This window comes from Pristiophorus japonicus, chromosome 6 (genome assembly GCF_044704955.1).
Source record: "Pristiophorus japonicus isolate sPriJap1 chromosome 6, sPriJap1.hap1, whole genome shotgun sequence".
NCBI lineage: Eukaryota > Metazoa > Chordata > Chondrichthyes > Pristiophoridae > Pristiophorus > Pristiophorus japonicus.
This window is the reverse complement of record NC_091982.1, coordinates 68,577,817-68,649,905: the sequence shown is the minus strand read 5'-3', so window position 1 is coordinate 68,649,905 and position 72,089 is coordinate 68,577,817. Positions and strand designations below refer to the sequence as shown.

The following is a 72,089-nucleotide window of genomic DNA, read 5'->3' as shown; positions in this document are numbered from 1 at the left end:
AGTAAGAATTGCTGCTATTGGTTGACCCGCTGCTCTGCTGTCTGGTGGAGAGCAGGAACAGTAATGGCCGACAGAAAATCATTTCCCAGATGGCGCCGTTAGATGGCAGCCTCTGGTACACGACCTCATCTCTCTCATCTGGAGGAGAGCGTGCCGGGGGGTCTCAGAGATGCAGTGATCGTGACCATCTTTAAAAAAGGGGCCAAGTCTGACTGCGGCAAGTACAGAGCAATCTCCCTGCTATCAGCCACTGGGAAAGTCGTCGCTAGAGTCCTTCTCAACCGTCTTCTTCCCGTTGCCGAGGAACTCCTCCCGGAGTCATACTTCAAAGCCTCATTAAGGACATCGAGGCAGTCAGGGCCCGCTGGAAGGAGCACTTTGAAGATCTCCTCAATTGAGACCCTGCCTTTGACTCGAGTGTTCTCGACTCCATCCCGCAGCATGCTACCCGCCACCACCTCAGTGTGACCCCAACGCTGCACGAGGGAGAAGAAGCCATAAACATATGACTCAAGCTGTCGTTGTCATCGACAGGCGCTAAGGCAGGTTGCACGGGGAAACGTAACATCCGGGACGGTAAGGAGGCGATGTGCTTCATGCGCAGTCCAACGGGGCGCTCCCAGTAGGAGCAGGGCATTACCTCATCGCGCCTCCGCAAACCCCGCCCAATTCCACACACCGCTATTCTTGCGCCACGCCCGGGCAAAAACCATTTTGCCTCCCGGATAAAAGGGGTAATTTCGATCTCCAGCCTGTTCATCCTTTCCTGATATGTATACCTTCGTGTTTCTGGTATCATTCTTGTAAATCGTCTCTGCACCCTCTCCAGTGCCTCTATATCCTTTTTATAATATGACGACCAGAACTGTGCAAGTGCTCCGTGTGGTCTAACCAAGGTTCGATACAGGTTTATCATAACTTCCCTACTTTTCAATTCTATAGTTATTCTTTGTTATAAAAATATAGGACATGGGAAAAAGCAGTTTAATTGACAGGGGAGAATCATTCAATTGGGTTACGGAGATTCTGTTCAATTTCCGATTGGTCGTGGGAAGGCGGGGCTCCGCGAGGATGGATGTGTTGATTGACCAATGGTGGGAGTGTGGGGTCGGGGCAGATAGAGGAAGAAGGCCACGTACTGAAACCTCTAGGAATGTGTCCAAACAGAGTGGGTGACCCTGTACATGGGCGGGTGTTGAAACTGCCTATTGGCTGCAGTGAAGATGGCCCTGGCCAATAAGGTGCTTATTGGGGCCTTGAGACAGCCTGTGAACAAACCAGTTACCCTGGGTCACCACTCTGGGACAGAAAATGCCAGAAACACTCAGCGAGCAGAAGGATAACTAGAGAAAGAGTGGGGCCTATTAGAGACCGGTCATCATAGGCAGTCCCTTGGAATCGAGGAAGACTTGCTTCCACTCCTGAAACTCTGAACAGTCCAATACGAAAGCCACAGTCCCTGTCACAGGTGGGACAGATAGTCGTTAAGGGAAGGGGTGGGTGGGACTGGTTTGCTGCACGCTCCTTCCGCTGCCTGCGCTTGATTTCTGCATGCTCTCGGCGATGAGACTCGAGGTGCTCAGCGCCCTCCCGGATGCACTTCCTCCACTTAGGGCGGTCTCAGGCCAGGGACTCCCAGGTGTCGGTGGGGATGTCACACTTTATCAGGGAGGCTTTGAGGGTGTCCTTGTAGCGGTTCCGCTGCCCAGCTTTGGCTCGTTTGCCATGAAGGAGCTCTGAGTAGAGTGCTTGCTTTGGGAGTCTCATGTCTGGCATGTGGACAATGTGGCCTGCCCAGCGGAGCTGATCAAGTGTGGTCAGTGCTTCAATGCTGGCCTGGATGAGGACGCTGATGTTGGTGCACCTGTCCCAGGGGATTTGTAGGATCTTGCGGAGACATCGTTGGTGATATTTCTCCAGCGACTTGAGGTGTCTGCTGCACATGGTCCATGTCTCTGAGCCATACAGGAGGGCGGGTATTACTACAGCCCTGTAGACCATGAGCTTGGTGGTAGATTTGGGGCCTGGTCTTCGAACACTCTTTTCTTCAGGCAGCCGAAGACTGCACTGGCGCACTGGAGGCGGTGTCGGATCTCGTCGTCAATGGTTGCTCTTGTTGATAGGAGGCTCCCGAGATATGGGAAGTGATCCACGTTGTCCAGGGCCGCGCGTGGATCTTGATGACTGGGGGACAGTGATGTGCGGCGAGGACAGGCTGGTGGAGGACCTTTGTCTTATGGATATTTAGCGTAAGGCCCATGCTTTCGTACACCTCTGTAAATGTTGACTATGTCCTGGAGTTCAGCCTCTGAATGTGCGCAGACGCAGACTTCGTCCGCACCATGGCTCGACGACAGAGGTTGGGGTGATCTTGGACCTGGCCTGGAGACGGCAAAGGTTGAACAGCCTCCCACTGGTTCTGTAGTTTAGTTCCACTCTGGCAGGGAGCTTGTCGACTGTGAGGTGGAGCATGGCAGCAAGGAAGATTGAGAAGAGGGTTGGGGCAATGACGCAGCCCTGTTTGACCCTGGTCCGGACGTGGATTGGGTCTGTGATGGATCCATTGGTAAGGATCACGGCCTGCATGTCATCGTGGAGCAGGCGGAAGATGGTGACGAACTTTTGGGGGCATCTGAAACGAAGGAGGACGCTCCATAGACCCTCGCGGTTGACAGTGTCAAAGGCCTTTGTAAGGTCGAAGAAGGCCATGTATAAGGACTGGCGCTGTTCTCTGCATTTTTCCTGCAGCTGTCGCACTGCAAAAATCATGTCTGTTTTGCCCCGTAGGGGACGAAATCTGCTCTGTGACTCCGGGAGGAGCTCCTTGGCCACGGGAAGAAGACAGTTGAGGAGGACTCTAGCGACGATTTTCCCAGTGGCTGATAACAGGGAGTTTCCTCTGTAGTTGCCGCAGTCGGATTTGTCCCCTTTTTTAAAGATGGTCACGATTACTGCATCTCTGAGATACCCCGCATGCTCTCCTCCCTCTAGATGAGAGAGATGAGGTCGTGTATTAGCGCCAGTAGTGCCTCTCCGCCATACTTCAGTGCCTCAGCAGGGATTCCGACCGCACCCGAAGCCTTGTTGTTTTTGAGCTGTCTTATGGCTTTTTCTACCTCGTGCAGTGTTGTGGTCTCACTGGGGTGGTGGCGGGTAGCATGCTGCGGGATGGAGTCGAGAATACTCGAGTCAAAGACAGAGTCTCGATTTAAGGAGATCTTCGAAATGCTCCCTCCAGCGGGCCCTAACTGCCTCAGTGTCCTTGATGAGTGTTTCCCCATTCTTGGCCAGGAGTGGGGTGGGGCCTTGGGAGTTTGGACTGTAAGTGGCCTCGACTGCGATGAAGAATCCTCGTACATCATGGTTGTCGGCCAGCTGCTGTATCTCCTGTGCTTCCTCCACCCACCACCTGTTCTTTAGGTCCCGGGTTTTTTGTTGGACCTCAGCCTTGAGCTGTCTGTAATGCTGCATTGCTGCTCCCGAGTTGGGTTGTTGCTCCTGGCTCAGAAATGCCCTGCGCTTGCGATCTATTAGCTCTTGGATCTCCTGGTCATTCTCATCAAACCTGTCCTGGTGTTTCCTGGTTGAGTGACTGAGCGTCTCTTCGCAGGCACTGGTTATGGTGGCCTGGAGGGCAGACCAAGCGCTGTGGGACACCGGTAATCTGTGTGTGGAGGCGGAAGATGTGGGTATGGTTCTTGATGAATACTTTGCATCTGTTTTCACAAAAGAGAGGGGTGATGCCGACTTTGTAATCAGGGAGGAGGAGTGTGAAATATTAGACGAAATAAACATTGTGAGAGTGGAAATACTTTGGGGCTTCGCAGCTTTGAAAGTGGATAAATGCCCAGGCCCGGAGGAAATGTATCCCAGGTTGTTAAGCGAAGCAAAAGAGGAAATAGCAGAGGCTCTGACCATCATTTTCCAATCCTCTCTGGCTATAGGTGTGGTGCCAGAGGACTGCTAATGCTTTGTTTAAAAAGGGAGAAAGGGATAGACCGGGTAATTACAGGCCAGTCAGCCTAACCTCGGTGGTGGGAAAATTATCTAAATCTTCATTTAGAAAGACACAGATTAATCAAGGACAGTCAGCACGGATTTGTCATGGGAAGGTCGTGTCTGACTAACTTGATCGCATTTTTCGAGGAGGTAACCAGAAGGGTTGATGAGGGCAGTGCATATGATGTAGTGTATATGGATTTTAGCAAAGCTTTTCATCAGGTCCCACATGGCAGACTGGTCACGAAAGTACAAGCCCATGGGATCCAGGGCAAAGTGACAAGTTGGATCCAAAATTGCCTCAAATGCAGGAAGCAAAGGGTAATGGTTGATGGATGTTTTTGTGACTGGAAGGCTGTATCCAGTGGGGTTCTGCAGGGCTCAGTGCTGGGTCTCTTGCTTTTTGTGGTATATATCAATGACTTGGACTTAAATGTTGGGGTATGATTAAGAAGTTTGCAGATGACATTAAAATAGGTTGTGTGGTTGATAATGAAGAAGAAAGCTGCGGACTGCAGGAAGATATCAATGAACTGGTCAGGTGGGCAGAACAGTGGTAAATTGAATTCAATCCGGAGAAGTGTGAGATAATGTATTTGGGGAGGGTTAACAAGGAAAGGGAATACACATTAAATGGTAGGACACTGAGAAGTGTAGAGGAAAAAAGGGACCTTGAAGTGCAGGTTCACAGATCCCTGAAGGTAGCAGGCCAGTTAGATAAGGCATATGGAATACTTGCCTTTATTAGTCGAGGCATAGAATATTATGCAAGGATATTATGCTTGAACTGTATAAAACACTGGTTAGGTCGCAGCTGGAGTATTGTGTGCAGTTCTGGTCACCACATTACAGGGAAAATGTGATTGCACTGGAAAGGGTACAGAGGAGATTTACAAGAATGTTGCTTGGACTGGAGAATTTTGGCTCTGAGGAAAGGTTGGAGATGCTGGGTCTGTTTTCTTTGGAATAGAGAAGACTGAGGGCAGACTTGATTGAGGTGTATAAAATTATGAGGGGCCTGGATAGAGTGGATAGGAAGGACCTGTTTCCCTTGGCAGAGGGGTCAATAACCAGGGGGCATAGATTTAAGGTAATTGGGGGGAGGGTTAGAGGAGTTATGAGGGGAAATTTCTTCACCCAGAGGGTGGTGGGGGTCTGGAACCCACTGCCTGAAAGGATGGTAGAGGCAGAAAGCCTCACCACATTTAAAAGATACTTGGATGTGCACTTGACCGAGAGCTGGAAAGTGGGATTAGGCTGGATAGCTGTTTGTCGGCCGGCGCAGGCACAATGGGCTGAAATAGCCTCCTTCCATGCTGTAAATTTCTATGATTCTATGAGTCAGACAGCATCTGGAGAGAGGAAGGTTGGGTTAACATTTGAGGTCGATGACCTTCCGCCAGAACAGTTGTGGTGAAGGGTCATCGAGCTGAAACGTTAGCACCGATATTAATTGGGAGATGCGTTGGGAACACTTGAGGGCTTTTCTAACGCAGCCACCTCATTATCATTCAATTTTTGGTTTCCTGTCCAATCAGTGGGCCTGATGTGGACCCGCATGAGGTGATCTCATCGTTAAAGGGACAAGCCACAGATGCACGTTGAAGGAGTTGGAGTTGGCTGTCAGAGAAATGGAGGACTCAGAATGGAATCCAAATGCTCAAAGGCTGTGCCATGTTTCGCTGTCGCCTCCCTGGATGTAATGCTGGGGGCGGTGAGGAGCTGAAGAGAGATACTCTTCCCTACCAACGGAGGAAGAAGCTGAGACAACGACGGTTGGAGGTTGCAGAGGAGTGCACCCTGAATGCATCTCGCTCTCCAACCATACTGGTCGGGGCGATGGTGCCTCTGGGGAGTGAAGCCAGAGCCAAGTCCACGGCACCAGGGGTAGCTCAGCTGCACAGGGGGGAGGAAGAAGAATGGAAGAGCTATAGTGGTAGGGGATTTGATAGTCAGGGGAGCAGACAGGAGTTTCTGCGGCCGCAAACGTGACTCCAGGATGGTATGTTGCCTCCCTGGTGCCAGGGTCAAGGATGTCACTGAGCAGCTGCAGGGCATTCTGGGAGGAGAGGGTGACCCAACAGAGGTCATGGTCCATATCGGGACCAATGACATAGGTAGAAAGAGGGATGAGGTCCTGCAGGTAGAGTTTAGGGAGCTAGGAGAGAGATTAAAAAGCAGGATTTCAACGGTAGTAATCTCCGGATTACTCCCGGTGCCACGAGCTAGTGAGTACAGAAATAGAGGATAGAGCAGATGAATGCGTGGCTGGAGAGATGGTGCAGGCGGGAGGGCTTTATATTCCTGAGGCATTGGGACCGTTTCTGGGGGAGGTGGGACTTGTACAAGCCGGACGGGTTACACCTCAACAGAGCCGGGACCAATATCCTCGCGGGGGGGTTGCTAGTGCTGCTGGGGAGGGTTTAAACTAACTTGGCAAAGGGATGGATACCACAATGTAGTATTAGAAAGGAGAAACAAGGTGCACAAAGGATTGGGAGAGACAGATAGCACTAGAGTAAGAAACATCGTGGTATTAGGTCGGGTCAGACTGAGAGAGAATACAGGATGGTCTAACATAGGTTTACAGTGCACGTGTGTAAACGCACCAAGTGTGGTAAACAAGGTTGGTGAGCTGCAGGTGCAAATAGCCACATGGGAATATGATGTTGTGGTGATAACTGAGACCTGGCTCAAAACAGGGCAGGATTGGGTGTTAAATATTCCGGGATATAAGGTGCTCGGGAAAGATAGGGAGGGAAAGATTGGAGGTGGTGTGGCAGTATTGGTTAAGGAGAATGTTACAGTGCTAGAGAGAGAGGATGTCCTGGAGGGGTCAAGGACAGAATCTATATGGCCAGAGTTAAGAAATAATAGAGGTGCCATTACACTACTAGGTGTATTCTATAGAGCACCAACTAGTGGGAAGGATATAAAGGAGCACCTTTACAGTCAGATTACAGAAAGGTGCAACAACTATAGATAGTGATAATGGGGGGACTTCAACTATCCTAATATAGATTGGGATCGTAATAGTGTAAAGGGCAGAGAGGGGAAAGAATTTCTGAAATGTGTTTTAGGAGAACTTTGTTGATCATGTTTCCGGCCCGACGAGGAAGGAGGCATTGCTGGATCTGGTTCTGGGGAATGAGGTCGGTCAAGTGGAGCAAGTGTCAGTAGGGAAACATTTAGGGAACAGTGATCATAGTATCATAATGATTAGATTAGCTATGGAAAAGGACAGGGAGCAATCCAGAGTAAAAATGTTTAACTGGAGGAAGGCCAATTTCAGTGGGTTGAGAACGGATCTGGCCCGGGTAAAGTGGAATCAAAGATTGGCAGACAAAACTGTAATCGAACAATGGGCTGCCTTTAAAAAGGAGATGGTTCGGGTACAGTCGAGGTACATCCCCACGAGGGGGAAAGGTAGGGCAACTAAAGTCAGAGCTACCTGGATGGTGATAGAGATAGAGAGTAAGATGAAGCAGAAAAAGAGCGCATATGACAGATGTCAGGTTGAGAATACAAGTGAGAACCAGGCTCAATATAGAAAGTTCAGAGGGGAAGTGGAAAAGGAAATAAGAGAGGCAAAGAGAGATTAGGAGAATAGACTGGCAGCCAACATAAAATAGAATCCAAAAGTCTTCTATAGGCATATAAATAGTAAATGGGTAGTAAGGAAGGGTGGGGCCGATTAGGGACCAAAATGGAGACCTACACATGGAGGCAGAGGGTACGGCTGAGGTACTAAATGAGTACTCTGCCTCTGTCTTCACCAAGGAAGAAGATGCTGCCTAAATCATGGTGAAAGAGGAGGTAGCTGAGATACTGGATGGGATAAAAATTGATAAAGATGAGGTACTAGAAAGGCTGGCTGTACTTAAAGTAGATAAGTCACCAGAACTGGATGGGATACATCCTAGGACGCTGAGGGAAGTAAAGATGGATATTGCAGAGGTACTGGCCATAATCCTCCTTAGATACGGGGCTGGAGCCAGAGGACTGGAGAATTGCAAATGTTACACCCTTGTTCAAAAAAGGGTGTAAGGATAAACCCAGCAACTACAGACCAGTCAGTTTAACCTCGGTAATGGAAAGCTTTTAGAAACAGTGATCAGGGACAAAATTAACAGTCACTGGGACAGGGTGGATTATTTAAGGAAAGCCAGCACGGATTTGTTAAAGGCAAATCATGTTTAACCAACTTGATTGAGTTTTTTGATGAGGTAACAGAGAGTGTTGATGAGGGCAATGCGGTTGACGTGATGTACATGGATTTCCAAAAGGCGTTTGATAAAGTGCCACATAATAGGCTTGCAGCAAAGTTGAAGCCCATGGAATAAAAGGGACAGTGACAGCCTGGATACGGGATTGGCTCAGTGACAGGAAACAGAGAGTAGTGGTGAACAGTTGTTTTTTGGGCTGGAGGAAGGTATACAGTGGTGTTCCCCAGGGGTCGGTACTGGGACCACTGTTTTTCTTGATATATATTAATGACTTGGACTTAGATGTCAAAACATAGAAACATAGAAAATAGATGCAGGAGTATGCCATTCGGCCCTTCGAGCCTGCACCGCCATTCAATAAGATCATGGCTGATCATTCACCTCAGTACCCCTTTCCTGCTTTCTCTCCATACCCCTTGATCTCTTTAGGTGTAAGGGCCATATCTAATTCCCTCTTGAATATATCCAACGAACTGGCATCAACAACTCTCTGCGGCAGGGAATTCCACAGGTTAACAACTCTCTGAGTGAAGAAGTTTTTCCTCATCTCAGTCCCAAATGGCCTACCCCTTATCCTAAGACTTTGTCCCCTGGTTCTGGACTTCCCCAACATCGGGAACATTCTTCCCTCATCTAACTTGTCCAGTCCCGTCAGAATCTTATACGTTTCTATGAGATCCCCTCTCATCCTTCTAAACTCTAGTGAATAAAGGCCCAGTTGATCCAGTCTCTCCTCATACGTCAGTCCAGCCATCCCTGGAATCAGTCTGGTGAACCTTCGCTGCACTTCTTCAATAGCAAGAACGTAATATTCCAGGTGAGGCCTCACCAAGGCCCTGTACAACTGCAGTAAGACCTCCCTGCTCCTATACTCAAATCCTCTAGCTATGAAGGCCAACATACCATTTGCCTTCTTCACCGCCTGCTGTACCTGCATGCCAACTTTCAATGAACCATTATACCTAGGTCTCGTTGCACCTCCCCTTTTCCTAATCTGCCGCCATTCAGATAATATTCTGCCTTCGTGTTTTTGCCCCCAAAATGGATAACCTCACATTTATCCACATTATACTGCATCTGCCATGCATTTGCCCACTCACCTAACCTGTCCAAGTCACCCTGCAGCCTCTTAGCGTCCTCCTCACAGCTCACACCGCCATCCAGTTTAGTGTCATCTGCAAACTTGGTGATATTACACTCAATTCCTTCATCTAAATCGTTAATGTATATTGTAAAGAGCTGGGGTCCCAGCACTGAGCCCTGCGGCACTCCACTAGTCACTGTCTGCCATTGTGAAAAGGACCCGTTTATTCCGACTCTCTCTTCCTGTCTGCCAACCAGTTCTCTATCCACGTCAGTACATTACCCCCAATACCATGTGCTTTGATTTTGCACACCAATCTCTTGTGCGGGACCTTGTCAAATGCCTTTTGAAAGTCCAAATACACCACATCCACTGGTTCTCCCTTGTCCACTCTGCTAGTTACATCCTCAAAAAATTCCAGAAGATTCGTCAAGCATGATTTCCCTTTCATAAATCCATGCTGACTTGGATCGATCCTGTCACTGCTTTCCAAATGCGTTGCTATTTTATCCTTAATGATTGATTCCAACATTTTCCCCACTACTGATGTCAGGCTAACTGGTCTATAATTACCCGTTTTCTCTCTCCCTCCTTTTTAAAAAAGTGGTGTTACATTAGCTACCCTCCAGTCCATAGGAACTGATCCAGAGTCGATAGACTGTTGGAAAATTATCAACAATGCATCCATTATTTCTAGGGCCACTTCCTTAAGTACTCTGGGATGCAGACTATCAGGCCCCGGTGATTTATCGGCCTTCAATCCCATCAGTTTCCCGAACACAAATTCCCGCCTAATTAGGATATCCTTCAGTTCCTCCTTCTCACTAGACCCACTATCCCCTAGTACATTCGGAAGTTTATTTGTGTCTTCCTTCGTGAAGACAGAACCGAAATATTGGTTCAATTGGTCTGCCATATCTTTGTTCCCCATTATAAATTCACCTGAATCCGACTGCAAGGGACCTACGTTTGTCTTCACTAATCTTTTTCTCTGCAAAAGCTTCTATAAATATGTGAAGTCAGTTCTTATGTCCCCTGCAAGCTTCCTCTCGTACTCTATTTTCCCTCTCTTAATTAAACCCTTACTCCTCTGTTGACTTCTAAATTTCTCCCAGTCCTCAGATTTGTTGCTTTTTCTAGCCAATTTTTATGCCTCTACCTTGGTTTTAACACTATCCTTAATTTCCCTTGTTAGCCACGGTTGAGCCACCTTCCCCGTTTTATTTTTACTCCAGACAGGGATGTACAATTGCTGAAGTTCATCCATGTGATCTTTAAATGTTTGCCATTACTTATCCACTGTCAACCCTTTAAGTATCCTTTGCCAGTCTATTCTAGCCAATTCACGCCTCATACCGTCGAAGTTACCTTTCCTTAAATTCAGGACCCTAGTTTCTGAATTAACTGTGTCACTCTCCATCTTAATGAAGAATTCTACCATATTATGGTCACTCTTCCCCAAGGGGCCTCGCACAACAAGATTGCTAATTAGTCCCTTCTCATTACACATCACCCAGTCTAGGATGGCCAGCTCTCTAGTTGGTTCCTCGACATATTGGTCGAGAAAACTATCCCTAATACACTCCAGGAAATCCTCCTCCACCGCACTGCTACCAGTTTGGTTAGTCCAATCAATATGTAGATTAAAGTCACCCATGATAATTGCACACATCCCTTATTTCTTGTTTGATGCTGTCCCCAACCTCACTACTACTATTTGGTGGTCTATACACAACTCCCACTAGCATTTTCTGCCCTTTGGTATTCCGCAGCTCCACCCATACCGATTCCACATCATCCAGGCTAATGTCCCTCGTTACTATTGCATTAATTTCCTCTTTAACCAGCAACGCCACCCCGCCTCCTTTTCCACTCTGTCGATCCTTCCTAAATGTTGAATACCCCTGGATGTTGAGTTCCCAGCCTTGGTCACCCTGGAGCCATGTCTCCGTGATGCTAATTACATCATATCCATTAACTGCTATCTGCGCAGTTAATTCGTCCACCTTATTCCGGATACTTCTCGCATCGAGGCACAGAGCCTTCAGGCTTGTCTTTTTAACACACTTTTCCCCTTTAGAATTTTGCTGTAATGTGGCCCTTTTTGTTTTTTGCCTTGGGTTTCTCTGCCCTCCACTTTTACTATTCTCCTTTCTATCTTTTGCTTCTGCTTCCATTTTATTTCCCTCTGGATCCCTTCATAGGTTCTCATCCCCCTGCCATATTAGTTTAACCTCTCCCCAACAGCACTAGCAAACACGGCCCCAAGGACATTGGTTCCGGTCCTGCCCAGGTGCAGACCGTCCGGTTTGTACTGGTCCCACCTCCCCCAGAACCGGTTCCAATGTCCCAGGAATTTGAATCCCTCCCTTTAGCACCACTCCTCAAGCCATGTAGTCATCTGAGCTATCCTGCGATTACTACTCTGACTAGCACGTGGCACTGGTAGCAATCCTGAGATTACTACTTTTGAGGTCCTACTTTTTAATTTAGCTCCTAGCTCCCTGAATTCATCTCGTAGGACCTCATCCTGTTCTTTATCTATATCGTTGGTACCTATATGCACCACGACAATTGGCTGTTCACCCTTCCTTTTCAGAATGTCCTGCACCCGCTCCGAGACATCCTTGACCCTTGCACCAAGGAGGCAACATACCATCCTGGAGTCTCGGTTGCGGCCGCAGAAACGTCTATCTATTCCCCTTACAATCGAATCCCCTATCACTATCGCTCTCCCACTCTTTTTCCTGCCCTCCTGTGCAACAGAGCCACCCACGGTGCCATGAACTTGGCTGCTGCTGCTCTCCCCTTATGAGTCATCCCCCTCAACAGTACCCATGGCGGTGTATCTGTTTTGTAGGGGGATGACCGCAGGGGATCCCTGCGCTACCTTCCTTGCACTGCTCTTCCTATTGGTCACCCATTTACTATCTGGCTGTGTACCCTTTACCTGCGGTAAGACCAACTTGCTAAATGTGCTATTCACATCATTCTCAGCATCGTGCTCATGCTCCAGATTGAATCCACCCACAGCTCCAGTGCCGAAATGCGGTCTGTCAGGAGCTGGAGGCGGATATACTTCCCGCACACGTAGTCGTCAGGGACACCGGAAGCGTCCCTGACTTCCCACAGTACAGGAGGAGCATAACACGTGTCTGAGCTCTCCTGCCATGACTTAACCCTTAGATAAACTTAATTTGGCAACAACAAGGCTAAAAGGTTACTACTGATATAGAAAAGAAAAGAAAAACTACTTACCAATCACTTACTCCTTTGGCTGTGATGTCACCGTTCGATTTCTTTCTACTTTTTTGCCTTCTCTCCCTGCTGCAGCTGCACCGGCTGGCCTCAGCGACTCACCACGAACAGGGCACAATTTCAAATTTTCCGGAGGTCTCAAAACTTGGAAGTACAGTGAACAGTGAGGAGGAGAGGGATAGACTTCAGGAACACAAACAGGCTGGTGGAATGGGCGGGCACGGGGCAGATGCAATTTAATGCAGAAAAGTGCGAAGTGATACATTTTGGTAGAAAGAATGAGGAGAGGCAATATAAACTAAAGGGTACAATCCTAAAGGGGGTGTATGAACAGAGAGCTGGGGGTATGTGTGCACAAATCGCTGAAGGTGGCAGGGCAGATTGAGAAACGGGATCCTGGGCTTCATAAATAGAAGCAAAGAGTACAAAAGCAAGGAAGTTATGATGAACCTGTATAAAACACGAGTTTGGCCCCAGCTGGAGCAGTGTGTCCATTTCTGGGCACCGCACATTTGGAAGGATGTAAAGGCCTTAGAGAGGGTGCAGAAAAAATTTACGAGAATGATTCCAGGGATGAGAGACTTTTACATGGATAGACTGGAGAAGCTGGGGCTGTTCTCCTTGGAGCAGAGAAGGTTGAGAGGAGATTTGATCGAGGTGTTCAAAATCATGAGGGGCCTGGACAGAGTGGATAGAGAGAAACTGTTCCCATTGGTGGAAGGGTCGGGAACCAGAGGACACAGATTTAAGATGATTGGCAGAAGAACCAAAGGCGACATGAGGAAAAGCATTATGCAGCGAGTGGTTAGGACCTGGAATGCGCTGCCTGAGAGGCGGGGGAGTGGGACCGGCTGAAGTGCTCCTGCAAGAACTGGCACGAGCTCGACGGGCCGAATAACCTCCTTCTGTGCTGTAACCATTCTATGCTGCCTCCTCTCCCATTGACTAAGCCTGCCCCTGCCCCTGTACAGGGGGAGCCGTCTTTGGCGGGCCGTCGCGGGCTCCAAACCCCAGAGGACATCGGCCGAGAGTCTGTCAGCAGTCAGAGCGGGGCAGGAGCAGACGGCCTCTACCTCTGCTCACACCACAGGGGGCTGCACCAGGCAGGAGTTGCAGGAAAAGGAGGAGTGAGGCTTTGTCGTTGCAAAAGGGTGTCTGAGAAAACGTTGTTCTGCTAGGTTTCGGTTGTTTAGCTCACATAAATGTTATTCTATTTCACCGCTTTCCCGCCTTGTCCATTTTTAGGTACTGGGTCGAAAGTGGCCCTTGACCTTGTTTGATGGTGAATGAGAAGACATGAATTGACAGTGGGGTGTTCAAGGGGTGGTTGGTCATTGGCAGCACTGCTTTGTGTGGGTGGCATTGGGGGGCTGGAGGGACGAGTGTCCGTGAATGTGTGTGACGTGGGTCCACTGCTGCAACCTCAGTGAGCCTTGCATTAATACGGTCATCTCTGGCATTGCGGGCAGCAACGTGAACAGCTGGGGGGGGCCGTGCCCTCATCACCCTCCTCCCCTTCTCCTTCCTCCCCTCCCCTTGGAATGGTCGGAGGAGGGTCTGCACTCTGCTCCTTGTTCCTCTTGTAGGTCCCAGCCTGTCCACACAGCATGACCATCCAGGAGAGCCTGGCTGGTGGGGACTGAAGGGCACTGCCAGATCTGTCCCGGGACCTTCAGCATGTCGATGGCCTGTTCACTCGTACATCTGGTGGTGACCTGGCATTGATTGTAGCGCCGTTGGGCTTCAGTGTTGGGGTTTCTGATGCCTGTCATGAGCCAGGATTGCAGTGGCTATCCCTTGTCGCCTAGCAACCACCCCGTTAGGTCTGCTTCCAGGGAGCTTGGCGTGCCGTAGGACGATAGCATCATGGCAGTTGCCCGGGAATCTTGCGCCCACACCGGCAGCACATTGATGGAGTGCAAGCCCTCGGAGGGGACGAATGCTCCCGATGGTTCAGGGCGTGGCTGGGTTACCACGTGCGTGCAGTCGATGACGCCCTGCACCCGTGGGAAGCCAGTCCGAGCCACAAACCCGAACACCCGCTCATTCTGACTGCCATCATCGGTGGCAAAGTTCACAGAATTGCTGGCCCCGGCAAATAACCCACCAGTCACCTGCCTTGTGCGTTTGTCGGCCCACAACTGGGAGATCCTGGAAATGTCTGCAACACAGCTCAACAACGATCCGGAGACAACAAAGTCGAGGGCAGTGGTGACGTTGAGAGCCACAGATAATGTGTGGCCACCAAAGGATCACATAGGATTGCACAGGATCACATAGGATTGCACAGGATCACACGGGATTGCATAGGATTCACAGCACAGAAACAGTCCATTCGGCCCAACCAGTCCATGCTGCCGTTTCTGCTCCACTCGAGCCTCCTCCCATCTAAATATACCAGCATAACTCTCTATTCTCTTCTCCCTCAAGTCATCATCATGGGCAATCCCTCGAAATCGAGGAAGACTTGCTTCCACTCTAAAAATGAGTTCTCAGGTGACTGAACAGTCCAATACGGGAATTATAGTCTCTGTCACAGGTGGGACAGACAGTGGTTGAAGGAAAGGGTGGGTGGGACTGGTTTGCCGCACACTCCTTCCGCTGCCTGCGCTTGTTTTCTGCATGCTTCCGGCGACGAGACTCGAGGTGCTCAGCGCCCTCCCAGATGCTCTTCCTCCACTTAGGGCGGTCTTGGGCCAGGGACTCCCAGATGTCGGTGGGGATGTTTCACTTTATCAAGGAGGCTTTGAGGGTGTCCTTGCAACGTTTCCTCTGCCTACCTGGGCTCACTTTCCATGTAGGAATTCCAAGTAGAGCGCTTGCTTTGGGAGTCTTGTATCTGAGGATGATGTGGCCTCAAGTGCTTGTCTAGAGTCCCCTGAAATGCATCGATACCATTCGCCTGCTTCCATCCTTAGCTATCTAATCGTAGCCAGAGAATCACCTGCAACAGCTTCTCTTCCCACCCCCGCATCGTTACCTCTGGTGTCCCCTAAGGACCTATCCTTGGCCCCCTCCTATTTCGCATCTATATGCTGCCCCTTGGCGATATCATCTGGAAACACAGCGTCAGTTTCCACATGTATGCTGACGACACCCAGCTCTACCTCACCACGTCTCTCGATCCTTCCATAGTCTCTAAATTGTCAGACTGTTTATCCGACATCCAGTTCTAGATGAGCAGAAATTGAATATTGGGAAAACCGAAGCCATTGTTTTCGGTCCCCGCCACAAACTCCGTTCCCTAGCCACTGACTCCATCCCTCTCCCCAACTCCTGTCTGGAGCAGAACCAGACTCTTCGCAACCGTGGTATATTTGACCCTGAAATGAGCTTCCGACCACATATCCGCAGCATAACTATAACCGCCTATTTCCACCTCCTTAAAATCATCCGTATCTGTCCCTGCCTCAGCTCATCTGCTGCTGAAACCCTCATCCATGCCTTTGTTACCTCTAGACTTGACTATTCCAACGCACTACTGGCTGGCCTCCAACATTCTACCCTACGTAAACTCGAGGTGATCCAAAACTCGGCTGCCCGTGTCCTAACTCGCACCAAGTCCCGCTTTCCCATCATCCCCTGTGCTCGCTGACCTACATTGGCTCCCGGTTCAACAACACCTCGATTTCAAAATTCTCATCCTTGTTTTCAAATCCCTCCATGGCCTCACCCCTTCTCTATCTCTGTAATCTCCTCCAGCCCCACAACCCCCCGAGATATCTGCGCTCCTCTAATTCTGCCCTCCTGAGCATCCCTGATTATAATCGCTCCACCATCGGTGGCCGTGCCTTCAGCTGCCTGGACCCCAAGCTCTGGAACTCCCTCCCTAAACCTCTCCGCCTCTCTTTCCTTCTTCAAGATGCGCCTTAAAACCTACCTCTTTGACCAAGCTTTTGGTCACCGTCGCTAATTTCTCCTTATGCGGCTCAGTGTCAAATTTATTATCTCATAATATTCTTGTGAAGTGCCTTGGGACGTTTCACTACATTAAAGGTGCTATATAAATACCAGTTGTTGTTGTTGTTCAACCACTCCCTGTGGCAGCGAGTTCCACATTTTCCCCACTCTCTGGGTAAAGAAGTTTCGTCTGAATTCCCTATTGGATTTCTTGGTGGCTATTTTATATTGATGGCCTCTGGTTATGCTCTTCCCCACAAGTGGAAACACTCTCTCTGTATCCACTCTATCAAACCCTTCCATGATTTTAAAGACCTGTATCAGCAGGCAGCAGTTGTTTGCCACCACCTGTCGCGACAACCTGAGCCTCCTGACACTGGTTCCTCCACATGTCTGAACGGTGTGTCTCAGGAGGCTCAGGTTATTGCACCAGGCGGTGGCAGACAGCTGACTATAGGCCCTGTGTCGCAGTTAGTGCTCCTGCTAGCTCCCCCTCTCCACCACACCCCCTCCCCCGCTCCCTCTCCGCCACACCCCCTCCCTTCCGCCTCTCTGCCCTCCCCCGCATCCCCCTCCGCTGCTCCCCCCCCTCTCCCCCCGTCCACCACACCGCCTCCCCCTCTCTGTCCTCCTACGCTTTTCCCTCCACTGATTCCCCCCCCCTTCTGCCGCTACCCCCTCCCACCACCGCCTCTCTGCCCTTCCCCATCCCCCCTGTTGCTGGTCATGCTGCTCCTGGTCCGAGGCCCAAGGGAAGGCAGCTGAAGTGGCCCCCATGCTGCTGTGACAGAACAAAGCTCCGAAGTGCAGAAAATCCCCTGGCAGTACAAGTTCTGTGCACACCCTTTCCCAGCAGCAGCTCAGCCAGCAGCACTGAGCACTGAGTATGTCACCTTGCCTTCACTGCTGACATTCAGGAAGCCCGTGGACCCATCGCCAAACTCAGAGTGTGTGTAAATACCGCTGTAACTGTGCAATGTGTTGGTTGGGAACCTGCCCATCACACAGCCTGAAGTGCTGGAGTGAAATGCAGAGGTGGGTGAGCTGAAGCTGGCCTCCTGGAGATCTCCCCGCATTTAAACCCAGCCACCCCGAGCCCACACACTCCGGCAGCTGAACATTCACCCGTTCCTCTCTCCACACACGCTCTCTCAGTATTCTCAGCACTTCGTCTCATTTCAGATTTCTGGCCTCCCTCCGCAGGGATTTGCGTTTTGAATGCTCCGGGGAGCTGGGCCAAAGCTGTTTTCAGCAAATCCCCGCCCGCCAGTGTTTCCATGAATTGTTGCGGCAGCGGACGGTTTTACAATTGGGAGGATTCTGTGACAGGGGTGGAAACAAAGCAGCATCAAACCATTGTAGTAAACTGGCAGCTCACGGAAGGTCACACATGGCTGGGCTGACACCATTCAACAGCTGCCGAGCACAGAGCGGAGCAGGAATACCCGAGCAGCAAAGGAAAAAAAGACTGGCATTTATATAGCGTCTTTCACACCGCAGGACGTCCCAAAGCACTCTTAAGTACATCTGAAGTGCAGTCACTGTTGTAATGTGGGAAACGCGGCCGCCAATTTGCACACAGCAAGCTCCCACACACAGCAATGTGATAATAACCAGATAATCTGTTTTAGTGATGTTGATTCAGGGATAAATATTGGGCCTAGGACACCAGGGAGAACTCCCCTGCTCTTCTTCAATAGTGCCACGGGATATTTTACGTACGCCTGAGAGAGCAGACGGTGCCTCAGTTCAATGTCTCATCCAAAAGACGGCACTTCCGTCAGTGCGGCGCTCCCTTAGTCCTGCCCCTCTGACAGTGCAGCACTCGCTCAGTACTGCCCCTCCAACAGTGCGGTGCTCCCTCAGTACTGCCCCTCTGACAGTGCAGCACTCGCTCAGTACTGCCCCTCCAACAGTGCGGTGCTCCCTCAGTACTGCCCCTCTGACAGTGCAGCATTCGCTCAGTACTGCCCCTCTAACAGTGCGGTGCTCCCTCAGTACTGCCCCTCTGACAGTGCAGCACTTGCTCAGTACTGCCCCTCCAACAGTGCGGTGCTCCCTCAGTACTGCCCCTCTGACAGTGCAGCACTCGCTCAGTACTGCCCCTCCAACAGTGCAGCGCTCCCTCAGTACTGCCCCTCTGACAGTGCAGCATTCGCTCAGTACTGCCCCTCTAACAGTGCGGTGCTCCCTCAGTACTGCCCCTCTGACAGTGCAGCACTTGCTCAGTACTGCCCCTCCAACAGTGCGGTGCTCCCTCAGTACTGCCCCTCTGACAGTGCAGCACTCGCTCAGTACTGCCCCTCCAACAGTGCAGCGCTCCCTCAGTACTGCCCCTCCGACAGTGCATCACTCCCTCAGTACTGCCCCTCCGACAGTGCGGCGCCCCCTCAGTACTGCCCCTCAGACAGTGCTACGCTCCCTCAGTACTGCCCCTCCGACAGTGCTGCATTCCCTCAGTACTGCCCCTCCAACAGTGCAGCACTCCCTCAGTACTGCCCCTCCGACAGTGCATCACCCCCTCAGTACTGCCCCTCCGACAGTGCAGCACTCCCTCAGTACTGCCTCTCCGACAGTGCGGCGCTTCCTCAGTACTGCCCATTCGACAGTGCGGCGCTCCCTCAGCACTGCCCCTCCGACAGTGTGATGCTCCCTCAGCACTGCCCCTCCGGCAGTGCGGCGTTCCTTCAGTACTGCCCCTGCGACAGTGCGGCGTTCCCTCAGTACTGCCCCTGCGACAGTGAGGCGCTCCCTCAGCACTGCCCCTCCGACAGTGCGGCGCTCCCTCACTACTGCCCCTCCGACAGTGCGGCGCTTCCTCAGTACTGCCCCTCCGACAGTGCGGCTCTCCCTCAGTACTCCCCCTCCGACACTGCGGTGCTCCCTCAGTTCTGCTCAAGTTCCTCTGCTCTATTTCCTGCAACAGCTGTTCAGTGGCCTCATGAGAGATATGTGTGTCCTTCTGATCTTTGTTTTCAAATCCCTCCATGGCCTCGCCCCTCCATATCTCTGTAACCTTCTCCAGACCTACAACCCTCCAAGGTCTCTGCACTCCTCCAATTCTGGCCTCTTGTCCATCCCTGATTTTAATTGCTCCACCATTGGCGGCCGTGCCTTCAACGGCCTGGACTCTGGAAAACCTTCCCTAAACCTCTCTGCCTCCTTAAAACCAACTCTTTGATCAAACTGTTGGTCACCTGCCCTAATATCTGTGTGAAATGTTGTTTGATAATCGCTCCTGTGAAACGCATTGGGACATTAAAGGTGTTGTATAAAGTTGCTGTTTTTAAGTGGGCCTGGAACCGATAACCTTTTGACTCAGTAGCAGTCGTGCTACCCACTGACACCTGAAACAATAATGTAGGACACTGGGAAATGTGAGCTCGAGTAAGATTGAGACAGATAAGAGAGCACATGCCTCTGAGGTTCAGCCGGTCAGTGTAGGTGGTGTTGATTTCAATGACAGGGAGGACAGTGTCATCTGTGAGCAACTGCGGGAAGCTTACCTTAAAACAAAATCGAGAGAACATGTCATAGGGCATTCCTTGTCCCACTAAGTTGTGGCTGACTATGGAGAAATACTAATGGAGTAATATCAGATTGATGAACACAGGTCCATCTTTAATCTGGTTACAGAGACGCTAAAATGCAAGTGTTTTGTTTGAGCACAAACGTCTCAAGGTTGTTTGAAGGGTGCCGGCCCAGTAACAACATTGCACCCGACTGGTTTGCTGGGAATGTTTGAGAATGTTGTTGTGACAGCTCTGGTGAGCTCAGGGTTGTTCAGTAAATAGCGTCCAGTTGGTGACACGGATTTTCCTGTCAGCGAGTATCACAATCTCCTGAGCATGACCTTGCACCAAAGTTTCTCAAAGCAGTTAGTGTTTACGGGGTGGAGGGGGGGGGGTGGTGCGAGGAAGCCCGGATAGTGGGCGGTGAACCAGGGTAGTCGGGATGGGGAGGCTCGGCCGACCTTAATGGCAGGAACCCATTTAAATAAAACTTCCCAGTCTCCCATCCGGGCCTGTACCCCCAACCCACTGCCCGACCCCTGACCCACTGCCCGACCCCTGACCCCCGAGCCATTGCCCAACCCCGAGCCACTGCCCGACCCCCGACCCACTACCCAACCCCCAATCCACAGCCCAGGGTTCGGGGGTCCAGCGCTATGAAACCTTCCAAAGTGGATTTTTCAGCGGTGTGATTGTCTTAATTTGAGTGTTGTCACCACTGAGAAATTCAGCATGCAGGTAAGGGTTTCTAATGAGCCAGCTGTTCTCTGGCCTTTTTAAAGGGTTTGCAGCAAGGCCCTGAGGGGGGAAGGAGGTTGGAAGGATGGCTGGTGTAAGGGGTGTAAGGGGTGTAAGGGGTGTAAGGGGTGTAAGGGGTGTAAGGGGGTGTAAGGAGTGTAAGGAGAGCCAGCAGGTTCACTGATATGGAGCTGGAGACGCTGATGAACGGTGTGGAGGACACAAGAGTAATACTGTTTCCTGATGTGGGGAGACCTGGCAGACAGGCAAATGGAATGTTGGCCTTTATTGCAAGCGGGGTGGAGTATAAAAGCAGAGAAGTCCTGCTACAACTGTACAGGGTATTGGTGAGGTCACACCTGGAGTACTGTGTACTTTTGTTCTCCATACTTAAGAAAGGATATACTTTCATTGGAGGCTGTTCAGAGAAGGTTCACTAAGTTGATTCCAAAGATGAGGGGGTTGACTTATGAGGATAGGTTGAGTAGGTTGGGCCTATACATATTGGACTTCAGAAGAATCAGAGGTGATCTTATCGAAACATATAAGATAATGAGAGGGCCAGACAAGGTGGATGCAGAGAGGATATTTCCACTCATTGGGGAAAATAAAACTAGGGGACATAGTCTCAGAATAAGGGGCCGCCCATTTAAAATGGAGATGAGGAGAAATTTCTTCTCTGCGGGTGGTGATTCTGTGGAATTCTCTGCCCAGAGAGCTGTGGAGGCTGGGACATTGAATATATTTAAGGTGGAGATTTTAGAGGGATAAGGGAATAAAGGGTTATGGGGAGCAGGCAAGGAAGTGGAGCTGAGTCCATGATCAGATCAGCCATGATCGTATTGAATGGCGGAGCAGGCTCGAGGGGCCGAATGGCCTACTCCTGCTCCTATTTCTTATGTTCTTATGTTCTCCCAGGAGGGTGCTGGTCAGTTTGCACCCAGCCCTTCCAGGGTGGCAATAGGTCGATGCCTCCTAGCTCCTGCGCCTCCTCCTCCTGTGCCTCCACCCCCTCCTCCTCCTGTGCCTCCTCCTCCTCCTCCTCCTGTGCCTCCTCCCCCTCCACCTCCTCCTCCTCCTGTGCCTCCTCCCCCTCCTGCGCCTCCTCCTCCTCCTGCACCTCCTCCCCCTCCCCCTCCTCCTGTGCCTCCTCCTGCGTCTCCTCCTCCTCCTGCGCCTCCTCCTCCTCCTGCACCTCCTCCCCCTCCCCCTCCTGTGCCTCCTCCCCCTCCTGCACCTCCTCCTCCTCCTGTGCCTCCTCCCCCTCCTCCTGTGCCTCCTCCCCCTCCTGCGCCTCCTCCTCCTGCACCTCCTCCTCCTGCACCTCCTCCCCCTCCCCCTCCTCCTCCTGCATCTCCTCCTCCTCAAGCGGCTGTCCCCTGATGAGGGCCAGGTTGTGCAGCATGCAGCAGACCACAATGATTATGGAGACCCATTGAGGAGAGTGCTGCAAGGTGCCACCAGAGTGGTCCAGGCACCGGAACCTCTGTTTGAGGAAGCCTATGCACTGCTCGATGATACACCTGGTGTCACAATGAGGTTCCACAGTGGAGTGAGCAGCCAAGTGGACAGGGGATATCCCTTGTCCCCAAGCAGCCAATCACAATCCTGATTCAGGCCGATGAAGACGGTGGGCACACTGGTCTGGCACAGAATGAACGAATCATGGCTACTGCCTCCCTTGCCCCACTGCCTGTCTGCACGGTGCTGACGGCGACGCCTTCTCCTGCGTGCCCCCCTGCTTCTGACCAGGTGTCGCCCTCCCAACACTCCTCCCATCCTCAGGGTGAACCCTGCCAAGCAGGTCTCTGCAGCCCACAGGACTCCACTAAAGAGTCAGACCTGAAAGTTGTACAAAAGTACAGGGGTATGTGCAAACCTCTGTATGGAGCCAAAATAATTAATAAAACTATTTCAAAAGCTAAATACTGCGGATGCTGGAATATGAAATAAAAACACTAAAATTAATGAAACTATTTCCCTACCAAACGGACCCGATCATGGCAAAACTCCAGCGGTGTCGTGGTCCTGCACCGACTGGAAAACCTCGTGGGGACATTGCCGGGAAAAATCCTACTGTTTCATCGCTGAATTTCCCTATCCTGACCACTTTCCAGCGGCCCACACACTGCAGATCTCACCGCTGAAAACCTTCCTTTACAGCGGCTTCACCGCACCGTTTCCGATGGAAGTGAACACCGCTCAAATCCCACCCCCCCCCACCACTCCCCAGAGCTGAATAAGGCTCGGCGAGGGAAAAACACCCGACTGCGGTTTTTCGATCGGCCGCTCAAACCCCTTCACGGACGGTGAATTTTAGCCCCAGTGTCTCATGACATGACTATAGGCAGCACCTGCCGGGAAACTTAAAATGCTTTAAAAAAAATTTAATGCCGTTTTCTAAAACAGAGTCCGACTGTTTTGCAGCCAGATGAATTTCTCTGGCTTTCCACCGCTGTTTCTGTGTTGCAATTTCTATATAATTCAATTCCAAAATTCGTGCGTTTTGTTTCAGTTTATTGTTGATGTATTTTTGCTGGTTGTTGCTTTGATTTTAATTGTTCTGCACAGTTTGCACATTTCTTTTAATATTGTTGGATTCCCATTCCTGGTTTACATGCAGGTATGTTTTTCATTCGTTCATGGGAGGTGGGCATCGATGGGAAACCAGCATTTATTGCCCATCCCTAATTGCCCTTGAGACAGTGGTGGTGAACCTGGTTAGGATCTGGAATGCGCTGCCTGAGAGGATAGTGGAGGCAGACTCAATCGTGACTTTCAAAAGGGAGTTGGATAAGTACCTGAAGGAAAAATTTTTGCAGGGCTACAGGGAAAGGGCGGGGAGTGGGACTGGCTGAAGTGCTCTTGTAGAGAGCCAGCACGGGCTTGACGGGCCGAATGGCCTCCTTCTGTGCTGTAATCATTCTCTGATTCTGATTCTATAACTGCTGCAGTCCGTGTGGTGAAGGTGCTCCAACAGTGCTGTTAGGGAGAGAGTTCCAGGATTGTGACCCAGCGACGATGAAGGAACGGCGATATATTTCCAAGTCAGGATGGTGTGTGACTTGGAGGGGAACATGGAGGTGGTGGTGTTCCCATGCACCTGCTGCCCTTGTCCTTCTAGGTGGTAGAGGTCGCGGGTTTGGGAGGTGCTGCTGAAGAAACAATAGTGATAGTGCTTGGGACTAATAATTCAGAGAAGGTGAGTTCGAATCCCACCATGGCAATTTGAATTCAGTGAATTCAGTTTTTAAAAAGCTGGAAATAAACATTTGGTATGGGGAAAGGTGACCCTGAAGCTGTCGAATTGTCATAAAAACCCAACTGGGTCACTAATGTCCTTTATCGGAGGAAACCTGCTGACCTTACCCGGTCTGGCCCACAGGTTACTCCAGTTCCACACCAACATCGGTTACCTGCCCTCTGAAGTGGCCTAACAAACCCCTCAGTTATATCAGATAAACACCGGTGGTTGAAGAAGGTGGCTCACCACCACCTTCTCAGGACAATAAATACTGGCCTTGCAGCAACGCTCACAGCCCCAGAGTGAGTGAGTGAGCTGTAAAATCTGCACATCTGCGTTGTGAGCGGGACTTCCTCAGACATAACAAATATAGCAATATGTATGCAACAACAACAACTTGCATTTATACAGCGCCTTTAACGTAGTAAAACCACCCAAGGCGCTTCACAGGAGCGGAATCAGACAAATATTTGACAGCGAGCCGCATAAGGAGATATTAGGGCAGGTAAAGGGAGGTTTTAAGATCATCTTAAAGGCGGAGAGAGCAGTAGAGAGCAATGGTCCTTCTCATTTTTTTGGCCCATGCGATCCCTTCAGCAGGCTGCGCGGACCTTATTCCCCCATGCATGGTTTTTATATTTGAAAGCTGCTCACCGGCTGCACGAGACCCCACAGTGCCGTGCGACCGCTTAGCTTAAAGGGAACGTTGGTGGCGAGGCGGAGAGGTTTAGGGATGGGATTCCATGGCTTAGGGTCCAGGCAGCTGAAGGCATGGCCGCCGATGGTGGAAAGATGATAATCATGGATGTGCAAGAGGCCAGAATTGGAGGAGCACCAAAATCTCAGATGTCTAATTTAATAAGACATTAAATGGTTTGACTACAGCAATCGTAGTGCGTATTGCCCCAAAGGTATTGCAACAAAATGGACGCAGTTGTGAGCTTACAGACTCCAGCAGTTATTATCATGGCTGCAAGTCCAGGATCCAGCGAGAGTGAAGGGAGTAGCGAAGTTTAACACTGGGCAGATAGTAGTAACTCAGGAGATGGACACCACACACATGCAGGGTATTGTCAACACCTTCAATCACTGCCCCCTCCCCCGAGGTAGTGCCTACAGCAGCTGTTCCAAGTAAGTATACTTTGTTCTATATATACAGTGCTGCCATGGCTACCACATTTTCCATTGTGCCAGAAAGCTTTGTAGAACTGCATTCACTGACACCTGCCCCCACACTGCCATTACAAATTATGGATGACAAGGTGGGATTGAGACCAGTAAGGAAGCAATGTCACTGCCTCGCATTCCATTGGGAGCAGCACTGGGCCAGAGATCTCACAGGGGTCAAGAGACTGATTCAACAGCAACTTGCATTTACATAGCACCCCTCACTTCCGACAATAAGTGTGAGGAGCTCATGGACTTCTTTATCTCTAAGATTGAGACCATTGGTTCGGCCGCCTCTGCCTCTTCCCTTCCTTTCCCCACCTCACCGGGCCAAACTTCCTCTAAGGAAGCCCCCTGCCCTAGCCCTGACCTCACATCTTTCTCTAGCTTCTCTCCGATCTCCCCACATGACCTTTCCGAGCACATCCTGTCCATGAGATCCACTTCCTGTTCCCTTGACCCTATTCTCAACCAACTGCTGACCACCCAACTTCCCTTTCTGGCTCCCATGTTATCTGACATTGTTAACGGTTCTCTCTCCTTAGGTACTGTCCCCCTCTCCCTCAAATCTGCCGTCATAGCAAGAGTTTCTATAGATATATAAAAAGGAAAAGAGTGGCTAAAGTAAATGTTGGTCCCTTAGCGGACGAGACCGGGGAATTAGTAATGGGGAACATGGAGATGGCAGAAACTCTGAACAAATATTTTGTATCAGTCTTTACGGTAGAGGACACTAACAATATTCCGACAATGGATAGTCTAGGGGCTATAGGAGGGGAGGAATTTAACACAATCACAATCACTAAGGAGGTGGTACTCAGTAAGATAATGGGACTAAAGGCAGATAAATCCCCTGGACCTGATGGCTTGCATCCTAAGTTCTTAAGAGAAGTTGCGGCAGGGATTGTAGATGCATTGGTTGTAATTTACCAAAATTCCCTGGATTCTGGGGAAGTCCCAGCAGATTGGAAAACTGCAAATGTAATGCCCCTATTTAAAAAAGGAGGCAGACAAAATATAGGAAACTATAGACCAGTTAGCCTAACATCTGTGGTTGGGAAAATGTTGGAGTCCGTTATTAAAGAAGCAGTAGCAGGACATTTGGAAAAGCAAAATTCGGTCAGGCAGAGTCAGCATGGATTTATGAAGGGGAAGTCATGTTTGACAAGTTTGCTGGAATTCTTTGAGGATGTAACAAACAGGGTGGATAAAGGGGAACCAGTGGATTTGATGTATTTGGACTTCCAGAAGTCATTTGACAAGGTGCCACATTAAAGGTTACTGCACAAGATAAAAGTTCATGGGGTTGGAGGTAATATATTAGCATGGATAGAGGATTGGCTAACTAACAGAAAACAGAGAGTCGGGATAAATGGTTCATTCTCGGATTGGCAACCAGTAACTAGTGGGGTGCTGCAGGAATCTGCTGGGACCCCAACTATTTACAATCTATATTATCGACTTGGAAGAAGGGACTGAGTGTAACGTAGCCAAGGTTTCTGACAATACAAAGATGGGAGGAAAAGCAATGTGTGAGGAGGACACAAAAAAGCTGCAAAAGGACATAGACAGGCTAAGTGAGTGGGCAAAATGTGGCAGATGGAGTATAATGTTGGAAAGTGTGAGGTTATACACTTCGGCAGAAAAAATCAAAGAGCAAGTTAATATTTAAATGGAGAAAGATTGCAAAGTGCTGCAGTACAGTGGGACCTGGGGGTACTTGTACATGAAACACAAAAGGACAGTATGCAGGTACAGCAAGTGATCAGGAAGGCCAATGAAATATTGGCCTTTATTGCAAAAGGGATGGAGTATAAAAGCAGGGAAGTCTTGCTACAGCTATACAGGGTATTGGTGAGGCCACACCTGGAATACTGCGTGCAGTTTTGGATTCAATATTTACGAAACAATATACTTGCTTTGGAGGCAGTTCAGAGAAGGTTCACTCGGTTGATTCCGGAGATGAGGAAGTTGACTTATGAGGAAAGGTTGAGTAGGTTGGGCCTTTACTCATTGGAATTCAGAAGAATAATAGATGATCTTATCGAAACGTATAAGATTATGAGGGGGCTTGACAAGGTGGATGCAGAGAGGATGTTTCCACTGATAGGGGAGACTAGAACTAGAGGGTATAATCTTAGATTAAGTGGCCGCCCATTTAAAACTGAGATGAGGAGAAATTTCTTCTCTCAGAGGGTTGTAAATCTGTGGAATTCGCTGCCTCAGAGAGCTGTGGAAGCTGGGACATTGAATAAATTTAAAACAGAAATAGTTTCTTAAACAGTAAGGGGTTATAGGGAGCGGGAAGTGGAGCTGAGTCCATGATCGGATCAGCCATGACCTTATTGAATGGCGGAGCAGGCTCGAGGGGCCGTAATGCCTACGCCTGTTCCTATTTCTTATGTTCTTATGTCATCACCCCTCTCCTAAAAAAAACAACCCTAGACTCCTCCATCCTTGCAAACTAACACCCCATCTTCAACCTCCCTTTCCTCTCCAAAGTCCTTGAACGGGTTGTCGCCTCCCAAATCCGTTCCCATCTTTCCCGCAATTCCAAGCTTCAATCACTCCAATCGTATTTCCGCACCTGCCACAGTACCGAAATGGCTCTCGTCATAGGAACATAAGTAGGCATTACGGCCCCTTGAGCCTGCTCCGCCATTCAAAAAGATAATGGTGCCATTCACTAAGATAGTGGCTGATCATCGACCTCAACTCCACTTTCCCGCCCGATCTCCATATCCCTTGATTCCCCCAGACTCCAAAACTCTATCTATCTCAGCCTTGAATATATCCAGAGACTCAGCATCTACAGCTCTCTGGGGCAGAGAATTCTAAAGATTCACAACCCTCTGAGTGAAGAAACTCCTCCTCATCTCGGTCCTAAATTGCTGACCCCTTATCCTGAGACTGTGACCCCTGGTTCTAGACTCTCCAGCCCGGGGAAACAATCTCTCAGTATCTTCCCTGTCAATCCCCTTCAGAATTTTGTATGTTTCAATGAAATCACCTTTCATTCTTCTAAACTCCAGAGAATATAGGCCCAATCTACACCAGGCCAGGTAGATAAGATGGTAAAGGTATACAGAATGCTTGCCTTTATTAGCCAAGGCATAGGATACAAGAGCTGGGCGGGCGGGGGTGGGGGGGGGGGGGTTATGCTTGAACTGTATAAAACACTAGTTAGGCCACAGTTAGTGTACTGTGTGCAGTTCTGTTCACCACATTACAGGAAGGATGTGACAGCACTGGAAAGGGTACAGAGGAGATTTACGAGGATGTTGCCAGGAGTGGAGAATCTTAGCTATGAGGACAGATTGGACAGGCTAGGTTTGTTTTCCTTGGAACAGAGGAGACTGAGGGAAGACCTCATTGAGGTGTATAAAATTATGATGGGCCTATATATAGTGGATAGAAAGGGCCTATTTTCCTTAGCAGAGGGGTCAGCAACCAGGGGGCATAAATTTAAAGTAATTGGTAGAAGGTTTAGAGGGGATTTCAGGGGAAATTTCTTCACCCAGAGTGTTGTGGAGGTCTGGAACTCATTGCTGAAAGGGCAGTAGAGACAGAAACCCTCACATTTAAAAAGTACTTGGATGTGCACTTGAAGTGCCGTAACCTGCAGGGCTACGGACCGAGAGCTGGAAAGTGGGATTAGATTGGATAGCCTCTTGTTGGCCGGCAGGGACACGATGGGCCGAAATGGCCTCCTTCCTTGCTGTAAATTTCTATGACTCTATGATTCACTCTTTGAGCCACGCATTTAACCCTCTGATCTGCTTGACCCTATGCCAATTTGCACGTGGCTGAGGTAGTAATCCAGATATTATTACCCTTGAGGTTCTGAATATTAATTTAGATCCGAGCTCCTCAAACTCCCTCAGCAGAACCTCATTCTTAGTTCTACCTATGTCATTGCTTCCTACATGGACCACGGTAACTGGATCCTTTCTGACAACTGAACATCCTTTGTGACTGTGACAAAGGCAAACTATCCCTCCTCGTCCTTCTCGACCTGTCTGCAGCCTTTGACACGGTTGACCACTCTATCCTTCTCCAACGCCTCCCCACCATCGTCCAGCTGGGTGGGACTGCACTCGCCTGGTTCCATTCTTATCGATCTAATCGTAGCCAGAGAATCACCTGCAACGGCTTCTCTTCCCGCCCCCGCATCGTTACCTCTGGTACCCCCCAAGGATCTGTCCTTGGCCCCTCCTATTTCTGCCCCTTGGCGACATCATTTTCCACATGTACGCTGCCGACACCCAGCTCTACCTCACTGCCACGTCTCTCGACCCCTCCACGGTCTCTAAATTGTCAGACTGCTTGTCCGACATCCAGTTCTGGATGAGTAGAAATTTTCTCCAATTAAATATTGGGAAGACCGAAGCCATTGTTTCCCTGCCACAAACTCCGTTCCCTAGACACTGACTCCATCCCTCTCCCCAACTTCTGTCTGAGGTTGAACCAGACTGTTCGCAACTTTGGTGTCATATTTGACCCTGAAATGAGCTTCCGACCACATATCCGCAGCATAACTAAGACCGCCTATTTCCACCTCCATAACATCACCCGTCTCCACCCCTGCCTCAGCTCATCTGCTGCTGAAGCTCTCATCCATGCCTTTGTTACCTCTAGACTTGACTATTCCAATGCACACCTGGCTGGCCTCCCACAATCTACCCTATGTAAATTAGAGGCGATCCAAAACTTGGCTGCCCATGTCCTAACTCGCACCAAGTCCCGCTCACCCATCACCCCTCTGCTCGCTGAGCTACACAGGCTCCTGGTTAAGCAACGCCTCGATTTCAAAATTCTCATCCTTATTTTCAAATCCCTCCATGGCCTTGCCCCTCCCTATCTCTGTAATCTCCACCAGCCCCACAGCACCCACCCCACCGAGATGTCTGCGCTCCTCTAATTCTGTCTTTTTGTGCTTCCCTGATTATAATCGCTCAGCCATTGGTGGTCGTGCCTTCTGTTGCCTGGGCCCCAAGCTCCGGAACTCCCTTCCTAAACCTCTCCGCCTCTACCTCTTTCCTCATTTATGGTGCTCCTGCCCTAATTTCTCCTTCTGTGGCTCAGTGTCAAATTCTATTCAATCTCAATACACCTGTGAAGCACCTTGGGAAGTTTCACTATGTTAACGGTGCTATATAAATACAAGTTAGCACTGACGAGCCACATAAGATATTAGTTCTGATAACCAAAAGGTTGGTCAAAGGGTAGGTTTTAAGAAGTGGAGAGTCAGAGATGTTTAAGGAGGGAATGCCAGAGCTTATAACTTTTTGATATATAATAACCTGGACTTGGGTATACAGGGCATAATTTTAAAGTATGCAGATGACACAAAACTCAGAAATATAATAAACAGTGGCAGACTTCAGGAGGACAGACTGGTAAAATGGGTGGACACATGGCAGGAGAAATTTTACACACAGAAGTGGAAAGTGATACATTTTCGTAGGAAAAATGAGGAGAGGAACTATAAACTAAAGGGGGTGCAGGAACAGAGAGACCAGGTTGAGTGGGGGGTGATGTACACAAATCTTTGAAGGTGACAGGACAAGTTAAGAAGGCTGTTAAAAAAGCAAAATTGAAAGTTAGCATGCAGGTACAGCAGGCGGTGAAGGCGGCAAATTGCATGTTGGCCTTCATAGCGACAGCAGCGAAGGTTCACCAGACTGATTCCCGGGATGGCAGGACTGACATATGAAGAACGTCTGGATCGACTAGGTTTATATTCACTGGAATTTAGAAGAAGAGAGGGGATCTCATAGAAACATATAAAATTCTGACAGGATTGGACAGGTTAGATGCAGGAAGAATGTTCCCAATGTTGGGGACGTCTAGAACCAGGGGTCACAGTCTAAGGATAAGGGGTAAGCCATTTAGGACCGAGATAAGGAGAAACTTCTTCACTTAGAGAATTGTGAAATTCTCTACCACAGAAAGTTGTTGAGACCAGTTCATTAGATGTATTCAAAAGGGAGTTAGATGTGGCCCTTACGGCTAAAGGGATCAGGGGGTAAGGAGAAAAAGCAGGAATGGGGTACTGAAGTTGAATAATCAGCCATGATCATATTGAATGGTGGTGCAGGGTCGAAAGGCCAAATGGCCTACTCCTGCACCTATTTTCTCTGTTTCTATATGCGATTTTAGACTTTGTTCATAGAGGCATAGAGTACAATAGCAAGTAAATTATGCTAAACCTTAATAAATCACTGGTTAGGCCCCAGCTGGAGTATTGTGTCCAATTCTGGGCACCGCACTTTAGGAAGGATGTGAAGGCCCTGGAGAGGGTGCAAGAGATTTACTAGAATCTCTCCACGTAACGGAGGGACCTCATTGTGTGCAGAGACTAGAGAAGCTCGGGTTGTTTTCCTTAAAGCAGGGAAGATTAAGAGGTTTGATAGGTGTTCAAAATTATGAAGGGTTTTGATAGAGTAGGTGAGCACATTGCAGATGCCCTAACTATAACCTTCCAAAGTTCTCGATTTAGGAACCGTTCCTTGGAAAGTTGTGCATGTCACTCCGCTATTTAATGGCAAGAGGGAACTATAGACTAGTTAGCCTAACATTTGTTGTCGGGAAATTACTCGAGTCTATAATTAAAGGAGAGGGTGATTGAACACCTCTAAAATTTTCAGCTGATCAGAGAGTGCCAGCATGGATGTGTGAAAGGCAGTTTATGCCTGACAAACCTGATTGAAGTTTTTGAAGAGGTGAGTAAAGTAGTGGACAGGGGAATGCCTATGGATGTTATTTATATGGACTTCCAGAAGGCATTTGATCAAGTCCCATGTTAGAGACTGTAACTAAGGTTGAAGCCCACAGAATTGAAGGCAAACTATTGACCCAGTTAGGAAATTGGCTGAGCGGCAGGAGACAGAGAGTAGGATAATGGGCAGGTACTCTAATTGGCGGGATGTGATTAGTGGTGTCCCGCAAGGATCTGTGTTGGGGCCTCAACTATTCACAGTATTTATTAATGACTTAGATGATGGCAGCCCACAATGTGATGTGTGCGCGCACTAGGCCCGTGCAGCAGAGCAGGTTTCCAGACATCCTGGGTAATGCTTGCCACTGGACCAAGATCCAGCTCTGTCGAGCCCGTTGTGGTGGCTGATGTGCAACGGTCACCACACATTAAAAAAATCTACGCACAGGCATCTTCCACCCTGCAAGATGTAGTTCGGGATCTGGAATATTAGGTCCTTCATTGAAACACCTGTGAACTAATCCCTTTTTGACGTGTACAAATCATCCTCGTTTCGAGGGATTGCCTATGATGAGATGATGGCATAGAAAGTCATATATCTAAATTTTCCAATGATAGGTGGCATTGTAGATGAAAGTCTAAAATTACAAAAGGGATATCAATACATTAAGTAAATGGGAAAAACTGTGGCAAATGGATTTCAATGTAGGCATATGTGAGGTCATTCACTTGGAACCTAAAATGTATAGAACAGAGTATTTTCTAAATGGTGAAAAACAGATGAAGTCCAGAGACTTGGGGTCCAAGTACATAATTAATTAAAATGTCATGAACAGGTACATAAAATAATCAGCAAGGTTAATGGAATGCTGACCTTTATATCGAGAGGACTATAGTACAAGGGGGTAGAAGTTACACTGCAGCTATACAAAATCCTGGTTCGACCACATCGAGAGCACTGAGCAGTTCTGGGCACCACACTTTAGGAAGGATGTATTAGACATGGAGGGTGACTCCCAAGGGTTAAATTACAAGATTACGCAAATTAGGGATGCATTCCTCAGAATGTAGAAGGCTAAGAGGTGATCGGATCGAAATTTTAAAGGTTTAAGGGGAACAAATAGGGCAGATAGAGAGAAACTATTCCCGCTGGTTGGGGAGTCTGGGACTAGGGGGCCTTGTCTAAAAATTACAGCCAGACCTTTCAGAGTGAAATTAGAAACACTTCTACACACAAAGGGTGGTAGAAGTTTGGTACTCTTTTCTGCAAACAGCAATTGATGCTGGATCAACTGTTAATTTTAAATTGGAGATTGATAGATTTTTGTTTACCAAAGTACAAACCGTCTGCACCTGGGCAGGACCGGAACTAGGGGAAGTGTTTGCTAGTGCTGTTGGGGAGGAGTTAAACTAATATGGCAGGGGGATGGGAACCGATGCAGGGAGACAGAGGGAAATGGAAGGCGGGGGCAGAAGCAAAAGATAGAAAGAAGAAAACTAAAAGTGGAGGGCAGAGAAACCAAAGACAAAAATCAAAAAGGGCCACATTACAGCAAAATTCTAAAGGGGCAAAGTGTGTTAAAAAGACAAGCCTGAAGGCTCTGTGCCTCAATGCGAGGAGTATTCGTAATAAGGTGGACGAATTAACTGCGCAGGCAGCTATTAACAAATATGATATAATTGGCATTACGGAGACATGGCTCCAGGGTGACCAAGGTGGGGAACTCAACATCCAGGGGTATTCAACAGTCAGGAAGGGTAGACAGAAAGGAAAAGGAGGTGGGGTAGCATTGCAGGTTAAAGAGGAAATTAACGCAATAGTAAGGAAGGACATTAGCTTGGATAATGTGGAATTGGTATGGGTGGAGCTGCGGAATACCAAAAGGCAGAAAATGCGAGTGGAAGTTGTGTACAGACCATCAAACAGTAGTAGTGAGTTTGGGGACAGCATCAAACAAGAAATTAGGGATGCATGCAATAAAGGTACAGCAGTTATCATGGGCGACTTTAATCTACATGTAGATTGGGCTAACCAAACTGGTAGCAATGCGGTGGAGGATTTCCTGGAGTGCATAAGAGACGGTTTTCTAGACCAATATGTCAAGAAGCCAACTAGAGGGCTGGCCATCCTAGACTGGGTGATGTGTAATGAGAAAGGACTAATTAGCAATCTTGTTGTGCGAGGCCCCTTGGGGAAGAGTGACCATAATATGGTAGAATTCTTTATTAAGATGGAGAGTGACACAGTTAATTCAGAGACGAGGGTCCTGAACTTAAGGAAATGTAACTTCGATGGTATGAGACATGAATTGACTAGAATAGACTGGCGAATGATACTTAAAGGGTTGACGGTGGATAGGCAATGGCAAACATTTAAAGATCACATGGATGAACTTCAACAATTGTACATCCCTGTCTGGAGTAAAAATAAAACGGGGAAGGTGGCTCAACCGTGGCTAACAAGGGAAATTAAGGATAGTGTTAAATCCAAGGAAGAGGCATATAAATTGGCCAGAAAAAGCAGCAAACCAGAATACTGGGAGAAATTTAGAATTCAACAGAGGACAAAGGGTTTAATTAGGAGGGGGAAAATAGATTATGAGAGGAAGCTTGCTGGGAACATAAAAACTGACTGCAAAAGCTTCTATAGATATGTGGAGAGAAAAAGATTAGTGAAGACAAACGTAGGTCCCTTGCAGTCAGCTTCAGGTGAATTTATAATGGGGAACAAAGAAATGGCAGACCAGTTGAACAAATACTTTGGTTCTGTCTTCACTACATGACACAAATAACCTTCCGGAAATACTAGGGGACCGAGGGTCTAGTGAGAAGGAAGAACTGAAGGAAATCTTTATTAGTCAGGAAATTGTGTTAGGGAAATTGATGGGACTGAAGGCCGATAAATCCCCGGGGCCTGATAGTCTGCATCCCAGAGTACTTGAGTAAGTGGCCCTAGAAATAGTGGGTGCATTGGTGATCATTTTCCAACAGTCTATCGACTCTGGATCAGTTCCTATGGACTGGAGGGTAGCTAATGTAAAACCACTGTTTAAAAAAGGAGGGACAGAGAAAACGGGGAATTATAGACTGGTTAGCCTGACATCAGTAGTGGGGAAAATGTTGGAATCAATTATTAAAGATGAAATACCAGTACATTTGGAAAGCAGTGACAGGATCGGTCCAAGTCAGCATGGATTTATGAAAGGGAAATTATGCTTGACAAATCTTCTAGAATTTGAGGATGTAACTAGTAGAGTGGACAAGGGAGAACCAGTGGATGTGGTGTATTTGGACTTTCAAAAGGCTTTTGACAAGGTCCCACACAAGAGATTGGTGTACAAAATCAAAGCATATGGTATTGGGGATAATGTACGGACGTGGATAGAGAACTGGTTGGCAGACAGGAAGCAGAGAGTCGGGATAAACGGGTCCTTTTCAGAATGGCAGGCAGTGACTAGTGGGGTGCCGCAGGGCTCAGTGCTGGGACCCTAGCTCTTTACAATATACATCAATGATTTAGATGAAGGAATTGAGTAATATCTCCAAGTTTGCAGATGACACTAAGCTGGGTGGCGGTGTGAGCTGTGAGGAGAATGCTAAGAGGCTGCAGGGTGACTTGGGCAGGGTAGGTGAGTGGGCAAATGCATGGCAGATGCAGTATAATGTGGATAAATGTGAGGTTATCCATTTTTGTGGCAAAAACAGAAAGGCAGATTATCTGAATGGCGGCAGATTAAGAAAAGGGGAGGTGCATCGAGACCTGGCTGCCATGGTACATCAGTCATTGAAAGTTGCCGTGCAGGTACAGCAGGCGGTGAAGGCGGCAAATGGTATGTTGGCCTTCATAGCTAGGGGATTTGAGTATAGGAGCAGGGAGTTCTTACTGCAGTTGTACAGGGCCTTGGTGAGGCCTCATCTGGAATAGTGTGTTCAGTTTTGGTCTCCTAATCTGAGGAAGGACATTTTTGCAATTGAGGGAGTGCAGCGAAGATTCACCAGACTGATTCCCGGAATGGCTGGACTGACATGCGAGGAGAGACTGGATCGACCGGGCCTGTATTCACTGGAGTTTAGAAGGATGCGAGGGGATCTCAGAAACATAAAATTCTGACGGGACTGGACAGGTTAGATGCAGGAAGAATGTTCCCGATGTTGGGGAAGTCCAGAACCAGGGGAAACATAGGAATAAGGGGTAAGCCATTTAGGACTGAGATAAGGAGAAACTTCTTCACTCAGAGTGTTGTTAACCTGTGGAATTCCCTACCGCAGAGAATTGTTGAGGCCCGTTCATTGGATATGTTCAAGAGGGAGTTACATATGGCCCTTACAACTAAAGGGATTAAGGGGTATGGAGAGAAAGCAGGAAATGGGTACTGAGGTGAATGATCAGCCATGATCTTATTGAATGGTGGAGCAGGCTCGAAGGGCCTAATGGTCTACTCCTGCACCTATTTTTCTACATTTATGTTTTGAAAGGTATTAAGGGATATGGGGCAAATGCAGGTATATGGAATTAGGTCGCAGATCAGCCATAACAGGCTTGAGGGGCTAAATAGCTCACTCCCATTCCTATGATCTGAAGTAAATGAGAAACTGTTTCCAGTGGTAGAAGGATCAGTGACCAGAGGACAGTTTTAAGGTGATTGGCAAAAGAACCAGAGGTTGAAATGCACTAACTGAAAGGGTGGCGGAAGCAGATTCAACTTTCAAAAGGAAATTGGATACATTCCTGATGGGAACAAACATTTCAGGGTTGCAGGGAAAGATCAGGGTGTGGGACTAATTGGATAGCCTACCAAAAGAGCCTACACAATGAACCAAATACATCATTCTATTATTCTGACCTGTCCTTCCAACAAGAAGTATTAAATTATGAGAGATTACAAAATCTAGGCTTGTATTCTCTGGAATATAGTGTAATTGATTGTTAAGACTTTGAAAGGACACACAGTAGATTAGAACCAGGCCATTCAGGAGATAAGTTAGGAAACATTTCTTCACATAGGGTGGTCGAAGTAGGGAACCCTCCCAGAAAAAGCAGTAGTAATTTTAAAATCAGATCGATAGCTGTTGCTAGACAAGGGTACTAAGGGACATGGAACCTTACGCTTACATGGGCCTTACGCTAAACATCCTTAAGACAAACGTCCTCCACCTACCTGACCACACCCCCCCCACTCATCAAAATCTACGACTTGGCCTTGGGCAACGTGGACCATTTTACATACCTCAGGAATCTATCAGCAAGGGCAGACATCGATTTCAAGGTCCAACACCACCTCCAGTGCAGCCTTCGGAAGAGTGTGTTTGAAGACCAGGACCTCAAATCTGGCACCAAGCTTATGGTCTACAGGGCAGTAGTGATTCCTGCCCTCCTGTATGGCTGAGAGACGTGGACTATATACAGCAGGCACCTCAAAGTGCTGGAGAAATACCACTAACGATGTCTCCCCAAGATCCTGCAAATCCACTGGGGGTATAGACACACCATCAGCATTCTCGCTCAGGCCAACATCCCCAGCATCGAAGCACCGGTTAGCCTGACATCAGTAGTGGGGAAAATGTTGGAATCAATCATTATGAAATAGCAGCACATTTGGAAAGCAGTGACAGGATCAGACCAAGTCAGTATGGATTTATGAAAGGGAAATCATGCTTGACAAATCTTCTGGAATTTTGTGATGTAACTAGCAGAGTGGACACAGGAGAACCAGTGGATATGGTGTATTTGGACTTTCAAAAGGCTTTTGACAAGGTCCCGCAAAAGAGATCGGTGTGCAAAATCAAAGCGCATGGTACTGGGGGTAATGTACTGACATGGAGAGAGAACTGGTTGGCAGACAGGTAGCAGAGAGTTGGGATAAACGGGTCCTTTTCAGAATGGCAGGCAGTGACTAGTGGAGTGCCGCAGGGCTCAGTGCTGGGACCCCGGATTTTTACAATATACATTAACGATTTAGATGAAGGAATAGAGTGTAATATCTCCAAGTTTGCAGGTGACACTAAACTGGGTGGCGGTGTGAGCTGTGAGGAGGATGCCAAGAGGCTGCAGGGTGACTTGGACAGGTTAGGTGAGTGGGCAAATGCATGACAGATGCAGTATAATGTGGATAAATGAGGTTATACATTTTGGGGGCAAAAACACAAAGGCAGAGTATTATCTGAATGGTGGCAGATTAGGAAAAGGGGGAGGTGCAACAAGACCTGGGTGTCATGGTTCATCAGTCACTGAAAGTGGGCATGCAGGTATAGCAGGTGGTGAAGGCAGCAAATGGTATATTGGCCTTCATAGCGAGGGGATTTGAGTATAGGAGCAGGGAGGTCTTACTGCAATTGTACAGGGCCTTAGTGAGGCCTCACCAGGAATATTGTGTTCAGTTTTGGTCTCCCAAGCGGAGGAAGGGCATTCTTGCTATTAAGGGAGTGCAGCGAAGGTTCACCAGACTGATTCCAGGGATGGCTGGACTGATATGAGACTGGATCAACTGGGCCTTTATTCACTAGAGTTTAGAAGGATGAGAGGGGATCTCATGGAAACGTATAAGATTCTGACAGGACTGGACAGGTTAGATGAGGGAAGAATGTTCCCGATGTTGGGGAAGTCCAGAACCAGGGGACATAGTCTTACGATAAGGGGTAGGCCATTTAGGACTGAGATGAGGAGAAACTTCTTCACGGAGATAGCTGTTAACCTGTGGAATTCCCTACCGCAGAGTTGTTGATGCCAGTTCGTTGGATATATTCAAGAGGGAGTTAGATATGACCCTTACGGCTAAGGGGATCAAGGAGTATGGAGAGAAAGCAGGAAAGGGGTACAGAGGGAAATGATCAGCCATGATCCTATTGAATGGCGGTACAGGCTCAAAGGGCCAAATGGCCTACTCCTGCACCTAGTTTCTATGACCAGCTCTGTTGGTCACAGTCCGCATCCCAGACATGAAACTCCCGAAGCAAGTGCTCCACTTGTAACTTACATGTCAAGCAAGCCCCCAGAGAGGATGTCCCTGAAACGCCCTGTGAGCCCCCTTGATAAGGTGCAGGATCCCCACCGACACCTGGGAGTCCCTGGCCCACCCTAGGTGGAAGAGGTGTATCCAGGAGGGCGTCGAGTACCTAGAGTCTCACTGCCGAGAGCATTCAGAAACCAAACGCAGGCAATGGAAAGAGTGTACAGCAACTGTCCCTCCCACCTGTGACAGCCCTCCAGGATGCCCTTCCTCCACCTTTATATAGCACCCTTCACAACATCGGAACTAAGCACTTTACAGCTAATAAGTACTTTTGGAGTGTAGTCACTGTTGCAATGTAGGGTGGCAAGATCCTGCAGGCATATGGAATACTTGTCTTTATTAGCCGAGGCATAGAATACAAGAGCAAGGGTGTTATGCTCAAACTGTATAACACAAATTAGGCCATAGCTGAAGTAGTGTGCAGTTCTGGTCACCACATTACAGGAAAGATGTGATTGCACTGGAAAAGGTGCAGAGGAGATTTACGAGGATGTTGCCTGGACTGGAGAATTTAAGTTATGAGGAAAGATTGGATAGGCTGGGGTTGTTTTCCTTGGAACAAAGGAACCTTATGAGGTCTCCTCTCAGAAAAAATGAGTCTCAAAACAACGATGTACAACTGCCAAATTTATTGCAAAATGTCAGATGTCGTCAATAATATATACAATATTTACCAACATTTTATTTGAAAAAGTAAGATATATATTTTGAATTATGTCCACTCAAAACAGCACTGTTAACATGGAAATATATTCAAAAAGGATGGCCCATTTGGATATTCGGATACAAGGGCAAAATGCATCGAAAGTTAACTGCTGTCATTTGGGAGTCTTCACCCGTGAGTCACTATTACATATTAAAAGCTATTTTTCAATTTAAAGATTTTAAACTTTCATTTCAAGAGACTGCTTACACATCAATTGAAATTCCAGTCTCCCTGGGTTGGGCGTTAATTTTAACCCTGCACTTACAAAACTTTCCTTTCCATGGTTGTATCAACCCTTGATTATAAATTCCTATATCCACTTACAGTAGAAGCTGTGTAAATTTGGCACGGTACAGCCGTACTGTGGCAGCACCCAATTCGCGTTTCCCAGCTCCTCAGCCTTGAACTGCTCCAACCACTTCTTTGCATCTCAAATAGCAACATTTTGCTAGGAAGCTTTAAAACAGGGCCCAGCTATCATTATTTCATACCCTCACCTGAACACTGCACTTAGTCTTATCTGTATGCAATATACAGATGATTGGCCTTATGCCCACCTACCAGAGACTTTAGCTCATTGATGCTGAAACACTTCTGTCGTCATTTGTCAGGAGCAGCCATTACTTCTACATTTCTGCATGGAAACAAAGCCAGAGCTCTGATGGCCTTTTCCAATGCATTTTATAATTACATTCTCACTTATTTTTACCACTTTTTAAATAGCCTTTAATTATGTCTGTCAGTCAAACCCCTCCCTGAAGTCGCTGTGTACCCAGTATCAATTTCCAATCATTGGTTTAATGTTATCCCCCTTCACAACACCATATAAAGCAGAAAATATCCTCCCAGAATACCAAGTTACTTACTAATTCAAGAATCAGCCGAGGGCATTATCACAGGCAGTTATCTTGATTATACAGCCAGTGGGCAGATTCCCATCAGGAGAACATAATAGGAGCAGGTGCATTCAATGCGATCATAGCTGATCTGTGATTTATCTCCATATACCCTGCCTTTGGCCCATAATCCTCAATACCTTTGTTTAACAGAAAGCTATCAATCTCCAATTTAAAATTAACAATTGATCTAGCATCAGCAGCCATTTGCGGAAGAGAGTTCCAAACTGCTCCTACCCTTTGTGTGTAGAAGTATTTCCTAACATCACTCCTGAAAGGCCTGGCTCTAATGTTTATAGACGATGCCCCCTCATCCTAGAATCCCCAACCAGCAGGAATAACTTCTATCTACCCTATCTGTTCCCCTTAATATCCTGAAAATCTCAATCAGGTCATCTCTAAACCATCTAAATTCGAGGGGACACATCCCTAATTTGTGTAATCTCTCCTCATAACTTAACCTTTGAAGCCCAGTTATCATTCTGGTAAACAGATGTTGCCCATCCTCCAAGTCCAATACATCCTTCCTAGTGTGGTGCCCAGGACTGCTCAGTGGTAAATGAATAGTGTGAATAGTTGAGGTCCCAACACAGATCGCTGCAGGACACCACTAGGCACATCCTGCCTATTTCATTACCTACCCATTGTCTCTCCAGTCTCCTACCACTCAGCTAGTCTCCTAACCAGTCAATAATTTGTGCTCAATTCCATGGAATTCTACCTTAGTTACAGTCTCTTATGTGGGACTTTATCAAATGCCTTCTGGAAGTCCATATGAATAACATCCATCAACATTCCCTTGCCCACTACTTTAGACACCTCTTCAAAAAAATTCAATTAGGTTCAGGCATGACCAATCTTTCACAAATCCATGCTGGCTCTCTCCAATCAACTAAAAATGTGGTGTTATCACCCTAGCCTTACTTATAAACTTTAGCAATTTCCCAACAGATGTTAGGGTTACTGGTCTATAATTTCTTGATTTCCCTCTCGCCATTTTTAAAAAGCAGAGTGACATGCGCAATTTTCTAATCTAAAGGTTCTGAATCTCGAGAACTTTGGAAGATTATAGTTAGAGCATCTGCAATGTGCTCACCTACTTCCTTTAAACCCTGGGATGGAAACCAATCTGGTCCTGTTGATTTGTCACTCTTCAGTGCCATTATTTGCTTCACTACTGTTCATTTAGTTACATTAATTTTGGTGAGTCCCTGTCCCTGATTCAATATTAGTTTCTGGAATTTCCAGCATGCTATCCTTTTCCTCTACTGTAAGTACTGCCACAAAGTAATTATTCAACATGTCTGCCATTTCCTCATTGCTGATATTGTCAGTGACACTCAGTTTTAATGGGCCAACAATGCACCTGACCACCCTATTTTTCCTAATTTAATTGTAAAAATTCTTCATATTGATTGAAATCCATTGCAAGTTTCTTTTCATACTCCAAGTTCACAACCCTCCCAGTGAAGAAATTCCTCGTCGTTTCCATCCAAAACGGCCGATACCTTATCCTAAGACCATAACTCCTAGTTCTACCCAATACACAAGGACAACTTTAGACATTAAATCAGCACCTTGAGGTTGACACTAATTCAGGTGATGCACTGATCTGCACAAGTACCCCCACACCAAAATGCCAAAAGCTATTTACAGTGCCCAGTTTCAGCCAAACCAATGCAGGTGTGCCAATAAAAAGCCAGATACTTGCCACACAATTCTCTTGCATGCTTAATGATCTGTAATAAAACGGCAACTGCTCAAAACACACAGCAAGTCTGTCAGTATCTGAAGACAGGTCAACAGATGGGTCAAATCCCAAAACCCTTTTCAGATAGTGGACTGAGTTATTTAGTTGCAGTCTTGTAGTCAATATATAAAATGGGTTTGGCAGAAAGTCTGATGGAAAGTTTAAATTAACTACCACCATAACAAGAATGCCAACGTGGAAAGATATCAGAATTTGTTTTTCTCTTTTCCAATTTGCTTCCAGTACCCCTCCTCTCCATAAAATGACACTTGCTGGGATACAGTTCTACTAACCACAGCAGCCTTTCAACTAATTTGTTCAAGTGCCCATTCTTTAATATACCATTCTGCTCACTGCTATAACAAATTTAATAGCCAGAGTGCAATACTACATTTTTTTTTAAAGCAGTTAAATGGTTAATGCTTTGTGACTCAATGGCCCCAGCAGACTCAAGTCTTATTCACAACAGTCAAGGCTACACTCTAGCATTCCATACAGTACATGGGTCCACTGCTCGCTTTCTTGATTCTTCCATAACCACATCATTCAAATGGTATTTTGATCTGAAAAATATGCATTGGTTTAGGTATTAACAGTTGAAACAGTTTCTCTTAATCACAACAACCCATTATTCTGAAGTGGCTTGCATGGATCCTCAGTTCATTTATACCTCATGCAACAGTACTGAATGTTCCTGTTGATGGAATGATGTGGTGTCCACCTCCCTTTCTACCAACTATGTTCACCATCCCTTCTGCTGGGATATGGTTTCACATAGTATGGGCACGTACCCTGCCTAAGATTACTGGCAAACTTTTTAATTAAATCACAGGAGACGTTACACCCAAAGCCAATCTTGACCGTGTCAGACATCTGTGCACACAGCTAGCCAGAAATTCCTGCCATATCAGCAGAATGCAGCCGATCTTTCCTTCCACATCCAGTGGCACTAAAGCCAATTACAGCATGCCTACAGTTGTCCCAGCTGAGATCAGCAAAGAGTTTGAATCTTCCTGGACTCCAGGTGCAGCACATAACTAACAGGCATATGGGGGCCATGATATCCAATTTCTGTACTGTGTGGTAAATTAACTAGGAACAGCAACGCATGACCAGAGCCTCCAAGCAGATTCAACAGAACTGGATGGTCCCAACACTTGGCGCTCACTCACAGGAAAGTTGTGATCTGACAGACGGCTCCTGCAACAAGTAGCTTTGATTTGCCACACATTGGGTCACAAGGACAGCTGTGGTCATTCCAGCCCACAAAAATACACCATCTCAGCCCCAGTGTGCATTCTGAAAGCACTCATTTTACCCAGATTCTTCCAAACATTTCATCACCCCTTTGAATAAAAAATTTAATTAATGTCTGCTCTACAAAAACAGTAGTGGAAATTTTATGGTCAAAAACAGGCCATGTGTTTCAACCGGTCCATACAAGCCTCCTCCTTACTTTGTCTAACCCCATCAACATATCCTATTAAACCTTCATATTTAAATTAAAATATAAAATGCTGGAAACTCAGGTCGAGAGAGAGAAAGAGTTAAGTATCATCAGATCTCAATTTTAAAAATCTCAGGTTATTGCTATCTGAAACTCTTTCCCAAAAGGATGCAGATGCTGTTCCATTGAAATTTAAGACTAAGATCAATAGATTTGTGCTGGGTAAGGTTATTGAGGGATATGGAGCAAAAGCAGGTAAATGGGGTTACAGGATCCAGAGCAAGGTCAAGGGGATGAATGGCCTCCTCCTCCATTTCTATAAATGTTCTAATTTAAATGTTTAGCACATGGTACAGCTAGTCAGTTTGAAATAAACAACTAGATTTCATCTACACTATTTAATATACCCGAGGACCTGCCTTTCAAACATCCATCACTAAACATTAGAACTGGAGCTCCTCTAATCTTCCCTCCAAGCTCAAACCAGTTTACAGATAGGGATGTGCAGTAAATACTGGCCTCACCAGCTACACCCACATCACGAACAAATTTTATAAAATAATTTGGTGCGGTAGGCCATGAGGCCTGTTGAACCTGCTCCATCATTCAATATCATGGTTGATCTACATCAACTCTATTTCCCACCTCATCCCCATATACCTTGATTCCCTTAGTGCCCAAAAATCTATCTCAAATATACTCAACGAGTGAACCTCCATAGCTCTCTGGGGTAGAGAATTCCAAAGATTCACCACCCTGAAGAAATTTCTGACCGATGTCCTAAATAGCTGACCCCTTATCCTGAGACTATGCTCCTTAGTTCTAGATTCTCCAGCAAGGCAACAGTCTCAGCATCTACGTGGTCAAACTCTAATTTTGTATGTTTCAATGAGAATATAGGCCCATTCTATTCAATCTCTCCTCATAGGGGAGTCCCCTCATCCAGGAATCAATCGAGTGATTTTTTTTGCACCACTTGCAAAAAGTATATCTATCCTTCCTTAGGTAAGGAGATCAAAAAAGTACTCCAGGTGTGGTCTTGTCAAAGCCTAGTATATAATTGCAGCAAGACTTCCTTACTCTTATACTCCAACCCCCTTGCAATGAAGGCCAACATATCATTTATCTTCCCAATTGCTTGATGTACCTGCAAGTTAGCTTTGTGATTCATGTACAAGGTCTGCCAAATCCCTCTGAATACCAATAACTAGTCTCCTTTTTAAAAAAAGATTCTGCTTTTCCATTCTTCCTACCAAAGTGGATAATTTCTTATTTCCCCACATTATACTCCATCTGCCACCTTATTGCCCACTCACTTAGCTTGTCTATATCCCTACAGCCTCTTTGCATCCTCCTCACAGCTTACTTTCCCACCTAGCTTTATATCCTCAGCAAACTTGGATATATTACAACTGTTCGCTTATCTAGCTCATCGTTAGATTGTAATTAGCCAAGGGCCAAGCACTGATCCTTGCAGCATTCCACTAGTCACACCCTCGCAGCACAAAAATGACCCATTTATTCCTACTCTTCTGTCTTAACCAATCCTCAATGCTAATTGTTTTAACTGAAACAACCAAACATGGAAGTTAAATTTCTTATTCCACCAGCCCTTTCTCAGCCTCCTTGTGCCAGTGCAACTCATTGTATCTCTTGCTTTTTATGCCAATATTGTTTCTTAAAACAATTACTTACAAGAACTTAGCCCCATATTTTAGTTATCCTAGTTGATAGAGAATTCAAGCTCTGCAGCCAGACTGCAGTTTTGAAAAAACAGACCACATTGCATTAAATCATCAATCAACTTGACATTTTAAGACCCTTGGGTAGTGAGCCAATTAAAGGTTAACAGACTATTAATTGAGCCAATGTCAAAGGAGAGTTATTTTCTGTAAATTGAACCAGGTATAAGTACAGCCATTTTGGCCATGTGGTCTCAGAAGGACAAAGGCCTGGCTTAAAGCCAAGAGCTTGTTGCTGCTGCCAGAATAAAATTACATTAAGACTACAACCGGAGTTCGTATTTCATTGAAAATTAAGAGATCTAACACTAGTGTTTAGTTTGTTGGAAGTATTTCATAAGTAACTTTCTACATTACACATTTGCTTGCTTCCAGTCCTGCAAAACCTCAGACTTCCCTCATGACTATTGCGAAGGAATTGGCTAACACAAATTTCCTGCAGTCTTAAGCACCCCAAAATAAAAGCCACCTAGTGTTAGACTAAGGGAACTGAAAACTCGGCTATAAAGACTTCAAATTTCCATGGATGTTTGGTATACTATAAAAAGAACCCAGTGAACTCATGTTACTCAGTTTATTCCAAATGCCCGTTTTCATTTACCAAGATTATTATTTGTTTAAATGAGATTTATTTTCTGCTCTGATATTCTCATCTACACGAACACCAAGCTCTTATCCATGGCTTAAGTCTCATCTTCTCTTCCCTCTATACAGTTTAGTTTCAAGCTATTTTTCCCTGTACTAATGTGCCCACTTAAGTGGATCAGCAGAAAAATCATAACTTAAAAATGGTGTCCTTATCCAATGGCCCAAATTCAATACATTAATAGAAAATAAATCACCTGCATTCTTTTCGATGGGGTATTCATCACAGAATTAGAATGTGTAGGGTTTTCTTCCAATACTAGCAATGGAAGACTTAAAGTCATAATATAAAGGAAAGCAAAGTGTACCTGGTTAACTGATCTCCATTTTGTGTAGGCTGAGGGTACAATCTCCAACTGGCATAGACCTCCACAAGTCAACATTTCCAAAACAAATTTATTCTATATCCTCATCCTGCAAGAAATTACTCTTGTTAGTTTACACTGCACGACAACTCGAATTCATACCGACGCTTTATAATTCAGTTAGTTAACTTCTATATAAAGTATTTTGACTTAAAATCATTGGCAAATCACACTTTACATTTTCCATCGGCCATCCAGTCCACTGATGCTGCTGAGGATTCAATATTTGTCCAACGTGGTGCAGAAAATTTGTTTTTCAGGTTTGATTGATACTGTACAGAATTCCGTTTCATTTTTAAAATCGAACAGGCTTTATTTGGTGATCGATGGGCTTCCTTATGGAAACAGGTTTCATTTAGTAGGTAACTTTAAAAAGGCTTTTGCTGCTTACCTACACAATTCCATTTTGTTTAAACTGAATATGAGGAGTTATATTTGGTGAACGATGTGCTTCCTTATGTAACCAGGTTTCATTTAGTAGGCAGCTTAAAATGGTTTGTTGTTTACCTACACAATTCCACTTGTGTTTAAATTCAACATGGAGTTATAACTGGTGAACGATGTGCTTCCTTATGTAACCACAGGTTTCATTTAGTAGGTAACATAAAATAAGGTTTGCGTTGCTTACCGGAGATGCTCTTTTCACATAAAAATGGCCCTTTGAATCGGCTGAGAATGTCCTAGATTCAACTGCCTTTCCTAAGTCTCCAGCTTTTGAACAGTGACAGGCCATTGCAGGAGGGTTCTTTGCAAGTCTTGATGCTTAATTCTTAAAACCGTAGCAAATTCCTTTTAAGGTGAGACACTACACTTGCAGAAAATGGAGTCATAAAAGTGCTTTAACGACATTTGGGAAATTTTAAGATTTGTATCCATTTTAAGCCAGAACTTAAAAACAAATCACTTTTAAAGATACTCACTGCTGACGATTTGATTTTTTAAAACCAGCTTGCTTCAGAGTCAGCTGTGACTGGAGCTTTGAGGTTGAATGTTGATCTGTAACTGGAGGAGACTGAAACACAACTGGTATATTTTGAAATTGCAAGGTTTCATTGGGCAGTTTACGAATGGTTCATCGTCATTGCTTGCTGTTAGGTGAATTGAGTTGTCGGGACATTTTTTTCCTTCCCATTTTGTAAAAACCAGGCTAATACGTTGTGCTTTGCATTTCCCCACCCCCCCCAAAGGAGTTTGGTTAAACAAAATACATGTTTCACTGAAAATGTTTCAGTCTTTATTTCACAATAGCACTGGTGCAACAAAGCAAGATCTAGTTCTATATATCCATATTTATGTATGGAAAAGCCACAGACAGTAGCACTGTTATAACATTAACTTTTTTTTCATGTTTAACCAGTCTCTGCACCATTCCCACTAGAATGTACAAACTGACTTTTTTTTAAAAAAAACAAAAACTAACAATAAAACAGCAAACCAAAATTAAATTTTCAAAATCCGCTTGCTTGGAAAGCACTTGACAGTCCTTTCACCTCCATTTGTTTGTTGTGTTTCAGTAAGGAAAAACAGCACTAAGAGCAAGGGTTTTTTTGGTCCATGGTTACATCAAGTTCAGTTTTAGTATCTGTTTCGGCCACTGCCCCTGTCGGAGCGATTTCCTCCACGCCCGGATCCACGACTTCCTCCACGACTTGAGCTGCCATATGAATCGCGAGGGGGGTAGCCTCTTTCCATGGGAAGAGCTGGGCCTCTATCTTGCCTACCAATACGATCATTGCGGCTACTTGAGTAAGTATCACTTCTGCTGTAGTTATCACGGCCTCCACTATATCCATCCCGAGAGCTGGTGCCGTAGTCATCGTAACGACCACTTCCACTGTAAGATGGCGGTGGCCCTCGTGGAGGTGGAGCGCCACGTGAGTTACCTGCAGGGTCAATGGTCAGGTCATATGGAAACGTTTGAAATATTCCTTACATTTTATAAGATTTACTCACTTACTGCAGCTTTGTTGAAATTTGCATTTTTAAAAACTGATTGCACTTGCAGCATTGAGAGAGATGCAGCATTGAGATGCTCCCATCACTGGGGGATCATTTGAGCAAGGAATGAAGTTTTTGAAATGCAAGACTTAACTCATTTTGGTAGTGTCTCACATTGTCATCCTTCCAGCAACGAATGGGGAGGTTATGCAGAAATATTTCCAGCCTTTAGGTTTGGTATGCACATGTAACTGATTTTATTTGATTATAAAGTTGAATATGCATTTTCTTAAATGGCTAGGCATTTTGTTTGAGATATTGCTCGTCAGCAAGTTTGTGCTCTTTTTTGAAGTTCATTTGTTTTGCTGTGGATTTCAACTGTCATTTGCTTTCAACTGAGTTTTATCACTGTAGAAATAAACTGCTTGAAATTCAAAAGACATTTCACTGAACATTTTATTCAAGACAAAATTATACCCCTGTTATTCTTGCCAAGTCAAAAATGTAATTAAGATTCTACAATTTATTAATAAGAGCTGACACAATTAAGGCACAATTAATTGTCATCTTACCATAGCCATCATAGGAGTCTCTGTAGGAGCCACCGCTTGGGCGATCATTGTAATAGTCACGTGGCTCGCGCCCACCATATCCATCTCGATCACTGGAATTCAAATCAGCCATTAAGATGGTTTACAATAATGAAAATGCCAATCCTATCAATTGGTTTCATAACTTCCTAGTTAAACCCCAGCCCATACCCAAAACTCAGCCCATACCTGTATCCTCGTGATCCATAATCATCACGTCCACCCGAGTGAGAATATTCACGAGAATTGTACGAGTCCCTTGGTGGTGGACCATAATCTCTTGCATCTCTAGAACTCGGATAATCTCTGCTAGAATAACTGCAAGATAAAGGCAACCATTAGAAGGGACTTACCAGCGTGGAAAGGGTGAAGAAGAAATCTAGGGCCCAAGTTTCCACAAGAAAAAAAACGGGCACCCCTCCGAGCTGGGCGCCCGTTTTTCACGCCTAAAAAAATCCTCGGTATTCTCCACCGACTTACAGGTCCTCTGGCCCTCGGCGCAGTCAGCACGAGCTGTGGGGGGGGGGGGGGGGGGGGGGCAGAGCCAGGTCCCTGCGCTGAAAACAGTGCCGGGACCTCTGCACATGCGCGCTAGTCGGCACGCAAGTGCAGTAGCTCCAGGCGCCGAACTGTGTGGGAAGGGCCCGAAGCACGCAGCCCCTAGCCCTGGCTGAATGGCCTCACTGGGGCTACGTGAATGAGGCTCCTCCCACAGCCAGCTCCTGCTCCCCCCCCGACCAGGCCCGACACTCGCCCCCCCCAGACCCGACACCCGCTCTCCCCCCACCCGCTCCGACCGAGACCCGACACCCGACACCCGCTCCCCCCCCCTCCCCTCCGACCTGACATCTCTCTCTCTCTCTCTCTCTGGCACGAACAGCTGCAGAATTCTCCCTGGCTGAAGCACTTTCACACAGATAGGAAGATAGTTTATTTAATCTTTTCTTGGCTTATAAATGTTTATTCAGGTTGGATTTATTTGTATAATATTTGTAGAAGTATAAATAAAGATTTATTGTCGAATTTAATGAGTTCCCTTCCCCCCCCCCACCTCGTTCTGGACGCCTAATTTGTAACCTGCGCCTGATTTTTTAATGTGCAGAACAGGTTTTTTCAGTTCTACCAAAATCTTCACTGGCGCCATTCTACTTTAGTTTGGAGTACATTTTCACTGTGGAAACTTTCAAATCAGGCGTCAGTGGCCGGACACGCCCCCTTTTGAAGAAAAAATTCTGTTCTAAACTAGAACTGTTCTACCTGACTAGAACTGCAGAAAAAAAAATGTGGAGAATTGCGATTTCTAAAATAGTCCGTTCTCCTCCAGTTGCTCCTAAAAATCAGGCGCGAATCATGTGGAAACTTGGGCCCCTAGAGTGGGGCGCAGTATACTGTATCCAAAAAAATTGGAGAAATCAAAGCTCACTAGTAAACAAAATAATTGCAGCTTAAAATATCTGCCTATGGTTCCTATAGCGATTGAGAATGTTTTAATGTCATGCCACAGGTAGTGGTTGGGGCAAAGATACAAAAAACTACAGGGAGAAGGCTTAGTTTTGATTCTAGCAAGGAGCCAGCACGAATACGAGCAGATTCAGAGCTATAATCATTCTTATAATTACAGGCATAAACACTTTCATGAGCTGGCCTAATACTGGACGATGAAAGCACCGCCCCCCCCCCCACCCAAATCTTGAATATTTAAACTGAGATCACCAGCTCCAAGTAGATGATGCCATGGCACAAGGTCAAAATGGGAAAAGCATGGTCTGGTTGGATGAAATCCTAAGTCATTATAAACTCCCTTCTTTTCCCCTCCCCTCCAGTTAATGAAATGTGTGCAGCCCAGTCAGACTGTTAAGTGCATACCCCTTAGAGGTAGCCAGCTTGGTGACAAGGCTTAGGGTTGACAGATGGATTTCTGAAAGTGCAAGATACATTTTAGTTTACTGTACTAAATGGCTGCATGTTACAATCCACCATTATTTTAAGGCATTCAAAGCCTATTTGGGACAAAATGCAACTCATGAAAGTAACTGTGTAACAAAGCTCAGAACTTCTTAGAGGAAAGATGGCAATATCAGTTCTGATCATCAGTGCCAGTGAAGTCATCATTGCTTAAGATTTACACAAAGCAGATGCTCCAGAAGTAGTTTTATATACATACTTCAGCACCCCGACATTCTAGCACAACAGTACAGTGGAACTGATAATTAACCGCACTACAAATATGCAAGCTGTTTGGGTCGAGATACATGTTTTTGTTTATCTCAAGACCAGCTGCCAACAGATGATGCACCGAGTAGGCTGAAAATCACCAGCTTTCAAAAGACTTCACCTGTCTCTGCTGTTGTAGTAATCCTCTCTTGGAATATAATCATCTCTTCTGGATGGCATCATATCTCTGCGAGATGGAGGAGACCCATAACTGTCTCTTTCACGTGAGGGAGGTCCTGGGAACAAAATGCAGGGTCACCCAAATTCCCACACCTGAACAGATCAGAAAACTATCATTTGTAACCTGGTCAAGTAATTCTCTTACCTCTTGAGCCACTTCCTCTTCCACCGATTCCCCCACTTCGCATTGGCCCCGAAGGAACGGGCCTTTTAGGTGGTGGTCCATTGGCACGCCCTGGGGGACCCCTTTTCAATGGCGGCCCTCTGGAGGAGACTTAACAAAAATAAATACTTGTAGCTATTTGTTCACACAAATTACAGATTGTTATGCATTTTGAAATTGTGCTTCAAGTACATGGAATATATAAACTTTTTTTTTTAAGTCTTAAAAATAGTCTTAAATTCAGGTGGTTAAGTTAGTCACTATTTCACATTTCTTGCTTTTGGGGACAGGACCAGCTCATTTAGGAAAAAAATATTTCAGCGAGTTCAAGACTCCTGGAATACAGAAAATATGAAGATATACAGACTACATTTAAGAAAATCACTATAAACAAACACAAAATTGCATTACATTATCCTCATTGGGTGTATATTTTGAATAAAATGCATTGCCATAGTATGTGAAATTAGGTAGTTTCACCATTTGCTGCTAAATTCTCTTTGTATCTATTCCAGATTTATTTTACTTGTATAAAGCAATATAAATCAAAATACAAAACATCCACAGGACTGTAGGCATGTCGAAATGCTACAAACTGTGCGTCCATTGCAATACAGGCACATTCCCAGTAGGTACTAAAGCAGTGTTGTCCAATAGAAATTGCTGATGAGCCATAGGTGTTACTATGGCAACATTTTTGGCCACTTGCACTAATTTTAGTTTAAAAAAAAAATCACACTACAGGTAAATGTCACATGTATATTTACTGACATCTCCCACCATTCAGTAACAAAAGTAGAGCACTCAATTAAAAAGACTATATATACTGTTAAGGTAAAAAGCAGAGTATCAAACTTACCAGTATAGTCCTCTGCAAAGGTGCAGAAGAAATAATTTAAAATGCAACAGACGCACTAGTTTCACTGCAACACTTATAAACCAGTGCATCAGTTACATGCATGTGACTGCAACCCTACATTTACCTTGGCTCTCAAAGACTTGTCATGAGAGACTAATATACAAAAAACTGAAATAATTACATCAAAAATTGAATGCTTAAACTTAATGGCACTTAATTGATTCACCAGACTGCTTCCTGGGATGGCAGGACTGTCGTATGAGGAGATTGGGTCGACTCGGCCTATATTCACAAGTTTAGAAGAATGAGAAGTGATCTCACTGAAACCTATAACATTCTGACTGGGTTGGATAGACTGGGTGCAGGGAGGATGTTTCCCCAGGCTGAAAGTCTAGAACAAGGGGTCACAGTCTCAGGATACAGGGTAGGAAATTTAGGACCAAGGTGAGGAGAAATGTTTTCACTCAGAGGGTGGTGAACCTGTGGAGGCCAAGTCACTGAATATATTTAAGAGGCAGATAAATAGATTTCTAGACACAAGACATCAAGGGTTATGGGGAAAAAGCAGGAATATGGTGTAGAGAGGATCAACTATGATCATACTGAATGGCGGTGGAGACTCAAAGGGCCGAATGGCCTATTACTGCTCCTATTTTCTATGTTGATGTTTTTAAGATTAAAGATTGGCTGCCCTCAAATTACTTATACCCAAGTTTTCCAAGTACGTGGGAGTGTTACCTTCTAGGTACAATAGTGCTGCTTGTTCGGACAAAGGGTCACCGACCTGAAACCTTAACTCGGTTTCTCTCTCCGCAGATGCTGCCTGGCCTGCTGAGTGTTTCCAGCATGGTTTTTTTTTTAATACTTGTTTTGCACTCCACTCTCCATCGAGCTCAAATTTTCCATTGTTCCAGAATTCAGATTCTGTGCTGGTTTGTATTTTCCCCTCCTCCACCAAAAACACTGAATTTCAGAATCACCCTGAAATGTGGTTAGTTGTTGTGACTGCCCAGACAAGAGTGCAATAGACTTGCTACTTCCTCCTGTAACGCTACAGGTTTTGACAGATTGTTTGTTTCAGGCATTTACCTTTTTGAGGTGGACCTCTCATTGCTCCACTACCTCCTCTTCCACCTCGAATCCCCCTAGGAGGACCACGGCTTCTTGGGGGTGGGGGTGGTCCACGGCGTCCACTATTTTCAAATGCTGGTTTAGTAGCTTGCTCTACTTTAATGGGTTTTCCATCCAAAGACTTAAAAAAAATTGAGAGGGAGTAATAAAAATGTTTGTCGTGCACTCAGGACTGGATTCAACTTAAAGGGTGCTTCTAGGGTATACGGTCAGTCGTGAGCAGGAAGCACAAACCACAAATTATACCAGAGCCCCAAGTAGAGCCCTGCTTTTTGCTTTGGAATTAGAAGGTTTCAATAGGATCCAATATATACATGTCTGTTCAACTTGATGTGCTAGGTGATTGCAATTCATTTTACAGAACCACAAGTGTTATGAAACACCAATGGTCATGACAATTGCATGGAGGATAACACAGCAATGTGCGTCATACTATAGTATTTGCAATCTAAAATTACATGTCAGGTAGTCCTTGCTGCACACCTGACCTCCTCCTTGTCCTCCTCTGAACTGTCCAAAGGTCTCCAGCAATTTTATTAACAGCTGTACCTACAGTAAAGATGTGCAACATAGGGATTTCTGAAAGATACATTTTCGTTTATTGAACTTAAATGGCTGCAAGTTACAATCAACCATTATTTTAAGGCATTCAAAGCCCATGTGTGAAAAGAACCCTGGTCAGATGCAACTCATGTAACTCCAGCTGCATATCAAAGCTCAGAACTTCTTAGAGGAAAGGTGGCAATATCAGTTCTGATCATCAGTGCCAGTGAAGTCATCATTGCTCAAGATTTACAGATACTGAAGTATAGGTTTATATACTTACTTCAGCACCCCAACATTTTTAAATTGCAAGTATTCCAGCACAACAGTACAGTGGAACTGAATTAACATTGCAAATAAGCAAGTCAATGTTTCTTTAAATGATTGGACACGACTGCTGCCAACAAAATTTAGTTGTTGCCCATGTGCAGTTCCAGTGGCTTTTTGGTTGTTCTCGCTGGGTTTCCTACAGAGTGAGAGAAAAAGGCAAGGGGTGGAACTTTCAGGTATTGCAAGGTCTGTAATGCGACTTGAAGGTGATTAGGATGTTTGCAGATTGGGAGTTTGATTGTACTCTGGCAGAGTGTGTGTATCACTATCAGGTCCTGTCCGTTGTGGTGATTTGGGACCTGACATTTATGTGCAGAATGCTTCTGCGCAGCTTCCAGCTCGTTGGCAGCATTAAGACTCAAACCATTTAAAGTCCACAATATTTGAAGATTACATGAAAACAACATGATGGGACAGCTCACTGCAGCAGTAATATATTGCACTAGCAGTGGCAGACAGATTCAAGTTTCAGCCAAGCAGTGCTGAATAAAGGCCAGTCACATACTTTCCAGCAATCAATTCAGCAAGGGCATGGGGACATATTATCTACTTTGCCTCTCAGCTATTAATGTTTGAGCAAAGAGGAATGGTTTTTTTTCTTCCAAAACTTAAAATGCATGCAAGAAACTACACACTTACTGGTGAAAAGAAGCGAAAATAAGAGTCAGGTACTGTACACCATGAATCATACACCACCAGCAACTATCTTTAATTTTGCAGACCGATGATTCCTTCTTGGTTCTGACACTGAACCAAAGCTCGTCAAGTTTTAGCAAGAGAACAACTGCCACAGAGCAGTCCAGTATTATTCCTCTTCACGTTACAACTATTTCAGTCGGTTACACACAAATTTGAATATACATTTTTAACATCTTACCTTTCCGTTCATATCCCTGGCCGCATCTCTTGCATCTCCTGGACTTTCAAAAGTAACAAAAGCAAAACCCCTCGACTTATTTGTTTCACGATCTTTCATCAGCAGAACTAAAAAGGAGATAAAAGTTACCAGATGCTCCACTGTCAACTTGTATTTTCAGTATAATCAAAGCAAGCTCAGAACTTGACAAAAAGGGCAAACGTTAGCTCAAGATCAATGCCAATAAAGTCATCACTGCTAAATTACACAATTTGCTTCTGCAACATGCCATCTGCAGACAATGTCCAAATTTCTGCATGCCAGCCTTGGCACCTGGCCAATTTTGATGTGGAGCATTTAGCTTCACCAGATTTGTGCCATCTTTGTTAAATGTCGAGGGAATGCCAAATTAAACCTCCGATTTATACACACCTTCTACTATTCTTCCATATTTGCCGAACACTGCTTCAAGTGCCTTTTCATTTGTTTCAGTATTCAGACCACCAATGAAGAGCTTTCCAGGACGATCTGCTTCCACCATTTTGACAGTCACCTATAGAAGTGCATTAACATGAATCCATTTACTATAACTAAATGCATTTTACTGCAAATTGAAAGAAAAGACTTGCATTTCTATAGCACCTTTCATAATCACCAGACGTACCAAAGCAATTTACAACCAATTTAGGACTGAGATGAGGAGAAATGTTTTCACTCAGGGTGGTAAACCTGTGGAATTCTCTGCCACAGAAGGATGTGGAGGCCAAGTCACAATATATTTAAGAAGGAGACAAATAGATTTCCAGACACAAGACATCAAGGGGTATGGGGAAAAAGCAGGAATATGGTTTTGAGATAGAGGATCAGCCATGATCATATTGAATGGCGGTGCAGTCTCGAAGGGCCGAATGGCCTACTACTGCTCCTATTTTCTATGTTTCTGAAACCTCCAGAATTCTCCCATTGGCTTCTGCCTATTTTCAAGTTGCTGTCATTAGTGTATGTGATAAGCTTTTAAACCACATGCCAGCTTTTATAGTTGGATTTATCATTCTTTGCAAACTTGGTGCGAGACAGCCTTCCGAAAGTGGAGTGTCCAACACCTCCAGGCTCAACAGCTCTCTGACCAATGTTTAACCATCTCATCAATTCCACCGCAAGCAGATGAACGTGTCACTTCCCATTTGTGGGATCTTGCGTACAAATTGGTTGCAACGTTTAACCAACTGAACAGCAATTGTACTCGAGAAATAATTGAATGGCACCATGGGAAACCCAGAGGCATGGAAGGCACAAGAAAATTTTTTTGCACGGTAGTCACTTTCACTACCCGAAGCAACTTCACAGAATCATACTGCACAGGCCATTCAGCCCATAGTGCCAGCTCTTTGGTAGAGCTGTACAATAAGTCCCACACTCTTAGCTTTTTACACATAGCTCTGAAAATATTTCCCGTTCCAAATATATATCCAATTGCCTTTTGAAAGTTACTAATGGATCGTTTCCACCGCCCTTTCAGGCAGTGCATTCCAAATCACAACAACTCACTGCATAAAGAAATTTCTCACCTCCCTTCTGATGGAAAAGATTGAAAAGTAAACAACTTCCCTGCATTGCAAGAGTGAGCACACTTCAAAAGCACTTTGAGCTGTTAAGCACTTTGCGACATCCTGAGGTCATGAACGGGACAATTAAAATGCAAATTGTTCTCCATGAAGCCAAGTCTAAAATTAAAACCGAGTGTCTTCTCTTCTTACACGCTCTCCAGCAATGCACAGATGCTGCCAGACTAATGTTGACAGTACACACTGTACCACATTATAGGGTACACAGATTGATGTAATCTGCATGAGGAACAGAGCAGGTGTGTGCAGGGGGAGGGTTGGCTCCCAGGCACCGTCACTCCTTCCATACTCCAGTGCAGGCCAGATTCACTCCAGACAGCACAGGAACAGGCCAAAACTAGTGTTGACATCCACACACACTTCCACCCACCACTAAATCTTTTGGCCCTTTCTCCCTCATGTTAATCCAGCTTCCCCTGAAAGGCATCATACTATTCACATCAACCACCCCTTGTGAATACAATAGAAGCAGGAGCAGGCCATTTGGCCCCTCAAGCATGCTCTGCCATTCAATAAGATCATGGCTGATCTTTTAATTCCACTCCACTTACTTGCACCATCCCCATATCCCTCGATTCCCTTAATAACCAAAAATCTATCGATCAGTCTTGAACATCACCACTCTCTGGGTAAAGAAGCGACTACCTATCTTATATTGGTGGCCTCCAGTTATGCTATTCCCCACAAGTGGAAACACTATCTATTCTATCAAACCATGCATAATTTTTAAATAACTATTAGGTCACCTCTCTTCTTTTCAAGAGAGAAGAGAGCCAACCTGTTCATCCTTTCCCAATATGTATACCCTCACGTTTCTGCTATCATCCTTATAAATCATCTCTACAATTTCTCCAGTGCCTCTATATCCTTATTAATATGGTGACTAGAACTGCACACAGCCCTCCCCAAGTGTGGTCTAACCAAGGTTCGATACAAGTTTAGCATAACTTCACTACTTTTCAATTCTGTATCTCTAGAAATAAACAGCATTGTCCCACAAACAGTAATGTGATAACCAGATAATCCTGCTCCTCAGTCTTATTCCCTATTGGATTTATCAGTTCTTACTCCCTATTGGATTTATCTGTGACTATCTTCTATTTATGGCTCCTAGTTCAGGACAGATTCTCTTCAACTCCCCCACCCGGGTCTCCCCATCTCAAATTTAGGGCCAACTCTCCACCCCCCCATTTAAGGTCCTCTCTCTGCCACCCACACCTCTGATTTAGGGCTATCTCGTTCCCCACCCCACCCTCTCTGTGCTCCCCCACCCGCCATGGTCTCACCATCTCTCTCCACACACCCCAAAGTGGTCTCTTGGCTTGTCCTCTAGCCCCTCGTGATTTAGGGCACCCTCCTCCGGAGACGAGCAGGGTAATCCTGCCACCCCCCCCTACTGTTGGGAGAGAAAAGATACGCCCCACCCTCGGAGCACGCGCGGCGCGTCTCCGCGGGAGGGGAATACGCGGCCCCGCTGGTGGGGGAAGAGAGAGAATGCGCGGGCACGGTAGCGCGGCCAAGAGAGTGCACGGCGGTTGGTGAGGCCGCGATTTGAATGGAGACTGCGCGCGCCCCTCCCCCACCCTCACACAAAATGGCGGGCGGCGCGGGCCTTCAGTAACTGGCGCCTCGCCGGATAATGGCCGTCCACCGAGAGAGGGAGGAGACAGGCGCAGCCGGTAGGAACCCCGACCCACTCCCCCAGCCGCCCGACTTCCCCATCCTCTCGGGAAATTAAACCCCCCCGCCCACCATCTGCGTACACCGTCCCCTCACAACATGGCGCCCGCCCACCCGCCCCATCGCCGCGGTAAAACCCGCGCCATACACAAACAGCCGCGGCCTCGAGTGCTTCCCCGAGCCACCCGCTCCATTACCGACATCGACACCAACCCCCACACTCACACCGCAGCCCCTCACCCACCAACAGTCTCCGCCTGCGCCACCAAAGCAAATGGGCGCCGGCTGCCTGCGCGCCTTTTATACCGCCGCCCTGCGGCCAGAGCGAGGCTGCGAGCCCCGGATGTCAGGCGTGCCCGGGGCGGGAGGCTGGCCCGCGCTCCCCGCCCACCGACCCATCCCCACCGTGCGTCCATCGCAGTCTCACCCCGCCACTGTCCTTCACCGCCCCGGATTTTCAGACGGGATAAAGAGGGGGAGGAGGGTCGCAGTATTAATTAAAAAAACAATTACAGCTGTGAGAAGGGATGATACGTTAGAGGGTTCAACAAACGAGACCATATGGGTTGAATTGAAGAACAAAAAAGGGGTGATCACACTACTGGGAGTGTACTATAGACCCCCAAACAGTCAGAGGGAGCTAGACAAACAAATATATGAGCACATTGCTGCGAAGTGCAAAGACTGGAGCTGTAATAGTGAGGGATTTCAACTACCTTAATATTAACTGGGAAAAATGTAGTGTGAATGGTACAGAGGGTGCGAAATTCCTAAAATGCATTCAGGAGAACCTTTTTTGCCAGTATGTAACAAGCCCAGCATGGGAGGGGGCAGTTCTGGATTTGGTTTTGGGGAATGAATAGGGACAGGTGGAAGCGGTATCAGTGGGAAAGAAATTGGATGCTGGTGCCTGGGCAGGACCGGAACCAATGTTCTGGGGGGAGTGTTTGCTAGTGCTGTTGGAGAGGGGTTAAACTAATATTGCAGGGGGATGAGAACCTATGCAGGGAGACAGGGAAGTAGAATGGGGGCAGAAGCAAAAGATAGAAAGAAGAAAAGTAAAAGTGGAGGGCAGAGAAACCCAAGGCAAAAATCAAAAAGGGTCACATTGCAGAAAAATTCTAAAAGTGCAAATTGTGTTTAAAAAGACAAGCCTGAAAGCTCTGTGCCTCAATGCGAGGAGTATTCGTAATAAGGTGGACAAATTAACTACACAGGCAGCAATTAATGAATATGATATCATTTGGCATCACGGAGACATGGCTCCAGGGTGACCAAGGCTGGGAACCCAACATCCAGGGGTATTCAACATTCAGGAAGGATAGACAGAAAGGAAAAGGAGGTGGGGTAGCGTTGTTGGTTAAAGAGGAAATTAACGCAATAGTAAGGAAGGACATTAGCTTGGATGAAGTGGAATCTGTATGGGTGGAGCTGCGGAATACCAAAGGGTAGAAAACGCTAGCGGGAGTTGTGCACAGACCACCAAACAGTAGTAGTGAGGTTGGGGACAGCATAAAACAAGAAATTAGGGGTGCATGCAATAAAGGTACAGCAATTATCATGGGCGACTTTAATCTCCATATTGATTGGGCTAACCAAACTGGTAGCAATACGATGGAGGAGGATTTCCTGGAGTGTATTAGGGATGGTTTTCTGGATCAATATGTTGAGGAACCAACTAGAAGGCTGGCCATCCTAGATTGGGTGATGTGTAATGAGAAAGGACTAATTAGCAATCTTGTTGTGCAAGGCCCCTTGGGGAAGAGTGACCGTAATATGGTAGAATTCCTTATTAAGATGGAGAGTGACACAGTTAATTCAGAGACTAGAATCCTGAACTTAATGAAAGGTAACTTCGATGGTATGAGACGTGAATTGGCTAGAATAGACTGGCAAATGATACTTAGAGGATGACGGTGGATAGGCAAACATTTAAAGATCACATGGATGAACTTCAACAATTGTACATCCCTGTCTGGAGTAAAAATAAAACGGGGAAGCTGGCTCAACTGTGGCAAACAAGGAAAATTAAGGATAGTGTTAAATCCAAGGAAGGGGCATATAAATTGGCTTAAAAAAGCAGCAAACCTGAGGACTGGGAGAAATTTAGAATTCAGCAGAGAAGGACAAAGGGTTAAATTAGGAGGGGGAAAATAGAGTACGAGAGGAAGCTTGCTGGGAACATAAAAACTGACTGCAAAAGCTTCTATAGATATGTGAAGAGAAAAAGATTAGTGCAGACAAACGTAGGTCCCTTGCAGTCAGATTCAGGTGAATTTATAATGTTGAACAAAGAAATGGCAGACCAGTTGAACAAATACTTTGGTTCTGTCTTCAGGAAGGAAGGCACAAATAACCTTCTGGAAGTTCTAAGGAACCGAGGGTCTAGTGAGAAGGAGGAACTGAAGGATATCCTTATTAGGCGGGAAATTGTGTTCGGGAAATTGATGGGATTGAAGACCGATAAATCCCCGGGGCCTGATAGTCTGCATCCCAGAATACTTAAAGAAGTGACCCTAGAAATAGTGGATGCATTGGTGATCATTTTCCAACAGTCTATCGACTCTGGATCAGTCCCTATGGACTGGAGGGTAGCTAATGTAACACCACTTTTTAAAAAAGGAGGGAGAGAGAAAACGGGTAATTATAGACCAGTTAGCCTGACATCAGTAGTAGGGAAAATGTTGGAATCAATTATTAAATTGGAAAGCAGTGACAGGATCGGTCCAAGTCAACATGGATTTATGAAAGGGAAATCATGCTTGTCAAATCTTCTGGAATTTTTTGAGGATGTAACTAGTAGAGTGGACAAGGGAGAACCAGTGGATGTGGTGTATTTGGACTATCAAAAGGATTTTGACAAGGTCCCACACAAGAAATTGGTGTGCAAAATCAAAGCACATGGTATTGGGGGTAATGTACTGACGTGGATAGAGAACTGGTTGGCAGACAGGAAGCAGAGAGTCGGGAGAAACGGGTTCTTTTCAGAATAGCAGGCAGTGACTAGTGGGGTGCCGCAGGGCTCAGTGCTGGAACCCCAGCTATTTACAATATACATTAATGATTTAGATGAAGGAATTGAGTGTAATATCTCCAAGTTTGCAGATGACACTAAACTGGGTGTCGGTGTGAGCTGTGAGGAGGACGCTAAGAGGCTGCAGGGTGACTTGGACAGGTTAAGTGAGTGGGCAAATACATGGCAAATGCAGTATAATGTGGATAAATGTGAGGTTATCCACTTTGGGGGCAAAAACACGAAGGCAGAATATTATCTGAATGGCGGCAGATTCGGAAAAGGGGAAGTGCAACGAGACCTGGGTGTCATGGTACATCAGTCATTGAAAGTTGGCATGCAGGTACAGCAGGCGGTGAAGAAGGTAAGTGGTATATTGGCCTTCATAGCTAGGGGATTTGAGTAAAGGAGCAGTGAGGTCTAACTGCAGTTGTACAGGGCCTCGGTGAGGCCTCACCTGGAATGTTGTGTTCAGTTTTGGTCTCCTAATCTGAGGAAGGATGTTCTTGCTATTGAGGGAGTGCAGCGAAGGTTCACCAGACTGATTTCCGGGACTGACATATGAGGAGAGACTTGATCAACTGGGCCTTTATTCACTTGAGTTTAGAAGGATGAGAGGGGATCTCATAGAAACATAAAATTCTGATGGGTTTGGACAGGTTAGATGCAGGAAGAATGTTCCCGATGTTGGAGAAGTCCAGAACCAGGGGACACAGTCTAAGGATAAGGGGTAAGCCATTTAGGACTCAGATGAGGAGAAACTTCTTCACTCAGAGAATGGTTAACCTGTAGAATTCCCTACCGCAGAGAGTTGTTGATGCCAGTTCGTTGGATATATTCAAGAGGGAGTTAGATGTGGCCCTTACGGCTAAAGGGATCAAAGAGTATGGAGAGAAAGCAGGAAAGGGGTACTGAGGTGAATGATCAACCATGATCTTATTGAATGGTTGTGCAGGCTCGAAGGACCGAATAGCCTACTCCTGCACCTATTTTTTATGTTTCTAGTGATCATAATTCAGTAAAATTTAGGGTAGTTATGGAAAAGGACAAAGATGGACCAGGAAAAAAAAATTCTCAATTGGGGATAGTGGACTTGAAACGGTTACTTGATGGTAAATCAGTGTCAAAGCAGTGGGAGGCATTCAAGGAAGAGATCCCTTAAAGAAAGGGTGGGGCTAACAAATCTAGAGCCCCCTGGACGTCAAGGGACCTATAGGGTCAGACAAAGAAAAAAAGGGAAGCTTATGACAGATACCGAGAACGCAATACTGCAGAAACTGCAGGGGTGCAATTAAAACAGATATCAGGAAAGCAAAGAGAGAGGATGAAAGAATGTTGGCAAGTAAAATCAGGGAAAACCCAAAGGTGTTTTATAAATACATTAAGAGCAAGAGGATAACGAGAGAAAGAGTGTCACCTATTAGAGACCATAAAGGAAACCTGTGTATGGAGGCAGAAGTAGTGGGTATGATTCTTATTGAATACCTTGCACCTGTTTTCACAAAAGAGAGAGGCGATGCAGACTTTGCAATCAGGGAGGAGGAGTGTGAAATATTCGACGAGATAATCATAGTGAGAGAGAAAGTATTAAGGGGCTTCGCAGCCTTGAAAGTGGAAAGTGGAAAGATGAAATGTATGCCAGGTTGTTAAGCGAAGCAAAAGAGGAAATAGCAGCGGCTCTGACCATTATTTTCCAATCCTCTGGCTTCAGGTGTGGCACCAAAGGACTGGAGGACTGCTAATGTGGTATTTTTGTTTAAAAAGGGAGAAAGGGATAGACCGAGTAATTACAGGCCAGTCAGCCTAAACCTCAGTGGTGGGAAAATGATTGGAAAAATCCTGAGGGACAGGATAAATCTTCATTTGGAAAGACACGGATTAATCAAGGATAGTCAGCATGGATTTGTTAAGGGAAGGTCGTGTCTGACTAACTTGATTGAATTTTTCGAGGAGGTAACCGAGGGGGTCGATGAGGGCAGTGCATATGATGTAGTGTATATGGATTTTAGCAAAGCTTTTGATAAGATCCCACGTGTTCCCTTACTATTACTACCCTATAGTTTTTGCACTTCTCAGAAATTTGCCTACATATTTGCACTTCTATCTCCCTCTCACTTTTTGGGGATCTATAATACACGCCCAGCAGTATGATCGCCCCTTTTTTGTTTTTCAGTTCAACCCATATGGCCTCATTTGATGATTCTTCTAACATATCATTCCTCCTCACGGTTGTAATTGTTTCTTTAATCAATTCTGCAACCCCCCCTTCCTTTTTTATTTCAAGGGGGATAGAGTGTAAAAGCAGGGAAGTCTTGCTACAACTGTTGGTGAGACCATATCTAGAGTACTGGGTACAGTTTTGGTCTCCTTATTTAAGGAGATACTTGCATTGGAGGCAGTTCAGAGAAGGTTCAATAGGTTGATTCCTGAAATGAAGGGGTTGTCTTACGAGGAAAGGTTGAGCAGGTGGGCCTATACTCATTGGAGTTTAGAAGAATGAGAGGCGATCTTATTGAAACATAAGATTCGGAAGGGACTTGACATGGTAGATGCAGAGAGGATGTTTCCCCTCGTGGGGTAATCTAGAACTAGGCATAGTTTCAGAATAAGGGGTCGCCCATTTAAGATGGAGATGAGAGGAATTTCTTCTCTTAGAGGGCCGTGAATCTTTGGAATTCTCCACTCAAGAGAGCTGTGAAGGCTGAGTCAATGACTATATTCAAGGCAGATATTGACAGATTTTTGAACTACACAGGAGTCAAGAGTTATGGGGAACAGGCAGGAAAGTGGAGTTGAGGCCTAAATCAGATCAGCCATGATCTTATTGAATGGCGGAGCAGGCTCGAGGGGCCATATGGCCTACTCCTGCTCCTATTTCTTATGATCTTATGAGAGAGAGGTGCGGATGTTTAGGGAGGGAATTCCAGAGCCCAGGGCCAAGGCAACTGAAGACATGGCCACCAATGGTTGAGCAGTTATAATCAGGGATGCTCAAGAGGCCAGAATTAGAGGATGCAGATATCTCGGGGGGGTTGTGGGGCTGGAGAAGATTACAGAGATAGGGAGGGGCGAGGCCATGGATGGATTTGTAAACAAGGATGAGAATTTTGAAATCGAGGCGTTGATTAACCAATGGCTTCGGTCTTCACAATAATCAATCATAGCCATCAACCCTCCTTCACACCCATCACCTTCCTCACACCAGCCCATCACAGCAGCCCATCATATCCCCCGCATCAGCTCACTGCCCCCTCAAACCCCCTCACTGCCCCCTCATCCCCCCCCCCCCTCACCCACCCTCACTGCTTCCTTACCCCCTCACTCACTGTCACTGTTCCCTCACCGCCTCCTCACCCCTCTCACTGCTCCCTCATCCCCTCACTGCCCCCTCACCCACCCTCACTGCTCCCTCACCGCCTCCTCACCCCCCTCACTGCCCCCTCACCCCCTCACTGCCCCCCTCATTGCTCCCTCACCCCCCTCATTGCCCGCTCACCCCCTCACTGCTCCCTCACCCCCTCACTGCTCCCTTACCCACCCTCACTGCTCTCTCACCCACCCTCACTGCTCCCTCACCGCCTCCTCACCCCCTCACTGCTCCCTCACCTCCCTCACTGCCTCCTAACCCATCCTCACTGCTCCATCGTCGCCTCCTCACCCCCTCACTGACCCCTCACTGCTCCCTCGCCCCCCTCACTGACCCCTCACCCACTCACTGCCCCCTCACCCACCCTCACTGCTCCCTCACCCACCCTCACTGCTCCCTCACCCACCCTCACTGCCCCCTCACCCGCCCTCACTGCTCCCTCACCCACCCTCACTGCTCCCTCACCCACCCTCACTGCTCCCTCACTGCTCCCTCACTGCCCCCTCACTGCCCCGTCACCCACCCTCACTGCCCCCTCACCCACCCTCATTGCTCCCTCACCCACCCTCACTGCTCCCTCACTCCCCTCACTGCTCCTTCACCCCCCTCACTGCTCCCTCACTGTTCCCTCACCCCCTCACGGCTCCCTCACCCACCCTCACTGCCCCCTCACCCACCCTCACTGCCCCCTCACCCACCCTCACTGCCCCCTCACCCACCCTCTCGGCTCGCTCACTGCCCCCTCACCCCCTCACGGCTCCCTCACCCACCCTCACTGCTCCCTCACCGCTTTCTCACCCCCCCTTACCGCTCCCTCGTCCCCTCACCGCTCCCTCGTCCCCTCACTCCCCTCACTGTCCCCTCACCCCGCTCACTGTCCCCTCACTCCTCTCACTGTCCCCTCACCCTCTTCACTGCCCTTCACCCTCCTCACTGTCCCCTCACCGCCCCTCTGCCCCTCACCCCCCCTCACTTTCCCCTCACCGCCCCTCTGCCCCTCACTTTCCCCTCACCGTCCCTCTGCCCCTCACTGTCCCCTCACCGCCTGCCACCCAGTCCGTGTTCTCTCGCCGCCTGTCCTGACGTGAAAGGTATATCAGTGCAAATTCTTCATGCACCACTGAGAAATTGGAGGGCATAAATCACAATTGTGTTGTGCTATCAGTTATCTTGTATCCATATTAGAACGTAGGGATTTGCTAGATTTAGCACCAAGCTTGCAGCTGATCCTTTATCCTTCAGCTTTGTTCTTGTAATGACCAATCCTACACTATTCAGCCATGGATTAGGAACATAGGAACAGGAGTAGGCCATTCAGCCCCTCGAGCCTGCTCCGCCATTCAATGAGATCCTGGCTGATCTGCGATCTAACTCCATCCAACCGCATTTGTCCCATATCCCTTAATACCTTTGGTTAACAGAAAGCTATCAATCTCAGATATACAATTGACCCAGCATCAATTACCGTTTGCGGAAGAGAGTTCCACATTTCTCCCACCCTGTGTGTGTAGAAGTGTTTCCTAATTTCACTCCTGAAAGGTCTGGCTCTAATGTTTAGACTGTGCCCCTAATCCTAGACTCCCCAACCAGCAGAGATAGCTTCTCTCTACCTACCCTATCTGTTCCCCGTAATATCCTGAAAACTTCGATCAGATCACCTCTTAACCTTCTAAATTCTAGGGAATACAACCCTAAATTGTGTAATCTCTCCTTGTGATTTAACCCTTGGAATCCGGGTATCATTCTGGTAAACCCACGCTGCACTCCCTCCAAGGCCAATATATCCTCCCTAAGGTATGGTGCCCAGAACTGCTCACAGTGCTCCAGGTGTGGTCTAACCAGGGCTCTGTACAGCTGCAGCATAACTTCTACCAATTGGATCTCGCAGTGCAATAATCTCACTTTAAAAAAATATATATCAATTTGTTCGTGTGTATATAGACCACATGTGTGAGCATGTTTGCCTATCAAGCTCCATAGCTCACGTTTCCACAGACTTGCCCTTTCAGGCTCGAGGGGCCGTATGGCCTACTCCTGCTCCTAATTCTTCTGAAAGACAATGGGGAAATAAAACCAAGTAATTTAATGTTGGGAGCAGGAAAAGAAACAAAAAGGAGAATAAATCTCACGATTATCATTCAGGGTCAGTTGTCACCTTGAAGAAGGAGCTGTTGAGAAGACGGGTTGAAGGTTATAGTTGGCAGCTGTCCAATGAAGATGTGATGTTATTTGTGTACATTGCTTCCTTCTTAATATTAATATTTGTCATCTTGTTCTACTCGCTGAAGTGCTTTGGGGCATTAACGATGTGAAGAGTGCGTTATAAATGCACATTATCTTGCAAGAATCCTGTAGCTAAACCGAGGAGCTGGTTCCCAACATAATAATTCTCAATTCCAATGAAAGTTATTTAAACATCTGGGTAGTGAAGGGTTAACACTGCTGATTGGTTGTGATTTCTAACGCCTGTGATTGAAAGAAGATCCAATTGTTTCTTGGCAAGCCATGTGGTAATGTGAGTTTGGGAGCAAAGTACTTCCAAAATAAAACCTAGAATATCCCAAATTAAATTACTGTGCCATAAATGTGCAGCCTTTCTATTTGCTAAACTGTTATTTAGACCCACTTGTGCCTTAGTAGTCAGTGATTATTCAACAGGGATCACATTCTTCACGTGTATGGCTTGGTGCCACCCATGACTATCAGTGCGTACTATTCTTATTTTATTTTGTCGTGATATATAAATGGCGGGAGTCACACAACTCAGGTGGCCATCTCTGGTTGGACGTATTCCTGGAGCTTTCATCACGTCACCTCCTGTCTCCAACCACCTTTTTCCCCGTCTTCAATATTTTTATAAATAATCGAAAGTGTTTAAAGAAAATGGAAAAGAAACACTATTTTCTTTAATGCAAACAACAGCATCCAGGAGATTAAATTCTTGGAGAGACCAGGACATCCTGGAGAGTTGGAAACTCAACACGCAACTCTGCCTCTCAGTACATGATTGGGTAAGGATACCAGTCTTGTCTTGTTTCCCCCACTCAATTCTTCACCCAACCCCTCCCTACTAGTTTTTTAGTACCAATTCACAACTTTGTTGTTTAATTGGATGTTGGAGGAGTTCCTTGACGTGGCCTGGGACATTGAAAATGCCATTGGTGCTTTGGTGACTGAATAAGCCAAATCCAGTTGGGGATTTAGTTATAGGAGCTTTGAGGATCACATCACAGAATTCCATTCACTTCTAATTCCATTCACTGTAACTTTTAGAAGGGAATTGGGTAAATACATGAAAAGGAAAACTTTGTAGGGCTATGGGGAAAGAGCAGGAGAGTGGGAGGAATTGACGAATTGGATAGCTCATTCAGGCTTGATGGGCAGAATTTCACAGAGGCATCACCCTCTGGAACAAACGTGTGCAACATGTGGTGAGGGTGGGGTCACTACAGTTCTTTAAAGGGGTACTTGACAAGTTCCTGAAGGACATTGGCAGTTACATCATCATCATCATAGGCAGTCCCTCGAAATCGAGGAAGACTTGCTTCCATTCTAAAAGTTAGTTCTTAGGTGACTGAACAGTCCAATACAGGAATTACAGTCTCTGTCACAGGTGGGACAGTTGGAGGAAAGGGTGGGTGGGAAGTCTGGTTTGTTGCATGCTCCTTCAGCTGCCTGCGCTTGGTTTCTGCCTGCTCTCGGCGATGAGACTCGAGGTGCTCACGCCCTCCCGGATGCTCTTCCTCCACTTAGGGCGGTCTTTGGCCAGGGACTCCCAGGTGTCAGTGGGGATGTTATACTTTATCAAGGAGGCTTTGAGGGTGTCTTTGAAACGTTTCCTCTGCCCACCTGGGGCTCGCTTGCCGTGTAGGAGTTCCGAATAGAGCGCTTGCTTTGGGAGTCTTGTGTCATGCATGCGAACATTGTGGCCCACCCAATGGAGGTGGTCAAGTGTGGTCAGTGCTTCGATGCTGGGGATGTTGGCCTGATCAAGAACACTAACGTTGATGTGTCTATCCTCCCAGGAGATTTGCAGGATCTTGCGGAGACATCATTGGTGTCACACACACGGATCACATTGACAAATATATTTATCACTTACAGTCACTGCTTGTCTGAGGTCCTGCCACTTCTTTTTCAGCTGCGCACCGGTTCTCAGGGTGATGAACATTCCATTAAACTTGACTGTGACCTGGTCCCAAACTTTTGTGAATACAGATGGTTTAAGTTTCTTTTTACCGAAGCTCCCTTTGTTTTCCAGAACTTCCCATCTACTCTCAATTAAGTCTACCAGACGCTCAGATTCTTCCGCGAGAAATATCTTGGCCCTTACAGCTTTCCCTTCTCCGTCTCTGGCCCTTTCGTCTTCTCTGCGCCCTTCCCTTGCAGTCATCTCGTTAATGAAGATGTATTTCCTACCTGCAAATCCACCTCTGCCACCAATGGATTCTCACTGGTGATCCCCACACGTGCTGATTTTATAATAGTGTTTTACTGCGCATTGTTGGTTGGTTGGTTTTAAAAAATAATTTTTTTACACGCATGCGCTGAGGGCTTTAGGTGCACACTCTAATCTCCGCCCCCGCCCCCTCCCCGCCCGAGATTGACTCGGATACCGCCGGCGCGACAGGATGCAGCAGCTTGCAGAAAACTTGCGATTTGTTTTCAGTGATAGATCACAACGAAACATACGTACATGTCAGTGTATGCCTTTATTTTTTCTTCGGGAAAATTGGGGCCTATGTATAGTCAGCAAACTTGGCTACATTACACTCGGTCCCTTCACCCAAGTCATTAATATAGATTGTAAATAGTTGGGGTCCCAGCACTGATCCCTGCGGCACCCCACTAGTTACAGTTTGCCAACCGGAAAATGACCCATTTATTCCAACTCTCTGTTTTCTGTTAGTTAGCCAATCCTCTATCCATGCTAATATATTACCCCAACCCCGTGAACTTTTATCTTGTGCAGTAACCTTTTATGTGACACCTTATCAATTGCTGTCTGGAAATCCAAATACACCACATCCACTAGTTCCCCTTTATGACAGCATGTTCTCGCCCCTCACTGAGCAGACAGGTCAGGGATTGTATTTAAACCCTATCAGAAAAAAAGAGTCCCATCAATAGAACCAGCAGTGAGGTGACACTGCCATCGACTGTCTCCAATCCCTTCAACAATTGCATCTGTCTCCAGTGCGGGTCAATGACTAGCTTCTCGCCTCTGAGAAGCAGACAGACACACGCTGACAGAAGGAAACGGAGAATTACAATGGGTTATCTTGTGTCGAGACTGTATGGTTTGCAGCTGAGGTGATGCTGAAGGCCCCTTTTCATTCTCCCTGATGGAGAGCCTGCACCCCTTCACGGACTTGTTGGACGCAATCTCTCTCCCTATCTTTCACTCTCTGTCTGTTCCTGCTGTTTCTGCTGTGTCACCCACACTCTGCCCGCTCCCAGCTTTCTTTATACCCTTGCACATGGGTGGGTAGCACTACAGGACAATACAGAGCGGAAATGGCCCCTTTTTTAAAGAGCCGTTACCACCAGTGATGGTGTGGAAAGCACTCACCGCTCGGTCGGCACGGTGTCACTGAGAATTTTGACATTGCCCTCATTTTTTTGGGAGCGGGGACGGTGAATGTTCCCGCTCCGCCGACCCCTTACCGACAGGCGGCTATCCCCTTTCCACCCCGCGTGGGAAATTTCCCCGCGGGAGCGGATCGGCCGCCGCTCAGTGCCCCTGACAGCTTTCCCCGGCGGGAAGCTGCCTGTGGCTGGGAGGCGCATCCGCCCTTAAAGGGGAGGCCGCACCGCCGCGGCCGCCATTTAATTTTAATTGGCGGCTGACTCTAAAGTTGGCCCGACGATGGCAGCCACGGGTTTGGCCGCGTCGCCAACAGGCAGCCCCACACCCCCTCTTGGGTGCTGAAGCGCTGGTCCAGACGAAATCCTCCCTGGTGGCCCAGTGGGAGCCACTAACGTGGCTGCAGAGTTCGTAGCAGCCCTCCCCTTTAACTGAAGGGGAGGGACGTTGTTACGCGTATCGCTGATGCCATCAGCATGGCGCAGATGACACACACCGATGTACGCCCCGTTCCCCACGCACTTCCGCTCCGCTGCAACCCGACTTCACTGCCCGTAACAAAAAAAAAGAGCTGAATTATGCTCTACTCTCCGCCCAATGGATTGGGCTGGAGATAAATCTTCAAAATCTGTGAGTGCGCCCCCTTTTTGTCAGAGGGCAATTTTGGCCCTGCCATTTTAATCATAGAAATTTACAGCATGGAAGGCCATTTTGGCCCATCGTGTCCATGCCGGCCGACAAAGAGCTATCCAGCCTAATCCCACTTTCCAGCTCTAGGTCCGTAGCCCTGTAGGTTACGGAACTTCAAGTGCACATCCAAGTACTTTTAAAATGTGATGAGGGTTTCTGCCTCTACCACCCTTTCAGGCAGTGAGTTCCAGACCCCACCACCCTCTGGGTGAATACATTTCCCCTCAAATATCTTCTAAACCTCCTACCAATTACTTTAAATCTATGCCTCCTGGTTGTTGACACCTCTGCTAAGGGAAATAGGTCCTTCCTATCCACTCTATCTAGGTCCCTCATAATTTTATACACCTCAATCGGGTCTCCCCTCAGCCTCCTCTGTTCCAAAGAAAACAAACCCAGCCTATCCAATCTTTCCTCATAGCTAAAATTCTCCACTCCAGACAACATGCTTGTAAATCTGCTCTGCACCCTCTAGTGCAATCACATCTTTCTGTTATGCGGTGACCAGAACTGCTTGTAGTACTCTAGCTGTGGCCTAACTAGTGTTTTATACAGTTCTAACATAACCTCCCTGCTCTTGAATTCTATGCCTCGGCTAATAAAGACAGGTATTTCGTATGCCATCTTAACCACCTTATCTTCCTCTCCTACTCCTTTCAAGGATCTGAGGACATGCACTCCAAGGTCCCTTTGTTAATACAGTATAACCAGTTCACCCTACCCATTTTATGTTTATTGCCCAGTCTCTCTAGTTTCTCCCCACCCCGCCCTTTCCAAGCCCACCTCATCCATGAGGCCCATCTCCTGTTCCCTCAACCCTATTCCCACTAACTTTCCGATCATCCAATTTCCCTGCCTGTCCCCGCCTCAATTTTAGCCAATGTTATAAATGATTCATGTTCCCAAAACAATG

General features: G+C 46.6%; 1 protein-coding gene and 2 non-coding genes across 4 annotated transcripts; all 3 read right to left on the bottom strand.

Moving 5' to 3' along the window:
* Positions 1-39,473: 39,473 nt before the first annotated feature.
* rbmx (RNA binding motif protein X-linked) lies at positions 39,474-58,833 on the bottom strand. 2 transcript variants are annotated; one of them, XR_011593602.1, is made up of 9 exons: positions 55,647-55,767; positions 55,236-55,342; positions 53,444-53,606; positions 51,478-51,606; positions 51,274-51,388; positions 49,128-49,256; positions 48,921-49,012; positions 46,354-46,459; positions 39,474-42,774 (listed from the first exon to the last, which is right to left on the bottom strand). XR_011593602.1 is itself a non-coding variant. In XM_070882901.1 (9 exons), exons 2-9 carry the CDS (start codon positions 55,753-55,755, stop codon positions 47,986-47,988), a joined length of 1,152 nt encoding a protein of 383 aa, XP_070739002.1. In that variant the 5' UTR covers positions 55,756-55,767; positions 58,764-58,833; the 3' UTR covers positions 47,622-47,985. The 2 variants fall into 2 exon arrangements, 1 of the variants encoding a protein (XP_070739002.1); XM_070882901.1 differs by lacking the exons at positions 39,474-42,774; positions 46,354-46,459 and adding exons at positions 47,622-48,293; positions 58,764-58,833.
* LOC139266479 (small nucleolar RNA SNORD61) lies at positions 50,982-51,053 on the bottom strand. The gene has a single exon (XR_011593723.1). It is a non-coding gene; the product is annotated as a small nucleolar RNA SNORD61 (small nucleolar RNA).
* On the bottom strand, positions 54,199-54,270 carry LOC139266480 (small nucleolar RNA SNORD61). The gene has a single exon (XR_011593724.1). It is a non-coding gene; the product is annotated as a small nucleolar RNA SNORD61 (small nucleolar RNA).
* Positions 58,834-72,089: the final 13,256 nt, after the last annotated feature.

Bases quoted from the DNA above. Each gene is read 5' to 3' on its own strand.
- rbmx (XM_070882901.1), bottom strand. From the start codon at position 55,755: ATGGTGGAAGCAGATCGTCCTGGAAAGCTCTTCATTGGTGGTCTGAAT. The intron at 51,607-53,443 runs GTAAATGCCTGA...ATTTTTGTTAAG, and splicing joins GAGAGGTCCACCTCAAAAAG to TCTCCTCCAGAGGGCCGCCA. The intron at 48,294-48,920 runs GTAAGATGACAA...TTGACCCTGCAG, and splicing joins AGACTCCTATGATGGCTATG to GTAACTCACGTGGCGCTCCA.